This window comes from Loxodonta africana, chromosome 4 (assembly GCF_030014295.1).
Source record: "Loxodonta africana isolate mLoxAfr1 chromosome 4, mLoxAfr1.hap2, whole genome shotgun sequence".
Lineage (NCBI taxonomy): Eukaryota > Metazoa > Chordata > Mammalia > Proboscidea > Elephantidae > Loxodonta > Loxodonta africana.
The window spans coordinates 16,740,321-16,811,979 of NC_087345.1; the positions used below are offsets into that span (position 1 = coordinate 16,740,321).

The 71,659-nt window shown below is 48.6% G+C and overlaps 1 protein-coding gene across 1 annotated transcript; it reads left to right on the top strand.

Moving 5' to 3' along the window:
* The first annotated feature begins 26,620 nt into the window (after nt 1–26,620).
* On the top strand, nt 26,621–46,197 carry IFT27 (intraflagellar transport 27). The gene is made up of 7 exons (XM_003419854.4): nt 26,621–27,039; nt 34,823–34,902; nt 35,300–35,359; nt 36,648–36,707; nt 39,226–39,343; nt 40,247–40,356; nt 45,947–46,197. The coding sequence occupies exons 1-7, from the start codon at nt 27,006–27,008 to the stop codon at nt 46,043–46,045; spliced, it is 561 nt and encodes a 186-aa protein (XP_003419902.1). The 5' UTR covers nt 26,621–27,005; the 3' UTR covers nt 46,046–46,197.
* Nucleotides 46,198–71,659: the final 25,462 nt, after the last annotated feature.

The window sequence follows — 71,659 nt, forward strand, 5'->3', positions numbered from 1 at the left end:
AGGAAGGTCCCTGAGCGGTGCAAACCATTTGCACTGGACTACTGACCTAAAAGAGCCCTGGTGGTACAGTGGTTAAGAACTCAGGCTGCTAACCAAAAGGTTGGCAATTTGAATCCACCAGCTGCTCCTTGGAAACCCCATAGGGCAGTTCTACTCTGTCCTATAGGGTCACTATCAGTCAGAATTGACTCGACAGCAACAGGTTTGTTTTTGAGTTTTTCGTTTTTTGACTAACTTAAAAGTTGGCGGTTAGAACCCACCCAGCAGCCCCACAGAAGAAAGGTCTGGAGATCTGCTTCCATAAAGATTACAGCCAAGAAAACCCTACGGAGCAACCCTACTCTGTCACGCATAAGGTGGCCATGAGTCAGAATCAACTCGGCGGCAATGAGTGTGGCTTGCTGCTGAGGTCACAGGAACAGCTGGGTCAGTGCAAAGGAAAGTGGTGCGGGGGGCATCTCTGAGCACTGCTTTCTTTTGTGCTGGGTTCATTGTCAGGCAGGCTCTCCCTTCATGATAGCAAGATTTCCCCAGCAGCTCAACGTGTACATTCAGCAACACCAGGAAAAAAAAAAAAGAAAAAAGCTTCTCTTTCCCACTACCTCCATGAATTTTAGTAGCTAACATTTATTGACCACTTACTGTGTGTCGAACTCTGTGCTAAACCCTTTACATGATTCTGTGTGTACAACAGCTCTGTGGACTGGGTAGTCTTATTATCCCATCACGCAGGCGAGGGAACTATGACACTGAGAAGTGAAATAGTTTGCCCAGGGTCACACACAGCCTTGCGGTCAACCCCAGAGCCAGTGGCCCTCCCTGAATCGATCACGGTGGCCAGAAGGATAGGAGCCCTGACTGGATCGTACCCGTCTGCAGGGACAGGTGGACGGGGTCACACAGCAAGCTCACAGTCTGGGAGTCGGGGAGGCATATCCCAGTGGAAGTTAGAAAGTGCTAGAAGGATGCTGGGCAGGCCTGGGGAAAGGGTTATTTTAGAGTCCCTGGTGTAGGAACTGGCACAGTGTTCTCTTTCTCATGTTATAAGCCACCAACCCTTTCACTGGGCTCTGAGGTATCACTCTGGGCAGGCTATCAGGGAAGGTTTTCACTGAGAGCAGCACGTGGGCAGGATCCAGGCTGAGGTGCAGGATGGACAGGCCACCTACCAGGATGTCAGCCAGGCATAGCAGGCAAGGGCCCCGACCTGAGAGGGGACTTGGGACCAGAACCAGGAATTGGGCCAAAGCAGCAAGGCCCTGGAGGGCCACCCTCCTGTGGGCTCAGCCAAGCATTCCCAAAGCCTGCTCCTGAAGGCTGCAAGTGAGCCAGAGTGAGTGGGAGTGGGCCAGGTGAGTGGGAATGCGTGAGTGTGTATGAGCAAGAGATGGCATGCCTCATCATGTGTGCCTGTATGCATGCATGAGGACACGTGCACGTGTGCTCACAACAGTCAGGACAGGCCCAGGTTTTCATGTGGGGTTTGAGGGGTCCCAACTTTGGACATCAAGGACAGGTGGGAGTAGGGAAGATGAAGTGTGCCCTGGAGTGTCCTGGAGTGTGCCCTAAACTGGGCCCATGTGGAATACAGAAGGACGGGCAGAAGCCAGGGGCCAGGAACATCCCATCCAGAATTCAGGACAGGCAGGCCCGGACACCAGCTACCACTGCCTGCTGGCCTGGAGTGACCCTCAGGGGCCCACAGTACCTCTGCCCCCATACCCAAATGACAGCCCACACATTCAGACTCAGGGCAGCGAACAGTGCAGCAGCAGCCAAGCCAGGCGTTTGAGAGCAGGACCATTTGACCCCTTTAGGGGACTCAGGATAATGCCCCAGGGCCCTTGTTTTAAAAGGATTTACCTGGAACCTGGGCAGGACAAGGAAGAAATGGCTTCCCCTGGCTGACAGGGAAAGGCCTGAGGCTCCTGCGCAGCAGTTAAGTGCTTGGCTGCTAACCTAAAGGTCAGAGCTTCAAACCTGCCAGCCACTCCAGGGGAAAAAGATGTGGCAGGCTGCTTCTGTAAAGATTACAGCTTGGAAACCCCACAGGGCAATTCTACTCTGTCCTGTAGAGTCACTGTGAGTGGGAATGTACTCAACAACAATAGGTCTTAAAGTATACCATCTCATTTTCTTCTCTTAACAACTGTGTGGAGACGCCCGAGTGGCCCTAATGATTAAGCACTTGATTACTAACTGGAAGGTTGGTGGTTCAAACCCACCTCAGAAAATAGGCCTGGTGATCTGCTTCTGAGAGGCCACAGCCTTGGAAACCCTGTGAGACACAGCTCTACTGTGCACACAGGGGGTTGCCGTGAGCCAGGATTGACTCCACAGGAACTAACATGATGGTAGTAGGTAGAGTCCCTGGATGGTGCAAATAGTTAAGGAGCTCTTCTGCTGACCAAACAGTTGGAGGTTTGAGTGCACCCAGAGGCACCTCAGAGAAAAGGCCTGGCAATCTAGTTCCAAAAGATCACAGCCATTGAACTATAGAGCACAGTTCTACTTTGACACATATGGGGTCACTATGAATCAGAGTTGACTCAATGGTTGTAGTTACAATTATTACCCCTTGTCTTGGTCATCTAGTGCTGCTACAGCAGAAATACCACAAGTGGATGGCTTTAACAAAGAGAAATTTATTCTCCCACAGTCCAGTAGGCTACAAGTCCAAATTTAAGGCATCAGCTCCAGGGGAAAGCTTTCTCCCTCTGTTGGCTCTGAAGGAAGGTCCTTGTCGTCAATCTTCCTCTGGACTAGGAGCATCTCAGAGCAGGAACCTCAGGCCCAAAGGACGTGCTCTTCTCCCGGCACTGCTTTCTTTGTGGTATGAGGTCCCCATGGCTTTCTGCTCACTTCTCTCTTTTATATCTCAAAAGAGATTGGCTTAAGACACCATCTAATCTTGTAGACTCACCAATATAACTGCCACTAATCCATCTCACTAACATCATAGTGATAGGATTTACAACACATAAGGATATCGAATCAGATGACAAAATGGTAGACAATCATACAATACTGGGAATCATGACCTAGCCAACTTGACAGACTTTGGGGGGGCACACAATTCAATCCATGACACCCCCTTTTACAGAACACATTTGCGTTTGACTACTACCTTAAAGGTTGGCGGTTTGAGCTCACCCAGGGGTGCGGTGGAAGAAGGTCCTGGTGATCGGCTTCTGTAAGATCACATCTCAGCAAACCCTACAGAGCAACTCTACTCTGTCACACGTGCCATCAGCATGAGTCAGAATTGGCTCAACAGCAGCTGGTTTGATTTACAGATAAGAAAACCAAGGTCCTCTGGGGACACACAGCCTGTAAGTGGCAGAGCTGGAATGAAATGCGGGGCCTAATGACCGAGAGTCAGGATCCTCACCAGCTGCTGTGCACCCCACGGTGTGACAGGAGGGACACCTTTCCCTGAGGCACAGAAGACCGTGGTGGTCAGGGAAGGTGTAATAACCAGGTGATACCTAAGGGGACACCGGTGGTCATATGCCACGCCCTGTACTCTGACCCCTACCCAGTTCTTGGTCTGGCCATTCTCCCGCCCTCTCTGCCTCTACCTGAACCCAGAGCCCCATCATACACGCAGAGGTTGGGGCGTGACGTGGTACGGCCAGGTTGCCTGGGTCTCACAGGCAGGAAGAGCTTCAAATTCAGACTTTGGGCATCTCTTCAATTGAGGCTAAACCTCCAGTCACTGTAACTCAGTGTCTTAGTTCTGTTGTAACAGAAATACCACAAGTGGATGGCTTTAACAAAGAGGAGTTTATTCTCTCCAGTCGGGTAGGCTAGAAGTCTGAATTCAGGGAGCCAACTCCAGAGAAAGGCTTTCTCTCTCTAGGCTCTGGAGGAAGGTCCTTTTGTCAATACTCCCTTGGTCTGGGGCATCTCAGCACAGGAGCCCCAGGTCCAAAGGGTGTGTTCTACTCCCAGCACTGTTTTCTTGGTGGTATGAGGTCCCCGTGTCTCTCTGCTGGCTTCTCTCTTTTATGTCTCAAAAGAGATTGGCTTAAGACCCCATCTAATCTTGTAGATCTCATCAATACAACTGCCGCTAATCCCCCTCATTACATCATAGTGATAGGACTTACAGCACATAGGGAAATCACATCAGATGACAAAATGGTAGGCAATCATACAATCAGGTTTGGCAGTTTTATATACTGGGACCTTCACCATATGGAGGTGGCCTCAGATACTTGTACACATCCCCACAGCTGCCCCCTAGCCAGTCCCCTGGCCCCTCATCCCTCCCCAATTCACTCCCCACACACAGCCCGAGGCCTGTCCCCAAAACCTAGGTCAGATCACACGTCACTCTCTTTCCTAAAATGATTCGGTGGCTGCCTGTTGTATAGAATAAAGCCCTGGACCGAGCTCAGCCTCCCCACCGTGGGGAAGGCCTCGGCATCTCTCCCAAACCCCTCCATCATGGCTCTCCCCATCCTCCTCCATCGTGGCCCTCCCTCATCCCCCTCCGCCTTGGCCCTCCCCCACCCCCCTCCATCATGGCCCTTTCCCATCCCCCTCCATCTTGGCTCTCTCCCAACCACCTCCACTTTGGCCCTCCTCCATCCCCATCCACTTTGGCCCACCCCATCCTCCTCCATCTTGGTTCTCTCCCATCTTCCTCCACCTTGGCCCTCCCCCATTCCCCTCTACTTTGGCCCACCCATCCCCCTCCATCATGGCCCTTTCCCATCTGTCTCCATCATGGCCCTTCCCAATCCCCTTCCTTCTTGGCCCTTTCCCATTCCCCTCCATCTTGGCCCTCTTCCTCAGCCCCTCAGTGCTCCCTCCAGGCTTCCTCCACACTGTCCCTCATCGTGGACCATTCAGCTCTCCTGACCTCCCCAGACCCTTCCACCTCGTTCGATCCTACCCCTCCTCAGCAAAACCACCTGGTAGACACTCCCAGCCAAGTCAGAGCACCTGAGGACACCCTTGCCAGTGTAGACCACAGTTGAAATAATAAAATGATTTTTTTTTTTTAAGATTTTTTGCGATGACTTGATCACGTCCACCTCTCCTCAGATTTTAAGCTGCCTGAGGGCATGGCCATGTCTGCTGGCTCTGGCTGGATCCCCAGGGCCTGTCACACACAATGATGCAGAATCAATGCATGCAGACCAAGATGCATAGAGTGTAGGGAGGGGTGAGCCCACCCATCATGAAACAAATGTGACCACTGAGGCCCAACATGGCCAGTGACCACTCATGGCTACATAGAGAGCTCAGAGCAGAATGGGAACTTGAGCCCACTCTGCTGTTTCCCTACCCTCAGGGCAGTGCCTCATCCAGAGAGACCTAACTCAACAAGGAATGAGGGGCAAGGGCAGAGGTGGGTGCAGGAGGAGGCGAGCCTTTCCTGCCCAACACCCCCTTTGCCGGCTCTGTCACTACCTCCAACATCCGCTGACCCCAGCTGCTTAACCCCTAAAGCCGTGTCACCACCATGCTCTGCACTCTCCCTCCTGGTTTTCTCACCAGCTGAACAAGACTCCTTGCCTTCACCTTCCTCATTGTTATGCTCAGAGGAGCCTCTCTCATTATCTCTGTCCCCTTTCTGTCTGGGAGAGGCTGGGCACCGGAGGGGAGATGAAGGCCTGGGAGGTGGAGCAGGCAAATCGTTTCCTAAGTGGCTTTTGATAAGCATTGAGGTGGCAGCATGGTGGCCAGGTGAGGAATGATCAATTGCTGGCTCCCCAGGTGGACCCAGTGTCCTGGAGCAGAGGGGTATGTAGAGAAGGGGAGGCAGGAAGTAAAAGGGTAGTCAGGACAGGATCAGAGGTGGGCTGGCTGGACAGGAAAGTTGGGACTAGGAACTTCGTCCTCTCTCAGCCATGGGCTTGGAGAAGATGACCATTTGGGCTTCAGCTTTGGGCCTCCTGGGTTCAATTCTGCTTCTTCCTCTTTTGAGCATCTACAGTGTGCCAAATACTTTGTGTACTGTCATCGTTGCTGTTGGATGCCATTGAGTTGATTCCGACTCAAAGCTACCCCATATGACAGAGTAGAACTGCTCCATAAGGTTTTCTTGGTTTATAATCTTTGCAGAAGCAGATGGCCATGTCTTTCTCCTGGCCATCTCTCTAGAGCCACTGCGTGGGTTCGAACCAGCAGCTGGGTGCTGAACCATTGTGCCACTAGGGCTCCTTTGTACATGTTGCTGCTGTTGTGTGTCATTGACTCAATTCTGACTTATAGCAAACCTGTATCTCTTTCTCTTCATCCAGCCCTCCAAGGAAGAGAACAGTCTATTTTACAAATGGAAAGAATGAACCAAGAAAAAAAACCTTAAGATTTAGAGAGGTTAGGTTGATTTGTCCAAAGCACACAGCTAACAAGAATGAAAATAGCAAACATGTATTCATTCTGCCAACAAAGCACTTTTGAGTGCTGCTAAGCACTTTAGAGGTGTTACCTCATTAGATAGTCATAGGAGCTGCAGAAGTCTTCCAAAGCTTCAGTCTGCTACTGGCTCTGCCTCCCACAGCAAAGACCCCCCTGCCCCTGCTGCCACCCTAGAGACAGGTACTCCAGGAAGTTCAAATTGGATGAATCTGACAATCGGGTTTATTCAGAAATCTTGAGGCTATTTACAAGGAGAGCTTCAGCCCGTATAGGATGGAAGCCTGGGGCTCCCTGCCCACCCCGTGTCCCCTTCCATCCACCCGGCTGGAGAAGGGCCTGGGCAGCCAACCTGGACCCTGAGCCATGTCCCAAAGGGCCCTCACCTGACTGACCTCAATTTCTACTCTTCTGGGACCTTCTCAGGGGAGTCGTTACACGGATGTGGTGGAGGAATATGTGTCTGCATTTGGGACCTTATACAGGTCAGATTTGGGGACCCACATGGGCACAGGGCAGGCTGCCCCATGCATTATGGCGCTCAAACCAGAAGACTCGTTATTCCTATTTTGCAGATTAGGAAATGGAGCTTAAGTAGCTTGGCTGAGACCCCAGAGCCCATTTGTTTGACCCCACTCTTCTGCCTGGTAGAGAACAGAGCCAGGATTACCACTGCGAGGAGCCTGGATCCTAAGCCCACATTTATCTCCTTCTGCTTCTCCCACATCCTCTGCAGGTGCTCAGCCATGAGCTCTTCAATTCTTTGTGCCTCCTCATCCCAGGAAGGCCCAAACTCCTTAACAGCCCACAGGGACCTTTGCGTTTGGCCCCTTCCGGCTTCCACATTGTGCTTTCTCACTGTTCTGCCTGCATGCTCCTCCCTCCCCACTCCCACTTAATCCCCCAACCTTACATTCCTGGAATTCTTTGTTCCAACTAGAAAGAATGCACCCTTTCTCAAAACTGCCATGTCCTCTCTCCTCTCTGGGTCTTTGCATAGGCTGTTCCTTCTGCCTGGAACACTATTCCCTCCCCTCCTGGCTAACTCCTAGGAAAATCTCAGGCCTCGGCCTAAATGGTGCTACCTCTCCACGCCCACCGAACCCCCAAGTTTAGTTGCTCATTCATACTTTCAACAAATCTTTATTGATCACCTACTACGTGCCAGGCACAGTGGTGCTTCCGCTCTCCTGGCACTTCCATTCTGCAGGACTCCCGTTTTGTTCTCTCTTCAGCACTCACTCCACTTTATGCTGACTGCTTCCTGAATAATCTTTCTCCCCCGTTTGGTTGTGAACACCGCCAGAATCATGGCTGTCTGGCTCACCATTGTAACCCCAGCACCTAACCCAGCCCCTGGCACGAAGGAGGCTCTTGGTACATCTTTGCTGAGAAATAAATGCATTAAACAAAGAGAAGCGTATTCACAAGGAAGAAAATAAAGCAATGCATCAGCATCAGGGGGATGGTCAGCCTTTCCGTAATTAAAGGCATGGACTGCAGCCTGAAGAGGAAGTAGGTTTCTTTTGTGTCATTACATGGACACAAAATCAGGACCAACAAGGGGGATTTACAAAGCAGCCGCTCTTGACTCAACTTAGGGAAGACCTGTCTACCTTTAGAGCAGTTAGATGGCCTGTCCTGTGAGACAGTAAGCCTCCTGTCACAAGAGGCATGCAAATGGAGACCAGGGAACTCATCAAGGGAATCCACACATCAGCAGGTGAGTTCCCCTAGCCAGCAATTTCCCTCCAATTCTGAGATCTGCCATCTGAGCCAGCTTACAGGCCATTAAAATTCCATTTGCACTCCTGCTGGCTCCCTGCTACCTTGTTAAATCACTTACCAGATATGTATTGAGCACAGGTGTCACAGGGATAGATACAAAGATGGTGCCCTGTCCTAATGAGGTAGAGAAGTTTCCAGATTGTTCTTCTTTTCTCCTTTCTGACCTGACCCAGTGTCCAGAGCTCCCGCCCCAGGAAGGCTCTGATAAGCTGATGTCACCCGGGTTCAGAGGAGATTAGTTTGTATTTAATTTCCCTCCTGCCAGCGCTCTCCTCCTCGGCTGTCCCTGAGGCGCGCTTACCATCTCCTGGCTCCGCGCTGGCTCCTATTGGCAGCGTCAGCTCCAGCTGCTGTTCCTGCTGTGCCTACGTTGGCTTACTGGGCTCACCTTTAATTCCTACGTCGAGGCCCCGCTCGCTCTCAGAATGGAGGCCGCCGCAACTCCGGAAGGGATGAGGTTGAGAAGTTATGGGACATCCACAAATAAACGATAGTGTGTCCCTTAAAATAATCGTTGTGGGTGTTCTACAGCAATACAGGGAGATATCTGTGATGCGTAATTTGAATTTTCTCATGTTGTCGTTAGTTGCCTTTGAGTTGACTCCAACTCATGGAGACCCCATGTACGACAGAGTGGAACGTTGCCTGGTCCTGAGCCATCTTTATCATTGTTGCTATGTTCGAGTCCATCGTTACAGCTCTTCTAGTGACTTCCAACCTAGGGGGTTCATCTTCCAGCACTGTATTGGATAATATTCTGTTGTGACCCATAGAATTTCCACTGGCTGATTTTTGGAAGTAGATCACCAGGCTTTTCTTCCTAGTCTGAGTTAGTTTGGAAGCTCTGGTGAAATGTATCCACCGTGGATGACCCTGCTGGTCTTTGAAATACCAGTGGATAGCTTCTAGTATCCTGGCAACATGAAAGCCACCACAGTATGACAAACTGACAAGTGGTGAAACTTTTTCGTAGGTGACATTTATGATAGTTCCTTGTCTTAGTTTCTTGAGGCTGCTATAACAGAAATACCACAAGTGTGCGGCTTTAACAAACAGAAATATATTTCCTCAGAGTTTAGGAGGCTAGAATCTGAATTCACGGCTCTGGCTCTAGGGGAAGGCTTGCTTTGTACATTCTGGGGGAAAATCCTTGTCCCTTTCAGCTTGTCTTCCTCTGTTCCTCGATGATCTCCACATGGCATCAGTCTTTCCCCACGTGTGCTTCCCTGCTGCTGTGCCAAAAAGCCATGGTGGCACAGTCGTTAAGCACGTGGCTGCTAACCGAAAGATCAGTGGTTCAAACCTACCAGCTCCTCCGTGGGACCAAGGACCTGGTGATCTGCTTCCATAAAGATTACAGCCTTGGAAACCCTATGGGGCAGCTCTACTCTGTCCAGTAGGGTCGCTGTGAGTCGGAATTGACTCAATGGCAACAGGTTTGGATTTTGGGGGGTTTTGTTTGTTTTTTTTTTTTTTGCTTTTGTGCCTAATCTACTCCTTTTATATGTCAAAAGTGACTGATTTAAGATACACCCTACACAGATATGGTCTCACTGACATAACAAAGAAAGTCCTGTTCCCAGATGGGATTGAATCCATAGGATTTATAGCACACATCTTTGGTCAGTACATCACAAGCCTACTCATCACGCGTCCTCAGCTCTTTCTATCACAACCCCACTTAGGGGCAGGGCAGCAATGCACCCTGTGAAAAATACTTGCCTGACCAGGGACCCCAGTTTTGGTCTAGGAGATATAAGCATACAACCCTGGATGGGGCTTCCAGGAAAGCTTCTGAGGTAGCAACCCCCTTAGCGGTTGGCCTCTGCCTTCCCCCTCCACCCTAGGGGAAGGCTTCACTCTAGGATGCAGCCTCAGGACCTAAAGATGGAGCTGCCATCTTGCAACCATGGAAATAAAGACACCTGCTAATGAAGGCCCTACTACAAAGCTAGGAAAAGCCTGGGTCCCTGGTAACTCCTTGAAGATGTCATTCCAGCCCAGGAGCTGCCAACTTTGGGAGTGCTTTCGACAGGGGAGAAACAAACGCCTATTTGGTTAAGTCGCTGTGGTTAGCACATGAAGCAAACACAATTCTAACTAATACCACAGTGATCTAAGAAACTTTACATAAGGCAGTAGTGGGTTGAACAGGCTCCCCAAAAAGATATGTCCACCGTAGACTCAGAATGTAACCTTTTTTGGAATAAGGGTCTGCAAGTATAAAGATCTCGAGAAGAATTCATCCTGAGCTAAGGTGAGCCCTAAATCCAATGACAGGTGTCCTTATAAGGGACAGAAAAGAGGAGACACACAGAAGCACAGGGAAGGAGGCCAGTGAAGGCAGGGGCAGAGATAGGAGTGATGTGTCTACAAGCCAAGGGATGCCAGGACTCACCAGAAACACAGAGGCAAGGAAGGATCCTCCCCTAGAGCCTTCGGAGGGAGCGTGGCCCTGCCAACACCTGGATTTCAGACTTCTGGGCTCCAGAACTATGAGAGAATAGATGTCTCTTGTTTTAAGCCATCTGGTTTGTGGTCATTTGTTACAGCAGCTCTAGGAGGCTAATACACACAGAAAAGTAGGTGTCATAGAAGATTTAAGCTGGGCATTTCAAGGATAAATAGGGGTTCTTGGGTTAAAAAAGGGAAGGGCCTTCCAAGCGGAAGGGTAGGAAACTATCAAAGCAATAAAACAAAACTAGTGGCTGTGGAGTCGGTTTTGACTCCCAGAGACCCCAGGTGTTTCAGAGTAGAAAACTGTGCTCCGTGGGGTTTGCAATGGCTGTGATCTTTTGGAAGCAGATTGCCAGGTCTTTCTTTCAAGGCACCTGTGAGTGGATGCAAACCACCAACCTTTAGGTTAGTAGCTGAGATCTTAATTATTTGTACCACCCAGGAACTCTTTTATTGAACATTCCCTGTATCTTGGGCACTCTGCTGAGTGCTTTACACAGCCCTCCTCCAACCCCTATGGCAAGCCCGTGTGGTGGCTACCACTCACTATTCGAGCAGATCAGGAGAATGAGGCAGAGAGAAGTTAAACGACAGTGCTATAGGAGTGGTTGAAACAGATTGGGGTGGGGGCCAGGGGAGGCAAAGATATCCTTCCCCCAAGCTCCCAGCATTCACCTCTTCATACTTCATTCACCGTCAAGACCCCCAACTTGCTGTCCAAGGGCTTTTGTTTCCTGACTGTGGCTACCCACGCAGCCCCTGTACAGAGCTAGACAGAAGTACCCTAGTGTTGAACTTCGTTACCTGTGGGTCCTGTGTTCACAAATTTGCTGATTTGCTAAAAATGCTAGTGGCCCTTACACAGTCATTTGCAAATGTGCACACGCACAGAACTGCAAAAAATTCCCCAGCTGAGGGTGAACCAGGCTGGTTCCTGCATTCGGTAATCCAGTGTCTGTGAGCACTCCGGAGACAGTTGTAAATGCCCTGGGCAGCCCTTAACCAGTGCCGGATGGTGAGTTGGATATGAACAGGCCAGCTTCCTTGCCCCTCCCCCAGGGTGACTGAGTTGTGTTCCATGCAGTCTCCTGGCATTCCCCAGCAGGGCTGAGCTCCTGTCGCCCACGTGATAGTTGGCTTAACAGTGCACCCTCCTGACTTCTCTCATTCCCTGTCTCACTTCCCCACTCCCCTAGAGGTGCTTCCTGGAATAAATAAATAAATAAACCACTTGTACCCAAAGCCTTGCCTGGGGTCTGCTTCTGGGGAAGCCCCACACCAAAACAGTATTGGGGTCAGGATTCATCCCAAAGTTTATTTGACCCAAGGGCCCACGCTACTACCCAATTAAACTCCTCTTTTACCCTGTGGGGTTATGTGTGTAACAACCCCAAGGTGCGTCCCATATTCAGGACACAAATTAGAAAGTAGCTCATTTTCTGTAACCAAACATCCCTGAGTGGCGCAAACAGTCTGCGTTTGTTAACTAATCTTAAGGCTGGTGGTTCAAACTCACCCAGCAACACTGCGGAAGACAGTCCTGGCGAACCACTTCCATGAAGATTAGAGCCAAGAAAACCCTCGTAGCACGTGGGGTCACCATGAGTCAAAATCAACTTGATGGTAGTGGATTTGGGTGTAGTTTTGTTTTGTTATCCAAAGCCAAAGGCTGGATGCAGCAGGAAGTATCAGCCAAGAGACCAGTGTAGAAGAGACCAGCCAAGAGCCGCCTGATTACGGAGGCTTTTGAATGTCACACTATGGAGACAGAAAAAGGCCTGCCTGATGGGTCTGTATTCCTCACCACATGGTGAGGTGACTTGGCCGTGCTTCAGCGAGAAGCCTGCTCCTCTCTCACCACCACAGCTCCTCCAGGTCTCGGGCCACTTGTCACCCTCTCCTCTAACGCTCACGTCTGCTAACTCAAGAAGCGTGCAGAGGGCAATCAGTTCAGTGGAGTGCTTCTGAGACGATTCTGGAACGGCTGCGAAACTTGCTGGGCCAGCCAGCACCAGATGAGAAATTGCTACGCCGGGGCAGTTTTACAAAATTCAAAGTTTTTTCACTGGGGCGGAGGGTCAGTTAGTGGATGGTTTCTTACCTAGTCATCACAAAACACCACCTTGTCAGCATCGCCACAGAGGTCACCGTGGAAAGGCTTCTCTGGGGCCAGCCCTTTCTCTGCTTTTAGAAAGATTCTTCAAGAATGGGAATAACACAAAGGAAGTGAGCCCCAATTCTTCCGCCACAATAAACTGCTTCAGTCAGCCGTTTATTTCCATCTAAAGAAAATTGCCTTCGTTTCTTGAGTTTCTTGCAAGAAAAGCTTCCTGGCCCCAGTAGATGGGAGGAGTAGATTGAAGTTATTAATTCATTCATTTGTTCATGCATTTAACAACAACATGCCTAGAGTAATAGTGTTGCTGTTAATGCCCTCAAGCAGCCCCCGACTCATGGTGACCCCCATGCACAACGGAATGAAACACTGCCCAGTCCTGTGCCATGCCCACGATGAGTTGCGAACTGGATCGTTGTGATCCATAGGGTTTTCATTGGCTGATTTTCAGAAGTTGATCTCCAGGCTTTTCTTTCTATTCTGGAAGCTCCACTGAAACCTAGTCAGCGTCATAGCAATATCCAAGCCTCCATTGGTGGACAGGTGGTGGCTGCCCACGAGGTGAATTGGCTGGGAATCGAACCTGGGTCCCTCACATGAAAAACGGGGATTCTACCACTGAACCACCAATGCCTCACCACTATCATATGACCCAGCAATTCCACTCCTAGGTATGTACCCAGAAGAACTGAAAGAAGGGACACAAGCAGATGCTTGAACACCAATGTCCACTGCAGCACTGTTTACAATAGCCAAAAGGCGGAAACGACCCAAGTGTTCATCAACTAATGAATGGATAAACAAAATGTGGTATAGACACAAAATGGAATATTATACGCCACGAAAAGGAACAGATTCTAATACATGCTATTAACATGGATGAATGTGGAAAATATTACACTAACTGAAACAAGCTACTCAAAAAAGTGCAAGTATTGTAAATTAAGAAAACAAAACTCCTCACAACTGGATCCATAAGAAACATCATGATAAACAGAAAAAGTGTTGAAGTTATCAAGGGTTTCATTTTACTCGGATCCACAATCAACACCCATTGAAGCAGCAGTCAAGAAATCAAACGATGTATTGCATTGGGCGAGTCTGCTACAAAAGACCTCTTTAAAGTGTTAAAAAGCAAAGATGTCACTTTAGATTCACTAAGTAGATAGTAGACAAGAACTATTTTAGGTGAGGGGAAAGACAACACACAATATGGGAAAGGTCAGCACAACTGGACTAAACCAAAAGCAAAGAAGTTTCCTGAATAAACTGATGCTTTGAAGGCCAGAGTAGCAGGGATGGGGGTCTGGAGACCACGGTTTCTGGGGACATCCAGGTCAATTGGCATAACAAAATGTATTAAGAAAAAGTTCTGCATCCCTCTTTGGTGAGTGGCCTCTGGGGCCTTAAATGCTAGCAAGTGGCCACGTAAGATGCATCAATTAGTCTCAACCCACCTGGAGCAGAGGAGAATGAAGAACACCAAAGACATAAGGTAAAGATGAGCTCAAGAGACAGAAAGGGCCACATAAATGAAAGACTACATCACCCTAAGACCAGAAAAACTAGGCAGTACCTGGCTACAACCAATCACTGCCCTGACAGGGAACACAACAGAGAATTGGTGGAGCAGGAGAACAGTGGGATGCAGACCTCAAATTCTCGTAAAAAGACCTGACATAATGGTCTGACTGAGACTGGAGGGACCCCAGAGGTCGTGGTTCCTGGACCCTTTGTTAGCCCAAGGCTGCAACCATTCCCGAAGCCAACTCTTCAGATAGGGATTGGACTGGACCATAAAACAGAACATGATACTGGTGAGGAGTGAGCTTCTTGGTTCAAATAGACACATGAGACTATGTGGACAGCTCCTGTCTGGAGGTGAGATGAGAAGGCAGAGGGGACAGGAGCTGGCTGAATGGACACGGGGAATACAAGGTGGAGAGGAGGAACGTGCTGTCTCATTAGGGGGAGAGCAGGTAGGAGTACATAGCAAGGTGTATAAGTTTTTGTATGAGAGACTCACTTGATTTGTAAACCTTAATTTAAAGCACAATGAAAAAAAAAAAAAAGATGTCACTTTAAGGACTAAGGTGCCCCTGACCCAAGCCATTGTATTTTCAATCACCTCATATGCATGCGAAAGCTGGACAATGAATAAGGAAGACCAAAGAAGAACTGACGCCTTTGAATTACAGTGTTGGCAAAGAATATTGAATATACTATGGACTGCCAAAAGAACGAACAAATCTCTCTTGGAAGAAGTATAACCAGAATGCTCCTTAGAAGTATATCACATACTTCGGACATGTTATCAGGAGGGACCAGTTCCCGGAGAAGGACATCATGCTTGGTAAAGTAGAGGGTCAGCAAAAAAGAGGAAGACGCTCAACTAGATAGACTGACACAGCGGCTGTAACAATGAGCTCAAACATAGCAACAATTGTGAGGATGGGGCAGGACCAAGCAGTGTATACAGGGTCGCTAGGAGTCGGAATCAACTCGACAGCACCTAACAGCAACAGGGCCTGTGTCTTAGCTTCCTAGTGCTGCTGTAACAGAAATACCACAAGTGGGCGGCTCTGTAGAACAGACATTTATTTTCTCACCGTGGAAGCTAGAAGTCCAAATTCAGGGCACTAGCTCTAGAGGGAGTCTCCAGCACTCTCTCTCTCTCTGGGCTCTGGGGGAAGATCCTTGTCTTTTTCAGCTTACCTGAGTTCCTTGGTGATCTTCACGTGGCCTCTACCTTTCCACCTTTGTGCTTGCTCCTGTGTTTAGTCTCTTTATAACTCAGGAGTGTTTAGGTTGAGGACACAACCCATGCTGATAGGACCTGGCTACAATAACATAACAAAGAAACCCAATTCCCCAGTGGATAACATCCAGGGTATAAGGGTTAGGATCCCCACACATATTTTGGGGTACACAATTCAACCCCTAACAGGCTGGGAGAAAGGGAGCACGGAGTCCTTGCTTCATGAGTACAGAGTTTGTTTGGGGTGATGAACAATTTTTTGGAAATCGATGCTGGTGATAGCTGCACAACACTGTGAATATAATGAATGCCACTGAATTGTACACTTAAAAATAGTCGAAATGGCTAACTTTATATATATTTTACTGCTATTAAAATAATTTTTTTTAAAAAAATGTTGAAGGTTCTACTATTGCTCCCACTCCATGTAGGAGGAAGGTGAGGTAGAGAGGTATGGTAGGTATGGCCACACAGCTAGGAACTGGCAGAGTGGAGATTTGAACCCTGGGAATCTGGCTCTCGAGCCTATAACTTAAAAACTGCGTGTACTGCCAGTAACTACAAACGGTGGTCACCGCGGTTATGTGCAGGACCCTGGAGCAGTGGTAGAGGCCACTGGAGCTGGTGATGTTTGAGCTGGGGACAACACACACAGGAGGCGCTAACTAGGCTCAAAGGGTAGGGCCTTCCAGGTAAAGGAGACAGCAGGGCAAAAGCCCTGAATCAGGACAGGGCAGGTCAGACTTGGGGACCCAGGAAGCCAGCTTGCCTGAGGCCTAGAAAGTGAGATGAAGCTAGAGACCAGGGGTGGGTGGGGAGAAGGCAGACTCTACCCCAAGGACAGCAGGAAGTCTGGGGGATTTTTCTATGGAAATATGACAAGACTAGAAAGATCACCCTCTGCAAGTGAGCACAACACAGCCATTAAAAAAAAAGCGTGGGGGCATTTTGGTCACTGACATGAATGGAACCCCACCACGTATAATCATTGCTGTTGAGCCAACTCCGACTTATGGCAACCCCGTGTGTGTCAGAGTAGAGCTGTGCTCCATAAGGCTTTCAGTGGCTGATTTTTTGGGAAGTAGATCCCCAGGCCTTTCTTCCAAGTTGCCTCTGGGTAGACTCAAACCTCTAACCTTTTGCTTAGCAGCCAAGCATGTTAACACCATTTGCACCACTCAGGGTCTTTTACTCTCTCTCCCTACACATACACACACACAAACACACACACACACAATTAATTTGCTGGAACGTAGACAAAATATCTCTGCAAGGGCATACGGGATACTGTTGAGTGGTGGCCCTTGGGGAGGAGAACTGCGTGCCTGGGTCAGTGGTGGGAGGAGCTGTTTCTCTGTATATTTTTTTCTACTTTTCAAATCTGAAGCCTAGGGAGGAAATCGCTTATTCAAAATTAAAATTCTAGAAAGAGAACACTGGCTATCAAGTGGAAAATGGATTGGAGGCGGTCAAGAGTGGATCCAGGGAAATAATGAGAGGACAGAGACTCTGGACTGTTAGGTTTTTATGCAGCTGTTGGGGGAGGGGGTTACGGAGAACAAGCTAAGACAGGGCCTGAACATTGCAGGCTGCTTGGGGCAGGATGGCCTGCAGACACGCGGGACAAAGGCTCCAGGGGTTTTATGTGGGGTGGGGGGAAGAGAAGGGGGAAAGAGAAGCCGGGCGACAGAAACAGGATTCACTTTGCCTCCAGCAGAATTTGACCTAGGCTTGGACTGAGCTGTTTGGAATTGGTTGTCCCCTACTTAAAATACAGTGACACGAGCTTTATGCACAGGGCCCTGAAAGCGAACAGTGACAGGAAACTCTGGGCAGGCCCCAAGGTAAGAACTGCAACCTCTGGGATGTCAGTCAAAGCACTGAGCCTCTGGGGGTGAGAGCCAGGTAAGTGATTAGCCCACCTGCCCACTGCTCTGTTCTCAGTCAGCTGAGCAAATGGGTGGAGATATGCTGAACACGGATTGTTCTGGAAAAGCAGCTCTGGGCTCCCCTGCTGTTTAAGGAGGCCTCCATGGCTCTGGAGCGATGATTTGCTCAACTTTAAATAAAGGCAGCAGCAAAGTAAATCAAACAGGCCCCAGCCCTTGGCTCCCCGCGCTGCAGCAGGCATTTTCCTGTCGGCTACTGCCCCCTGGTGACCGAGGCTGGACATTACAGCCTCTGTGCAGTTCAGAGGCCACCGCTCAGGGCTCAGGGCTCTGCTTTGTATTCCGGACGCACAGAAGGTGAGTCAGTCATATTTCCTCTGCCCTCTATAGAGATGGCCACCACCAAGCACTGCATGAGGGGAGGCATAAACAACCAGGCCCACGTGAACAGTGAAAAATCCAACCGCAAAGATCATTACCACATGTCTGGACTCAGAGAAGGCGGTGTACCCAATGCCGCACTGCCTTGTAGGAAATTATAAAACAGAACACCACCGCCGGGCTATAAGTCATCCTCAGGGCATTCATCGTGATCCCAATGGCTGTTAATAAGAGCTGGCGTTTACCGATCCCTACCACTTACTTGCCAGGCGCTGTTCCAGACCCTTTACACACATTAACTAGTTCGATCTTTGCAGCACCCATCTGAGACAGAGAGGCTAAGTGGCAAAGCCCAAATTCAAACCCAGGAGTCTGAGTCCCAAGGCCCTGCAGATTTCAATTTTAAATTCAATATTCCTTACTCTTTAAGTTCATACATCTAAACCAGTGATCCTCACACATGGGTGATTTTGTCCTCCAGGGGACCACTGGCAATGTGTGGAGACAATGTCTGGGGAAGGGTGTCTAGTGGGTAGAGGCCAGTGGTGCTCCTAAACATCCTGCAATGCAGAGGACAGCTACCCGTAACGAGGAATTCCCTGGTCCAAAACCCCAATAGTGCCAAGGTGGAGAAACCCTGATCGAAATACGTAAAATTATTACCAATCTACTAGCCCTCCCTTTTTTGAACTACCCTCTGACATGAGGACATTTGCATGAATCTGTGTTAATGTGCAAAGGTTTCCCCCCCCGCCAGGGCTCAAGCGAAATAATTCTCAAGAGGTCTTTCCCCCCTAAATTCCCCTAAAATCTCTTATTTACCCGAACAGATGGTTTTGCATCTAGCAATCCTGCTAATATACCCTACTGGTGATGGGGCTCTGAGGAGAGGCCCCAGCAGAGGGAGACACCCCTCCTCCGCAGCTGTCACGGTGTGGTGGCAGAGGGGCTGGCACCCTGCAGTGGGCACCATCAACCCTGGTGCTATGCATACAGTACTGTGGCTGTCCCCGGCACTAAGTCACAGCTCGTGAGCATGCTTCTTGTCAGGGCTGTCAGGAGGCATTCAGCCCCAGGTGGCTGAACAGTCCCTGGGAACCACTTGTCAGCAGCTGCCCCTCTGCTCCTCACCCAAGCCCTTGCTTCTTGATAAGCCTAAAGAGCCCAGTTGCTGGCTTTGGGGAGCAGGGCTGTTAACCCCTTCTCCTCCACCAACCATTTAGGTCCAGCCAGGGGCAGGGGGGAAACCCTGGTGGTGTAGTGGTTAAGTGCTACAGCTGCTAACCAGAGGGTCAGCAGTTTGAATCTGCCAGGCGCTCCTTGGAAACTCTATGGGGCGATTCTACTCTGTCCTATAGGGTCTCTATGAGTTGGAATCGACTCGACGGCACTGGGTTTGGTTTTTTGGGTTAGGGGCAGGGGAGAGCCCTGGTGAAACAGTGGCTAAGAGCTTGGCTGCTAACCAAAAGGTCAGCAGTTTGAATCCACCAGGCGCTCCTTGGAAACCCTATGGGGCTGTTCTACTCTCTCCTATAGGGTCGCTAGGAGTCAGAATTGACTTAACGGCAATGGGTTTGGCTTTTTTCTTTTTTTTTTTTTAGGGGCAGGGGTGAGTGGGAGACACAGGCATCAGGCTGTCCCCATCTGAATGGTCATTGCGCCCCTCCCAGCAATAAACCTGTGACCAGCACATAGGAGGTGTTCAAGAATTGCCTGTTGATTGAAAGAATGAATGAATGACCAGAAGGGTAAATCCTACAAGATTCATTCATCCATTCAAAAATATTTACTGAGTATCTCACCAGGCTAGCCACTACCTAGATGATGGGAGAACAAAAGAAACCAAGTCCCTGTTCCTGTGAAGCTTACCTTCTATTGGATAGAGACAGACACTATACAAATAAACAACTAGATGCAGAATGTAATGGCACTTAGGAATGAGTGCTAGGAAGAAAGCAAAGTAAAGCAAGGAGACTGAGAGTGACAGAGAGAAGTGATTCTCTGAATGGAGTGCTTGGGAGGGCCTCTCAGACAAGATGACATTTGAGCCGAAATCTGAAGGTCAGGAAGTTGCCATGCAGCCATGTTCACTCCGTTTGGGAACAGTAAGTACAAAGGCCCTGAAGTAGGAGTGGTCTTGGGGCGTTCAAGAAACAGTAAAACAACCAGTTAAAGTAGATGAAGGAGGGTCTTTGACATTACCTCAGAGCAGTGATTCTCACACATGAGCATGAATCCGAATCACCGGGAGAGTTTATGGAAGGTTGGAGACCTACTCCCAGTGTCTCTGATTCAGTCGGTCTCAGGTAGGGTCTGAGAGTATGTATTTCTAACAAGTTCATGGGTGATGCTGATGCTGCTGGTCCAGAGACCACAGTGTAGGGTACTTGTTCTCACCGCATCAAATTCTTTCCTACTTGATAATACCTGCCATCATGGATAATCAGTGCTGTTTACCACCTACCTCCTCCGCTGGACTCGAAGCTCCACGAGAACAGCAGCTGTAGCCAGTGGACTGCCAAAAGAGTAACCAAATCAGGCTTAGAAGACATACAACCAGAATGTTCTTTAGAAGTGAGGATGGCATGACTGCGACTCACTTACTTTGGACACATCATCAGGAATGACCAGTCTCTAGAAAAGGACATCATGTTCGGTAAAGTAGAGGGCCGGTGAAAATGAGGCAAACCCTCAATGAGATGGGTTGACCCAGTAGCCACAACAATGGACTCAAACATGTCAATGATCACAAAGATGGCACGGGACAAGGCAACATTTGTTCTGCTGTACATAAGGTCACCCAGAGTTGGAGCCAACTCGATGACAGCTAGCAACAAAACAATGTAGGCACTCAATAAAATATTTGTTGAATGAATAAATGAATTCCTCAAAGAAGGATTCTGTTCTGGGCCTTGTCTCCCTTTCTTTTGCCTCTATTTCACTCCAAGCAGATGCTTGGTTCAAAACTTACTTTTCTAGACCCATCTCTTACCTTTCTCATTCACACCTAAGCAAAGAGTGGCACCTGCCACATGCCTAATACACAATGCACCCCTACAACTCCGTGCCTTTGCCTGTGCTGGTCCCCCTACCCAGAATGCTCTTTTGCCTGTGTCCTCCTCACAAATTCCTACCCATTCTTGCTGTGGTCATCTAGTGCTGCTATAACAGAAATACCACAAGTGGATTGCTTTAACAAACAGACGTTTATTCTCCCATAGTCTAGTAGGCTAGAAGTCCAAATTCAGGGCACCAGCTCCAAGGGAAGGCTTTCTCTCTCTGTTGGCTCTGGAGGAAGGTCCTTGTCATCAATCTTCCCTTGGTCTGGGAGCATCTCAGCTCAGGAACCTCAGGTCCAAAGGACACGCTCTGCTCTGGGCTCTGCTTTCTTGGTGATATGAGGTCCCCCCTCTCTGCTTTCTTCCCTTTCCTTTTTCTCTCTTGAGAGATAAAAGGTGGTGCAGGCCACACCCCAGGGAAACTCCCTTTACATTAGATCAGGGATGGGACCTGGGTAAGGGTGTTATGATCCCACCCTAATCTGCTTTAAAATGAAATTGCAATCACAAAATGGAGGAAAACCACACAATAATGGGACTCATGGCCCAGCCAAATTGATACACAGATTTTTGGGGGACATAACTCAATCTGTAACACCATTTTTTAAGGCTTTCCCCCAGCATATCTGTCTCAACTCCTCCTCTACCCATCCAGAATTAGGAGACGGCGCCTCAGGGGCCGTGAGTCCTGTTTCTATTCATGTCCCATGGTATGTTCACACATTTGTCTCTCATTTCAAGCTGAAGTTCACAAGTGGGCAGCCCCCAGATGGCACCCACTAACAGACGTGTTCTAGTGTGGCTGGTGCTTTCAATTTCAATCCATTGCCAAATGTGAAGGTCAGGGAATTTCACATAAAAATACAGATTCCTTGGGGTCTTAAAAGCTAGGAAGCAGCTGTCTAAGATGGATTAATTGGTCTCAACCCACCTGGAGCAAAGGAGAATGAAGAACATCAAAGACATATGGAAAATATGAGCCCAAGAGACAGAAAGGGCCACATAAACCAGAGACTCCACCAACCTGAGACCAGAAGAAATAGATGGTGCCCAGCAACCACCAATGACTGCCCTGACAGGGAACACAACAGAGAATCCCTTATGTAGCAGGAGAAAAGTGGGATGCAGACCTCAAATTCTAGTAAAAAGACCAGACTCAATGGTCTGACTGAGACTGGAGGGACCCCAGAGGTCATGGCCCCTGGACTTTCTGTTAGCTCAAAAATAAAACCATTCCTGAAGCCAACACTTCAGACAAAGATTAGACTAGACTATAAGACATAAAATGATACTGGTGAGGAGTGTGCTTCTTGGCTCAAGTAGACACATGAGACAACGTGGACAGCTCCTGTCTGGAGGCAGGATGAGAAGACAGAGGAGGGACAGGAGCTGGCTGAAGGGATACGGGAAATACAGGGTGGAGAGAAGGAGTGTGCTGTCACATTGTAGGGAGAGCAACTAGGGTCACATAACAATGTGTGTATAAGTTTTTGTATGAGAAACTGGCTTGAATTGTAAACTTTCACTTAGAGCACAATTTAAAAAAAAAATACAGATTCCTGGCTTCTCTAGAAAAGTCAGTGACCTGCCACACTGGGTCTGCATCCCCATGCAGCCACGTCCTCAGGCCTGGGACTCTGTTATCCTCTCTTCTGTGGCCCCTGCAGCCAACACCATGCCTGACCCATAGCAGGCACTCAGTAAAAGCTTGTGAATGAAGCCAGGAAGTCCCTGGGTGGTACAAACATTGAATGTGCTCGGATACTAGCCAAAAGATTGGTAGGTTGAGTCTACACAAGGGCACCTCGAAAGAAAGTCCTGGCAATCTACTTCTGAAAAATCAACCCTTGAAAATCCTGTGGAGCAAAGCTCTACTCTGACGTACGTGGGGTCGCCATAAGTCAGAGTCGATCTGATGGCCACCGGTTAAAAAAGAGAGAGAGAGACTACATCTGGTGGTGGAAGAAACATCAGTCCCAAGAGTCAGGAGACCTGGTGGCTGGTTCTGATGCTACCTGACTTGCATGACCTTGGACTCTCTCTGGACCTCAGTTTCCCTGTCTATTAAATTGAAGTCATGATAGTTTCAACTTCTCACAGACTCACATCAAACAAGACAGAGGAGGTGAAGGGCTTCACACGGGCCGGGCATATAATGTTCAATCAATTGAGCTATTACTGCACGGAACTCAGTCGATGTTTGCTCTCTTGGTTGGGGAGAAATATGAGAGGAGTTAGAGGCAGGAGCAATCCCTGTCGGGGCTATTGTTGCTTGCCGTTGAGTCAGCTCTGACTCACGGCCACCTTATGTATAACAGAATGAAATATTGAGTCCACCGTTGCACAGCCTAGGGGGATCACCTTCCAGCACTATATCAGGCAATAGTCTGTTGGGGTTCATAAGGTTTTCATTGACTGATTTTCTGAAATAAATCACCAGGCCTTTCTTCCTAGTCTGTCTTAGTCTGGAAGCTCCACTGAATCCTATCCACCATGGGTGACCCTGCTGGTGTTTGAAATACGAGTGGCATAGTTTCCAGTATCATAGCAACATATAAGCCACCACGGTACAACCAACCGACAGGCAGGTGATTGTGTTAGGGCTGGGGAGTCGAGGGGGTTAATAGCTGCCTTCATTCATGTCCCAGCTCTGCCATTCACTAGCTGTGTGACCTTGGGTATTCAATTTAACTTCATTTGGGCCTCGGCTTCGCCACCTGTCAAATGGGCATTACACAAGCTTCACAGGGATTATTGTGAATATCAAATATGAACACAAATATTAATTAAACCTTTAAAGCACTTAAGACAGTATACAGTATGTGTTCAACATAGGCCAGCTCTTAATGTTACCAAAAAAAAAAACAAAAACAAAGCCATTGCCATCCAGTCCATTCCTACTCATAGCAACCCTGTAGGACAGAATAGAACTGTCTCGCAGGGTTTCCGAGGCTGTAATCTTTATGGAAGCAGACTGTCACATCTTTCTCCCACAGAGTGGCTGCTAAGTTCCAATCACTGACCTTTCGGGTAACAGCCGAGTGCTTTAACCTCTGCACCACTAGGGCTCCTCTTACAGTTACAGTTGCTTAAAAAGTCTGGGGATTTTCAAGGGCCCTCATGGCTCCAAAATTCTCTGGCCACCTTAAGCCCAGTGATTCTTAGTCACGTGGCTGTCATTTAGTCATCAAGAACATATGAAGGAGCACAGGGGCAAAATGCACCATCTCCAATGGCTGTTACAACAGTACTGACGAAAATTGCTCAGCTTAGCAGCAAGGCAAGGGAGAGAGTGGATGCAGTGCCCTGATTCCCTCCCAAGAGACTAAGAGGGAGGTGCAGTCATTACCCCACTTGCAGATGAGGAAACTGAGGCTCGAGGAGGCCACCGGCAGATGCATCTCAGTGTCTCAGCTACACGGAGCTGCCTTAGGAGGGTGACTCACTCAGAGGGGTCTCTGAAGGGATTAATGGGGTCACAGTGAACAGAATGGCTGGGGTTGGGTGGGTGGGAGGGAGGGAGGCAGGGAGACGAGGCAGAGGTTTTCTGACTCACTCAGGCCTGAGGTGTCTGAGACACACTTGAATGATATCTCCTAAGAAGTCAGCTAGGTGGGGGAATGAAGAAGCAGGTCTTAACCGTAATACTAGGAATGAATCCCGAGGAAAGAAAATTCTAGACTTGAATTGAGTCTGCAACCTTCACACCCATTAGCAGAGTGTGTGTGTGCGCGCGTGCACGCGCGTGCATACGCACATGCATGCATGCACTCCCCTGCACAAGGCTGGTAGCCACCCTAGGACACAGAACATTGACAGAATGTTCCGGGTACTGAGGAGAACGTGAGGGGAGGTCCCCAGCACAGGCATCTTTGTCGAAGGGCTGCTCTTCCTCCTCAGCACCAGCCAGCAAAGATCTCAGGGGCCCCAACAGAGTGAGAAACCATCAGAACCACTTGTCCTGGAATAGATTTTGACTCTTGGCAACCCCACGTGTGTCAGAGTAGAACTGTGCTCTGCATGGCTTTCAATGGTTGACCTTTCAGAAGTAGATCACCAGGCCTTTCTTCCAAGGTGTCTCTGTGTAGACTCGAACCTCTAACCCTTAGGTTACCAGCCACGCACACTAGCTGTTTGCACCACCCAGGGACTCCAGAGTGAGAAAAGGGGTTGTGTTTGGCCAACCTAGACCGTGATGATAAACCAAAAGTCTGCCCAGATGAATTTCTTCTCATTCATCCACTCACCAATCAACTAATGAACCCCTACTCTATCCCAGCCATTTAGATTCTCTCACTTGTTTAATCCTCACAACGGCCCATGAGGTGGGTTCTTTGAGGCCCATCTTTAAAGATGAAGAAACGGGCTCAGGGACAAGGTTGTTACCAGACAAAGGTTCTTGCCTCTCACTGGTCAAGAATGAGCAGGTAAAAAAAAAAAAAAAGGCGTGCACAATTTTCCACATGAGCAAAGCTTTGTCGAAGAGGTTTGCAAGCAGAGATGAGGAGGGCCTAAGCAAACGCATACCCCCTGTCTCACAGAACAAAAGATAGGCCTGGGTTTTTAAAAGTTCTTGGGCAGGAAAAGATTCATGTTTATTCATAGGCACAGGTGGGGATATGTTAACTAAGGTGCGTGGCAGTCTCTCCCACCCCAGGTTGGATTCCCTGGCTGTTGCCAGCAGCCCCTCAAGCCCTGGTGGAAGGTCACAGGGCCGTCACAGCTGGATGTTCTGTGCATATCCCCGGGCTGGTTTTCTCCAGCTGCTTCTGAAAGACAACTTGAAAGAAGTTTGCAGGCTATTTTCTGATACCTTGCCCTGTTGTTCTGGGGAATGGCTTTGTTTCTGTGCCCTGGACCATTTCATGTTACTTTGTTTGCAGATTTGGGGGCACCTCTGGTCTCTGTCTTAAGGTGATTGCCCTAGGTCAGGATGAGGCCCCCCCGCCCCCGAAAGTTAACGAGTATTTTCTAGAACTCTCTCTGGGACAGCCGATGTCCTCAGCCACGTGCTTTCATAGGCTAGGAAGTCTACAAACCACTCTCCATCTCACCACTGAGGAAAGGGGCTCAGAGGCAGTATGACTTCAAATCCGAGTCCAATCGCTCACCCACCCTCATCAGAGTTTCTTTAGTTCTCCCCTTTGTTCACAGACACCACTCTAAAAGGCTCTCATATTTTAGATTTAAGAGCTCACATCATCCTTAAGTTTTAAAATCAGATTTCGCTGAGATGCGGCACAATGACTGAATTTCTGGAGGCACCTCACAGCCGCGATGCCCGGCACTTGGGGAAGCAACACAACCCCCCGTGAAGTCAAGAGGCTCAAAGACCCGGCTTTAGCAATTGCGGTCTCGTTTCTACTGCACAAGCGCGGTTTCTGAGTCCCGCGGGCCTGGCAGGCACGCTCGTAGGCGAAACCATTTCCAATAGGGCGGGGGGGGGGTGCGGCAAATCCTCCCGAAAGATGGTGCAGGCCAGCCTCTAGCCAATCAGAAAACTTCTTTTATCGCCGCTTCTGACGGCGAGATGTTAGAGCTTCTTTTCCCGGGACTTTCCGGCGGGGGGGGGCGGGAGAGAACAATGATTGATGTCTCTCCTTCAACCATTTGTCAAGCGGGATGAGCTTGAAGAGCAGATACCACTACGAATTGCCTCACAAGAAAAGGCTGCACGCCCCGCCCTCCTCCTCCCACTGGCTCTCCTAGAGGCCATCGGGGGTGGGAGCTTTTGGTAGCAGCCAATCAAGGGCCAGGGGGCGGGGCAGGCGGGCGACGCTAGTCGGGCTGGCGCGTCCGGCTCGGTGCTTGGGGCGGGAGCGGCGGCTTGGTGGCTTTTGCCCCTTTGCCCTGCCAGGGCTTGGGCTGAGGGGCTGGGCTGGGGGCCGGAGCCGCGTCGCCTCCCTTGCACCTTTCACCCTGCCTTCCGAGGCATTGAACTGGGTCCCATCGGGATCTCTAGCCCCCTTCTCCATATCACCCACCGGACCGTAGCGCCCGATAGCCGCCCCAGCCCAGCCAGGAGGTCCGGGCCCCATCTGTCCCCATCCCCACCGCAGTCACAGGTCCTCTGAGTCAGCTCTGTCCCCTGCCCTTTGTCTGGTCGCCCCGAAGCCCTCGAAGCCACCTCACCAACCCTTGTAGCAGCCGCTCTTCCCTTGTCTGGTCGTTGGTGGTTGGTTACCATGGTGAAGCTAGCAGCCAAATGCATCCTGGCAGGTGAGTCAGAAAACTTGCGGTGATCTCCGGAGTCTACATGCTGCGTCGTGTATCGAGAGCTTTTGTTCACGTAATTGTCTACCCATTTCTTTTTCTCGCTCCCAAACGTGACTTAATGTAATTACTGATGGAGTCAATTCCATTAGGGATGGAAGAATTAGCTTCCAGTGCACACGTGTCGCTCCAGTAGATCCACCTGGTCCCCGTCATACGCGGAGACCGCCTTCACCAGTTCGAGCTGTCCTCAGGAGAAGCAGACTTGTTAAGAAATCAGGCTAAGTGAATAAAGCATGCTTCAACTAAATCCAGTTACGGGTGGAGTGGATTCCTTCTCAGGGCGACCCCATGTGTGCAGAGTAGAACTGCATTCCAGCGTTTTCAAGGCTGTGACTTTTGGGAACAGATTGCCAGGCCTTTCTTCTGAGGTGCCTCTGGGTTGGTTTGAACCTCCAACCCTTCGGTTAGGAGTTGAGCCCTTAACCAACCGTTTGCACCACCCAGGGACTTATTGTACCCACAGTTAGGCACCAATGACTTTGATAGTCTTATGATATTTTTCCTAACCCCGCCCCCTCTGATAGACAGGATTGTGGTTGTTACTAGCTGCTGTCCAGTCGATTTTGTCTCACGGTGACCCCATCTGTTCAGAGTAGAACTGTTACGTAGGGTTTTCAAGGCTGTGACCTTTTGGCTAGTAGTTGAGCACTTAACCTTTTGTGCTACCCAAGGACTCCTAATAGCAGGGTTAGGAGACAGAAATGTAGAGCCGACCAGGGTGTTTGGTAAAGGCTCGTGTATGTTACCTTTACGACTTAAAGACACAGTGCTGCCCCACTCTCAGAGGACAGAAATGAGTCCCCCAAGGGCAGAGTTCTCTGTTTTGTTGATTGATACATTCCAAGCACCCAGAACAATGCCTGGAACATAGTAGGTGCTCAATAAATATTTGTAGGATGAATGGCTATGCCATTCACATTTGTAATGCCCCTCCCCCGCTTTGTCATTCTGCACAGCTGTCTGGATTATAGGTTTATAACCACAGAACATGGACATATACATGCCATATACACGCCAGACACATATATGTCGTTTAACCCTTTCACCATAGCACGCTGGGATAGGTGCACTGAGATGTGAAGTCTCCTGCTCAGGGTCACCCACTAGTGAAGGTCAGAGTCAGGATTTCAACCCTCAGATCTGCCTAACTCCGAAACTCTTCACCCGAGTTAATATTGAAACCTGTGACCTAGGTAGGGTTTCTTGACCAGCTCAGTAAAAGCAGCAGCCAGAGGCCATGTAGAGAAAAAGAGACTGCTTTTTGGCATTGTCCTCTCTTCCAGATTGAAAATAGATGCTAATACTGTTAATGACTTTTCTAATGTGAAAATAAAAGGGCCACACAGAAGGATGACTGACAGCAGTAGCTCAGATCATATTGGAATAGAAGAAATTCAAGGGCCCCAGGAGACCGCTAGTTCGCAGAGTGCGGGGGCGGGGAGGCAGTATTGTGTAGCGGAAATTCTTCAAGCTGTCTCTCTTCTTGGCTGTGTCATCTTGGACAAAGCACTTCTCGGAGCCTCAGTTTCCTCACAGATAACGTGGGAAAGCTTTTCATTTGTGAAGTTAGATTTTTTTTTTTAAATGGGCTTCTCCTTCGCTCTCTTTAATTCAGCTCTCCACTATAGGGCTAACTTACTGAACAGTTAAACTCTGGACACAGATCACCTCACTGAATCTTCACGACAGCCCTATGGGTTTACAGATGAGGTGTCTAAGGCCCAGAGAGGTTAGGACACTTGCAGCCAGTCACACAGCCAGAAACAGAAACAGCAGAGCTGGGATGCAGAGCCAGGTGACTGGATTTCCAGGGCTTTGTTCTTAGCCCCATGGTGTACTGGCCTGGAACCTACCCTTCTTTACATCCACTCCCTCGGGTATGTGTTTCATCTGATTTCAGCCACGGCCTGAGTAGGTGATTCTTGAACTCCAGCTTGCTCCTCAGTCTGTAGCCTCTTTCCAAGGCCTCAAGGACATCTCCTCTTGGAAGTTTCCAGGGATCAAAAGACCTCAGCCTAGCGGATCATCAGCCCCAACCATCTTCCGTCTCCCATGTCCCAATGCTTGTTCTCCACACTGTCCCCACCACACACACCCTCCACTCATTGTGTTTTTCCTTCCACCCCTCACAGGCCTGCTGCTTAAATTGAGTTTAAGCTGTCTGTCGTTCCTCTCACATAACTAGCACGTGAGGAACCTGATATTCAAATGTTTGTTCGTTTAACACACATTTATTGAGCACTTGCTTTGTGTGAGTCACACTGGGAATACAAGGGTGAACGGGCCCAGGCTAAAGCAAGGAAGCGGTGAGATGTATGTTGTAAGTTGTAATGTGGCAAACACGAATTGAGTGCTCTTTGTGTGCCAGATACCAGACAAGTACCTCAAGGCACAGCTGCTAATTGTTTGGCTAAAGAAAGAAAACAATTGACCTTTGTCTGTGTCTTATTTACTTAATAAACACCTAAATGCCAAAACCAAACCCACTGCCATCAGTCGATTCTGACTCATAGCGACCCCATAGGGTTTCCAAGGCCATAAATCTCACAGAAGCAGACTGCCATATATTTTTCCCGCACAGCCACAGGTTCAAACCGCCATCCTTTTGGTTAGCAGTCTATGCTTTCACCACTGTGCCACCAGGGCTCCTTAAACACCTAAATAGTGCTTACTATACGGAAACCCTGGTGGCGTAGTGGGTAAGTGCTGTGGCTGCTGTCCAAAAGGCTGGCAGTTTGAATCCACCAGGCACTCCTTAAAAACTATGGGACAGTTCTTCTGTGTCCTATAGGGTCTCTAGGAATTGAAATCAACTCAACAGCAATGGGTTTGGTTTTTTTTTTTTTTTATGCCAGGCGCAGTGGTTAAGCGCTTGGCTACTAACTGAATGGTCAACGGTGGGAACCCACCAGCCACTCTGCAGGAAAAAGATGTGGCAGTCTGCTTCTGTAAAGATTTATAGCCTTGGAAACCCTGTGGGGCAGCAGTGAGTCGACATTGAATCCATGGCAATGGGATACAAATTAACTCCTTAAATCTTCATAATAATTCTACGAAATCTGTGCTGTTATTATCCCCATTTTATGGATGTGGCAACTGAGGCACAGAGAGATTAAGTAACTTAGCTAAATCACACAGCTAGTAAGTGGTGGAGCTGGAGTCTGGCTCCAGAGTCTGCGCCCTTAAGTATTATGATATATGGTTTCTCAGCATACGTGGGGATAACAGTGGTTTCTCCTTGTAAGACAGCTCTGACATCAAATGTCATGCTACCTGCAGTGAGCCGCATCAGCCATACAGGTAAAGGCAAAGATGAAGAGAGGCTGTGCAGGACAGACACTGTTTGGGCTTTGCCTGGCAGAGAATGCGCAAGATTTGGACTTGGAAGGAGGTGGTCTCAAGGAATCTTCAAAGACCGAGAGAATAGGAGTGGAGCACCCAGATTTTGAGTAAGGGGTAGTTGGAGAGAGAGTTGGAAGGTGGGCTGCGGTTGACTGTGGAAAGGGGCAGGCAATGGAAGGGATTGTTGATGGGTTTGTGGGAGAGCCTGGCAGGGGGAAAGCACTGTTTTATGAAGGCCCACCTGGTATTGAGCAGAGAGAGCTAAGTCTTCTCAGTCAAGAAAGCAGAAAATGCTTTAGTCATTTCAACAGAGAAAGTCTAGTGTGTGGAATTGGTCTAACAGGTGTTGGAGAACTAAAAAAGCAAGAAGGAAACATTGAGAGGACACAGAAGGGGTAGATGGAGGTTGGCAATGTCAAAAACTTAGAGGAGAGCCCACAGAGCCAGGACCCATACCTCTGAGGATTGGTGCTGCCAGCTGCTGCTGGAACCTCAGGAGCTGCGACCTGGCACGTGATGCCACCACATGCCCCAGATCACTGGCAGGAAGCTCAGCCCTGTGTTCCAAATCCACACCTTCTTCAAGGGTCAGCATTTTAAGACCACTTCTGGGACCAAGTACTGCATAAGTCAGGGTCCGGGTGAAAAACAGAAGCTACACTAGGTATCTCAACAGCGAGAATTGAATACAAGGTATTAATTAAGCAAGTATTAGAGGACTGAAGAGACAAAAGGGGACATTAAGACAGCAAGCACAGTTAGTAACTGCAGGAAAGAGTATCACCCCACAGAGGGAACAGGTGGGGTTATCAGAACCTAGAAGCTGAGAAACAGATTTCTGAGAAGGGGACACTGCCTACCTGGTGAGTAGGCATGATAAGGCTGGTCTTGTTGGGTGCCATTGAGTTGATTCCAACTCATGGCAACCACATATGACAGAGTAGAACCGCCCCATAAGGTTTTCTTGGCTATAATCTTTTACGTGAGCAGATCGCCAGGTCTTTCTCCCTCAGAGCTGCTGGGTGGGTTTTAACCTCCAGCCTTTCAGTTAGCAGCCAAGCAATTAACCATCTGCACCACCAGGGCTCCTTAAGGCTAGCCTGGGAATGCAAAAGGAAAAAAAAAAACAACTAGAGACAAAAACCAATTGCTGCTGTGAGGTGAAGGCCTTAGCTAGGATAACGGGAAGAGAAGCATCAAACAAACAGGAAGAAGCAAGTCCCCTGCCCCTTCCAGCCTTCTGGTCGTCCTCTAGAACCTCCATGGGCAGAGCCTACCAGGAAGCCCCTGGCAAGGGAGAAACTGAGTTTCTAAACCCTGGCCCTGGCGTCGTGAAGCAGTGCAGAGAGGGAGTGGGTTTGGGGCTAAGAAAGAGCCCTGGGTCTGAGGCAGTGTCAGCAGAGAGAACGAAGGAGCTGTACGCTTGAGATACAGCAGAGGTATAAAGAATGGGAAGGAGACCCGAGGATCTGGGCAGGAAGGAGAAGGAGCAGTCAGAGGGTCGGAGGTGACTGCAGCGTGTCCCTGAAGTCCGGGATCAGGGAGAATGATGGCAGCGTTAGGAACTAGAAAGGTGAGATAGGTCGCCAGCACCTCTTAGGACTGGGCACGGCAGGAGCCCTCTGTAGACCGAGTTTGGGTGAAGGCCTTCGTACCAGTGGAAATGTCCATCAGATGTTGAAATACGGAAAAAGCTTGGGAAGGGAGCCTGGCTCAAGAAGCAACAGCCCAGGTAATGAGGGAAATTGGGACAGAGTGGAGTGGGAACAAGGAGCCCTGGTGGTGCAACAGTTAAGCGCTCAGCAGCTAACTGAACAGTCAACAGTTCAAACCCACCAGCAGCTCTGCAGGAGAAAAGACCTGGCAATCTACTCCCATAATGATACAGCCTAGGAAGTCCTATGGGGCAGTTCTGCTCTGTCACATGGGGTCGCGATGAGTCAGATTCAATATAACGGCACCTAACAGCAACAAGGAGTGTGGACAAGGGACCAAGCCAGACCCTCAGCAATGCCCACATTTGGGAGGCAGAGAAGGATGAGGTACCTACCATCCATGGCGGCAAGAGGAGCAGGCAGAGTGACTGGAGAGCCAGGCCAGCTCAAGGCTGTGTGGCCACGGGGACAGAGGGCTGAGGCAGGTGGGCCGTTCCAGGGTGGCTCACAGCCTTCAGAGAGTCAGGGAGGATGAGAATGGAGGAGACTGTTGGACTTGGCCATTATGAGGCCACTCTTGACCCTCCTGCATCATATTTGTGCAGGCGTCATCCCCTCTGCTGTCAGCCCAGGGTTCGGCCCCTGTCCCTGGGGATGCGTCTACCATGCTGGTCCTCCCGCCAGTTCATTTTTTCCCTCAACACTCCCTCCGATGCTTGGGTTCTCAGCTTGTGCTATTTGAATTTGCACTTGTCATCTTGTTGCTCCGCAAACGTGTTTATCGGTTATTTCGCCTCCCTGTGCTCGGCTCACTCCTTGTAGCCAGCACAGGAGGTTTGCCGTAAGTGTCGGTGGCACTGACTGACAGTCAGAGAAAAGATTTATGAAATTAGCCAGAACAAATTTGTGGGGGATTTCACAAGTGGGAAGAGCCAGTTGCCAACCAGATTCAGCAGCAAAATTGAAGTCAGGAGGGTGGATGTAGTCATGGCACCAAGAGGGAAAGCGTGTGCTCCTTTTGCCCTGCAAGAGCTGTGCACCCGGCCCAAGTCAGGCTGTGGTGGCCCCAGATATCAAGGAGGCTGCAGTAATGGAAGTGAACCAGAGTGGTCACTGCGCTCTGGGAGGGGATGGGAGAGAGCATGATGCTGGAACCCTCGGCAGCTCACCCAGCTTCTCTGAACCTCGGTCTCTTCATCTGTCACACAAGGTTAATGATACTGACCTTAGGCAAGTGGTGTGGGAAGGGATGAATGAGATGGTGGGAAGCTTCCCTTCTATGGAAAAGCAAGACCTAACTGGCTCACTCAGACCTGGAGGAGTTAACATCCCATGAAATACCGCGAGCAGCCAAATCATTGTTCTCGAGAGAAAATGATGGGTGGGAAAAGTCAAAACTGACAAGTGATCAGAGTGGCAGACTATCGAGAAGGCAAGGGAAGCGAAGTGTTGACACCGACTGTAAAATAGGGAGCGGAGGTGAAGAACTTGTATCAGTGATGCCAGGAGAAGGGACGCAGCTAACGGGGGGGTTGTGCTGAGGACCCGGAGGGTGGGAGAGAAAACAGGCGTGCTGTCAGGGGGCCGACTGATGAGTGCAAATCAGCGTAAGACTCTCAAAGTGGAAAAGAGATTGCATCCAAAGAAGGCCGAGCCTGCGGCAGCAAGGCAGGAAGGGCACAGGGATTTAAAGATGGCCACAGGGAACCTCCAGCGCTGTCTATGATGGGAGGCCCCGGAGGAACCCCAGATAAACTCCCTCCCGACAGGCTTCTGAAAGGTCCAGATCTCAGACTGGAAACTGTGACCTAAACCTTTAGTTTTGAGGTACTAATTTATGGGGCTGTGTAAATGAGTGGAGTCCTGGTGGCACGGTGGTTAGGAGCTCCACTGCTAACCAAAAGATCAGCAGTTCAGATCCACCAGCCACTCTTTGGAGACCCTGTAGGGCAGTTCTCCTCAGCTGCTCTGAGTCAGAATTGAAAGCAACAAGTTTTTTTACGGGAACAAAGGGAAGCTGAGAAGATAAACCCAGGAGGTGTAAGATGAGCTCGGAGGAAATAATCGCTATTAAAAGTCGCGTTGGTGGAGAGGCCCCCAGGAGGACTAGGAAGGCGCATTCTCCATGTCATAGATGGGCTCACCAAGGTACGGGTGGAGAACACTGCTGGGAACTGGATTTCAGGGTGGTGAATGTAGCCTCTGACTTACTGCTTCCCAGAAGTGCAGAACTGGAAACCTTCCCAAGCCCTTTAGCATTCCCCCCCTCCGCGCCCAAAAATATATATATTCTGGTGGAAGCTCCAAACTCATATTGCCTCAATTGATCAAGTGAGTCTCCAACTGCCTATGCCTGGTCATACCTCTTCACCTTCAAGACTTCAAAGTAAATTCAAGTTAAAAGTGGCAGGCCACAGGGCGTGCTTTAGCCTACGAGTGTCAGTTCTGTTCCCAGCTCTCTAAAGCCCTCCTTAAGCTCTGGTTACCTTCTGGATCGATTCTTTTGGATGAAAGGATTAGCCTTGAAGAAATGCAGCTCCAGCCATCGTGGTCGGCCTCATAGATGCGTTGCCCTGCCAGTGACCTCAGAGCATGTTCCTGTGAGAGCCAGGCCCGTTTCCTCTGTAAACTTGTTGAAGTGACTGGTTTCTAGATCAGTGTGCTATAGTGGGAGGGTCTCCAGTATGATCAGGACTGATGTCGTGTTCTCTTCTTCTTTGACCTCGCAGGAGACCCAACGGTGGGCAAGACCGCCCTGGCACAGATCTTCCGCAGTGACGGAGCCCATTTCCAGAAGAGCTACACCCTGGTGAGATCTGGGGCTGGTAGGCCTAGTCTCGGCTTACAGAGAAGGGCCCAGGATTCCTTGAAGAATCCTAAGAGACCTGATGGGAGGCCAGGAGGCTGCTGGAATGGCCAAGAGGAGGTCATTCTCCTGTGAGCCATGTGGGGACTATCTGCAGGGCGCATCCACTGGTACCCGACACGTGGTCACCATATGTGGCCACTCTCCTGTGGGTAGGGGCAGGACAAGCTTAGATGGTGCTCTCTGACTTCTGCAGTCAGAGCTACTTTTCATCAGAAGTGGGTGTAGAAGACAAACGCTTAGGCTGTGGTTACTCCCCTGAGGGCTGGAGTGTCTACTGTACCCTCCTATAACGCCCCTCGGAGCCCTCTGATGGCCAATCTCTGGTTTTCCTCGGCAGACAACAGGTGTGGATTTGGTGGTAAAGACGGTGCCAGTTCCTGACACAGGCGACAGCGTGGTAAGTGGTGCCCCTCACCTGCGGGAACACAGTGCTACTCCAGCTGGGCCCCAGGGTCCCCATGGTCCCATCATCCTCCTATGGTAGGTGGCACAAGGACTCACTGAGATGAATCTGAGCGTTTGGAAACAGAGTCACTGAGCGCAGGGAGCATTCTAGGGAGGAGCCAGGTGTTGGGGAGAAATAACGAAGACCAGACCAGGATGGGGCCTTGCCCTCAAGGAACTTATCATCTGGTATCAAGGTTTTTAAGTGGGTAGGAATACAGGAACTCTTGAAATTGATTTGCAGGATGCATGTTTGTGTGTACTTTCCTGGAGAAGAGTTTACAGCTTTCACCAGATTCTTAAAGAGGTCCGTGATGAAGAAAATTTAAGCCCCCTGATGTGTTGAGAAGGGTTAAGACAAGGGCACAGATGACCAGTGTGCCAAGCAGACCATGGAGCTGGTGCTCAGACAGTGTGTCCCAGGGTCTGAGTGTCAGAAACCAGCAGAGGGAATCCCAGGCAGGGAGGGCACTCAGGGGTGAGATTAGGGAAGACGAGGAGGGGCCTGCACGTGGGCTGGCAAGGCATGGACGGGCAGGGAGGAGCTTCTGCGCCCTCTGTCAGGCCACCCCTCCGCCATCCTGGAACGATGACAGACTGCCCTACTTTAACCACCTTCCCTGGGCCTGTGCGCTGACCTCCTTAAAAAGAATGGTTTTAAGATTTGAAAATCAATTTGGTTAGCAAGGTACCAAATGACCTTTTGGAAACCAGAGCACTTGTCAGCCTGTTGAGCCTTCTGTTCTGCCAGGTGGGAAGGCAGCCTGCTCCTGGTATTCTGATCTCGGGGTTAGGAGAGATGAGACACCTCGGACGGTGCTGGGTTATGGGGGAGACCATCGCTGCACCGCAGAGACTCTGGAGCTCATTCCTTCCCCATCATCTTTCCCATGCCTTGGGGAAAGAGAGTGTCGGGAAACTGTGCACACCTGCATGCCTGTGTACACACGTGTGTCTGCTATGAGAGTGTTATGACAATGCAGCCAGTGGTTTCCCTATGTGTAGATTTTCTTGGGACATGTCTTCCTTTTCTCTTTTTAAACTCTTGATCAATATTTATAGTATTGGCAACCTTACTTTGTCTTATTGTGGTAAGTATATATATAAGAAAACATTTGCCATTTCGGCCTTTTTACACGTGTAATTCAGTTACATTAATTATGTTTGTCGTGTTGTGCAGCCATCACCGCTGTCCATCTCCAAGTTTTTCCTTCCCCTGGGACATGCCTTTCTGATTCCAGGAACTCTTCATTTTTGACTCTGCTGGCAAGGAGCTGTTTTCTGAAATGCTGGATAAACTGGCAAGTAGCGTACAGTCTTTTTCCTAACCTCCTCTCCCCACCTCCCGCCATGTGCCCCATACACTCAGAGAAATGTCCCTACACTGTGGCAGTCGAGAGAAGCTACCATGGCAGGATTCCTGGAGGGGCATTGCTCCCAGCCTTGGGACTGGTGGCCGCTTGGCAAGTAGGGGTGGCTATGCACATGAGCCCTCCCCGCCACCAGGTCTGGAATGGCCAGGTTCCAAATATGCCGGAAGCTGCGGAGCTCAGGCCTTGCACCCCCTCCCGGTCTGGAGCTGCTCTTCTGAGTACCCCCTCTGATGGTGCTCCTTCGGCACCATCCTAGGACAGTACCCAGTGTCCTTTCCCCTCCGGGAGCAGCTAAACCAAAACACCCAACCAGTGCTGTCAGGTCGATCCTGACTCATGGCACCCCCATGTGTATCACTGTAGGACTGTGCTCCAAAGGGTTTGCGATTGGTCATTTTTCATAGTAGACCAGGTCTTTCTTCCAAGGCACCTCTGGGGAGATTCAAGCCTCCAACCTTGTGGTTAGCTGCTGAGCACCTAACTGTTTGGGCCACCCAGGGACTCCTAGGAGTGCTCCAGAGGTGCCGTAATGAGGCTCACTTCTTGGCCCACCCCTTGGGTTGGGGTTACCAGAGCTTCCATGGGGACGTCCCACTCGGGCTTGCTCAGGAAATGCTCCCTGTGCTGCCCAGGGCGCATCGTGCCCTTGTCCTCGCACCTCCTGCCCAGCCACCTCAGGACCCAGTGTACTGTCCCTTCCAAGGGAACAGTCTGGCTAATCTGGGCGGTGAGCTCATTAGAAGGTTGAGTTCTCCAGAGCCTGCCCCTCCTCTCCAAGAAGAACTCCATTTGCATCGAAATTGTTTTCTGCTCTTTCTTGTTGTCTCATTCAGAGAAATAGCTCTAACCATGGTCATTGCACACAGGGCTTGCCCTCCTGCGTAGATTCATGATGATAACAAAGTGCCTACTGTGTGCACAGCCTGGCACTAGGTGCTGCCATGCCCAGTGGGAGAGGGTGGATGGGCAGTAAGGGCCCCCACTGCCCATCAGCTCATACCTGCCTCCAGCTGGCCTGTCTCTGGACTTTCCTGCTCTGGTCCTGGCTTGGTCCCAGGCAAATCCTGGGTCTTCTCCACAGGGTGGGAGAAGGGGGGCTCATTGGCTTTATGCCCCACAAAGACACCTCCTGTGTGCAGTAAACGAGTTCAGCGTGGCTGTGGCGGGGAAGTGTGAGGTGTGGGGTTGAATCCCGGCTTCTCTTCCTGAACTCTCTGGAAGCCAGTGTAACTTGAGTGGGTGGGGACCAAGCCCTCCAGAGCCAGTCCTGGGTTGGCCTTCCAGGGACAACTGGAAGGAAAAGGACTCTTCCCCACGCCCTGGGAAGTTACTAAAAAACTAAAAGAAACCCACTGTCTTCGAGGTGATTCTGACGCATGGCCACAGCAGGTATTATACGGGTTTTCTTGGCTGTAAACTTTACGGAAGCAGTTCACCAGGCCTTTCTTCCACGGCGCAGCTGGGTGGGTTGAACCACCAACCTTTCAGTTAGGAGCTGATCATAAGGCTGTCTGGGAGGTTACCAACACCCCAGAAGTAAGCCACACGTTAATTGTGTGGGATGGGGCTGCCCAGAGACCAGGGCCTGGCCAGGAGGAGTCCCAGATATCAGGTGAACAACCACAGCCTGCGCGGTCTCCCCCCCCTCTGCCGCCCCACCACCTCCCCTGGGTAGCTGCAGAACAGCCCCTGAGAGCGTAGCCAGAGGTAATTGGTCTGGTTTGGGTTAGGGCAGCACAGACCCGACAGGAAGGCCATGCAGTGCTGTTTGCGTTAGGAAAATCCAACCCTGTGGGGCAGTTCTACTCTGTCCTGTAGTGTTGCTATGAGTCAGAATCGACTCGACAGCAGCGGTTGGTTTTGTTATTAAGAAGACGCAAGCAAAGGAGCTCCCAAAGACAGAGGAATGGAAGAAAGAATCATCTTTCAGGCCTGCAAACCAGAAAAGCATAGCACCCGGCACTGTAGTAGGCTCTTAACAAAAATGAAGGGAAGAGTGAATTTGTGAAACCAAACGGCAGAGGAAAGCAATCTGGGCAGAGAAGAGCCTAGGTCCTACCCCTGTCTCTGTTTTGTTTGTTTAGATACCTTCTCTGCACTCAGCTTCTTCAGCTACAAAGTAGAGATCTTTAACTGCAAAGTTGTGAGGTTTCACAGCTTCCTGAATGGAAGCCCCCAGCAGAGAGCCTGGTGCATGGTGCAGACCGGAGCTCGCACCCTCATGTAGCTGCACCCAGCCTCCCACTACTGAGCCCGGCCTCCCATTCACTCCTTGGGCTGAATTGCTTCACATCTGTGGGTGTGGTTCAGTTCGCTGACTCATGGCCCCTTTACAGTTTTTTTTTTACCACCCACGTACCCCTTCCTGTGGAAGGCCAAATTGTCTTTCTTCTTGGAAGTCACTGTCACTGTTACTGACACACGCTCATCCTGTCCTTCTGTGCAGTGGGAGAGTCCCAACGTCTTGTGTCTCGTCTATGATGTGACCAATGAGCAGTCCTTCAACAACTGCAGCAAATGGCTGGAGAAGGCTCGGTCACAGGCCCCAGGCAGCTACCTCCCAGGTAGGCATTGTGGATGTCTGGGCTTCCCAGTAGCACCTCTGCCCTTCCAGAGCAAGAGGTCATTGCAGAGGCCACTGTGGGTGCAAAACGGGGCATCCGAGGCTTTGAGTGTGATGGCCTGGGTTATACGCTGCCTTAGCATCTTAGGAGCCACGCAAACCTCAGCAAGTTGCCACAAGTCTCCAAGTCTAAAATGGGAATAATGCCACCCACCTTGGCAGGGTTGAGGGGAGTCTCAAGATAATGAGGGGGAAGGTGCTATCATCTGAGTTACTTCCAGAAAAGTGGCCCAGGGAAGAGTTCCCCATTTTCTCATGTGTGTGGGATACAAGGAAACCTTCAAGTCCTGTTGTCACTTCTGAATGCGTTAAATCAGTTTATTTTTTCATCCCCGTGTGCGATCAACAAATTTTCCTCGTTACCACCAGAGAACTCGATCTCCAGAGACAGACAGAAAATTAGCTGCAGCTGAGGCAGCTGGGAGCAGAGCAAAATTGTCTCCTGAGTCCCTGACTTTCAGTCCAGGCCTCAGATTAGTACTAATGGCCATTTTTGAAGTTTGCTCCATGTGCTAGGAATTACCGCAAATGCTCACAGAAAGGGGGCCCTCGCTGTCACTAGCTTGCAGCCTGAAGGAGACAAGGCAGACAGGCACACGTGAAGTCTGGAAAAAAGGCTGAGCAAAAAAGTTGTGTGTTAAGAGCACAGCCCCTCTGTCCTCTCTGTGGCCCTTGGGGGCCAGCATGGGGTCCACCTCGCATCAGATAGCCTATGTCACGTGATGCTTCACTCCCCTAATGCTTCGCGCCCCCAAAACTCGTGTGCCTGCTCTTCTGTCACTCCAGCTGCACCCCCAGACTGCCACAGTTAAATGTGATGCTTTCGGTGGTTTCTTTTGAGTAGGTGTTTTAGTGGGGAATAAAACCGACCTGGCCGGCAGACGAGTGGTGGAGTCGTCACAGGCCCAGGCGTGGGCACTGGGCCAAGGCCTGGAATGTTTTGAAACATCCGTGGTAAGTACCTCCACTTGCTCCGGTGCCAAGTCTGGAGTGGGCCTCTGCTGGCAGTGGCTTTTCACGCGACCTCACATGCATCTGCCATGTTTCCTTTGGAACCAGTGTTTACGTTCTTAGCCCAAGGTATTTTCCCAACATAGCAAGAGCCACTCAACACATGCAGCTCATTCAGCCAGCCCTGGGGAAGGTTTGTCTCCATTAGTAAGAAATGCGAGTGTATCGTGTTCAATTATAGTAGCCCTTGGCATTGGCGTGAGATATTATAGGCTACGGTGGGTTTGAACCTTATCTCATTGGACCCCCACATCAGTCCTGGAACCAGATGTTGGCCCCATCATCCTCACTTCAGTGTTGAGGTGGTCAAGTGACTTGCCCGCAGTCACGTGGCCAGTGAAGGGGGCAGCCAGGACGAGGATCCATGTTTTCTAATTCCCACCGGGGCTCCTGTCCCCAGCTTGCTGCTACCCCAGGGGACTCCAGGCCACTGAATGCCCTCCAGTAGAGTCAGTGGGACACTTCATGAAGTGCAGAAATCAGAGGAATTTGTCACCAAAACAAAAAACCAAACGTGTTGTCAATCGATTCTGACCCATGATGACCCATGTGTGTCAGAGTAGGACTGTGCTCCGTAGGGTTTGCAGTGGCTGATTATTTGGAAGTTGATCAAGAGAACTTTCTTCCAAGGCACCTCTGGGTGGACTCAGCGCCACCCTTTCAGTTAGCAGCCAAGAGCTTAACTGTTCGCGCCACCCAGGGACATGTATGTCACGATTTTTGTCTGCCCAGTGCTAACGATCCTATGTTTGGAGTTGTCAAGTCCCAGCCTCCCTGAAGCCAGGGTGCAGCCATGCAACCCAGGCTCTACCCAGCAGATGTGCTCATGGGAGACTGCACCATGGAAGCCAGCCAAGCGAAGGTTGGCCCCTGCAGAAGCAGCGGGGCGCCCCTCCCCGGGGTGCTGGGATGACCTGCCAGGCCTGTTCCACTGAAATGGCTGTGGTTGTAACACGGCCCTTGCTCCTGGCTTTGTGGCCTCCAGACCTGGTTCTCGGGCCTTCAGAAGAGTTAGTGGGCTAACTAATACCCTGGAGGGCCTTTTTGACTTCAACTCTCCTTCAGCTACAGCGGCTTCTGCAGTGGCCACAGCTACGAACCTGGACCGATGATGCTGTCCAATTGCTTATATGCATGTGATAGAGTCCCTGGGTGGCGCAGATGGTTAGGCACTCAACAACTAGGCAGAAGGTTGATAGTTTGAACCAGGGCTTCAGACTGATTCATTCCGATTCAGACCCCTGCTGAGAACATGCATTTCCACCCCCAGATGTACTGAATCAGAATGTTTTAACAAGAATCTCAGGTGATTCTCATGTATACATATCATAAGATTCTTATGTATATGTAAGGTAGCAAGATCACCTGAGATTCTTGTTAAAATGTAGATTCCGATTCAGTAGATCTGGAGTAGAAATGCAGACCCTCGGCAGGGGTTCAAACTGGAATGAACCAGTTCAAAGCCCTGGTTTGAACCAGTCCAGGGGTACCTCAGAAGACAGGCGGGGTAATATGCTTCTGAAAGGTCACAGTCTTGAAAACCCAGGGGGTCACCATGAGTTGGAATTGACTCGATGGCAACTAGCAACAACAACTATACCAACGTGGATGTGAACTTTTTAAATCCCCTCAAAGCTGCGTGCTTCCTTTAGAAGAGCGTGTAGTGGTTAAAAGCAAGTGCTGGACCTCCAATGGTGAGTAGCAGGACCAGCTCTGTGACCTCACCGTGTTGCTTAACCTGTTGGTGCCTCAGGCTCCTCATCTGTAAAACGGGGAGAATAAAATACAGCCCTCATTGAGTAATAAATGTGAGAATTAAATAAGATGGCCAATAGAAAAACATCTAGCTGGTGCATATAAAAAGCCTGGGGCACAGCAAACGTTTGCTTTCTTTTAAGTATAAATGCTCCCCCAAGTGATTTTGGGTGTACTCTTATTACTTATTTTTAATACTCATAGACTGTACAAAGATAAATGTCACCCTTGCCTCTGGCCCAATTATCACAAACGCTAAATTGATGAACTTCAAATTAGTGAGCTTTTACTGTAGAGAGGATTCTTCATCTTTTATACAGTACGCCTTTGAGCAAAGCAGTAAGCCCTCCTACCACCGCCAACAGGATTTCAGTATTCCCTCTACCTCCATTCATATTGGAGAAATTGTCCCCTCACCCCAACATCCCACAGTTCCCAGCCCTCTTGATGGAACTCGAGAATTAAAACCCAGCCCAACCCATCAGTCAGCACAGGCCTCCGGGCCGCGTGTTTGAACCCTGCTCAGGTGTTGCTATGCTGTTGAAACGAGCAGGTATAAATTATGCTCAAGAAGGCTGAGGCTGCAGTTAAGTACTTGGTATTAACTGTGCAAGTTAACTAGTCCCCCCTGAGCTGGTGCTAACAGAAGCACCACTGGCAGCTCGGTTAAGAAAGCTGTAATTAAAAAGGAAATATAACCAAATGCTGCTTGAGGCGCAGCCAAGTCTCCATGCCAGGCCCATCTCCTCCCTTCTGACTCAGTGCAGAAAGGCAGTCTTCATGCTCACCTAGAGAAGGTATCCGTGTGGCTCTCTAACTTCCGAACCCTTTGCTGTTTGGACATTTCGGGCAAAAAAAAAAAAAAAAAAAGTATTTCTTGAAACAGTTAAAGTTAATAAAGTAAAACAGTGTTCCTCACTGTAAGAAGTTGGGTAATACAAATACAAACCAGTTTAGGGAAAATCCACATGGCTCACTCTCCTCACGGGGAGGTGAGGGGGAAGGGAGCTAACATGTGCTGAGTGCCAGCTGTGCACCAGGTGTTTTGCATGCATTGTCTGTTTCTCTTACAGCCCTACCAAGCAGCTGCTCCTGTCCCAGAGGTTATGTTGCCTTCCCTGGTTGTACAACCGATGAGGGTTAGAACCGGGGCTGGAGCTCAGGCCTGCCCAGCTTCAGATCCTGGGCCTTCTGGAAGGGGTGCTCTGGGTGGCATCGCTGGGGTGGGGGCACAGCACTGGCCTCCCACAGAGCTACTTTGAGACACTCAGGGACAGAATTCTAGTTTGGTCCAAGTGCTCATCTGTGCCTGCTCTCAGTTTACCTCACTCTGAGCAAACCCCCTCTAGAGGTTTCCAAAGTATGCAGGTGAGATTACGTTTAGTTCTTGAAGAAAAGGGTTCCTGTGATTGGCAAGCCCTCTGAATGCATCTAGAAAATGGCTCAGTTGGCATGTGCTATTTCAGGAGCACTCCTAGGGGTATACTGAGGCTCACCTGCGTTGAATCCCTTACTTTTTATGTTGTATTCTACCAAGATCTCGCTTTCAAGAGCTTTAGAATTCAATTAGAAATCTTCGTGTGCGTGCTGTTTAAGCCTCATTCTCTTTTCATTCAGCGTTTAACTGTACTTCCGACTGATGTAGCCTTTTACCATTGGACATTGGTGTTGCTGAGGGCATTATGCCCTTGCAAACCCAAGTGCCTGGCAGAAAGGACAGTGACTCGCCTTATGTCTGGCTGGAGGGTAACAGTCTCAAGCCCTCTGCAGTCGTGAGCTTGTACAGATACTGCTCTCAGCTATAAGCTGACCCTCACTCCTGAGCACAGGGTCAGCATTACCACACCTGTTTCTGCTCTTGGCCAGCTGGTTTCCTTTGCCTTGGGGTTTCTCTTGTTGGAAAGTTCAGGTAATTTTCTCCCCAGGAACAGGTTTCCTTTCACATTATCTACCCTCCTGGCTGGCAGAGTGAGAAGGTTGGCTTTTCTTGAATGGGGGATCTGGATTCTAGGCTGGGCGCGCTGCCACTTTGCCCTCTGGTCCCCAGGTTGTTTTTGTTGTTGTTAGTTGCCATCAAGTCGATTCCATCTCCCAGCGACCCCGTGTGTGCAGAGTAATACTGCTCCCCAGGGCTTTCAAGGCTGTGAACTTTCTGAAGCCAATCGCCAAGACCGCCTGTCCATATACCGCTAGGTGGGTCCGAACCTCCAACCTTTCAGCTAGTAGTCGGGTGCTTAACCATTTGTGCCACTCAGGGGCTTGGGCCCCAGGTTACTCATCTGCGAAATGAAGGCGCTGAACTTGATGGCTTCGTGGCCTTCTTCAGTTGGGAAAGTGCTCTGTGTTCATGGGGACATTTCTCTGTCTCCTGTCGGGGCTGCCCTTTCACAGCTGCCACAGATCATTTCAAAACAGTTTCTTTTCCATTCAGAGCTTGAGCTCTGTCTTGAAAGTAGCACATCCTTCTGCCAACTTATTTCTTAAAACACAATTTAAATACACACACGCACACGCATACACAGAGAACGGGAGAACAATAGCGGTTAGATTGAGAGCCGCTGGATTTTCTTTACCCTAAGCGTGTCCCTGCTCACCCTGTCCTTACTCAGCCACCCCCTAGATGAAACCCAGGGCAAGTTCCCTAACTTTCCTGATTGCTCTCAGATAACGAGAAGTCCTTTGGGCACCTTTAGTCATAAAATTCATTATTTCAGTTATTAAAGTGCCTGGTCCTGGGTAATTGTCAAAATTCCAAGTTTGATTTAAAGTCAGAGGTGCTTCTCTCTCTAACCTGCAGCTGTGGAAAAGCCAGGCCAGGCTGGCTTCTGCATTTCTCCACCACCCTCTTTCCCCCAGCTTGTGGTCTAGGGGCAGGGGAGGGATGCGGAGCAAGGGGTGCAGTGTTTTTGTGGGGATCAGCTTTGGCCTCTCTGGACTCATGGCATATCCTCAGAGGTGCAGTGTCCCTGTTGCACGTGATCCCTCCTTGGGCCTCAGCTCACCCCTCCTGCAGCCTGGGTTCCAGTCCTACCTGTGGGGATCCATCACCCTCTTGGAGGCTGGCCGCCAAGCCCCTTTAAGGGAGGTCCAGGCTGGCGCTCCCACTTGGCCAGTGACTGGGCTGGGCAAGGGCTGCAGCCTTTGAGTGGGATACACAGAGGGGCAGTGCAGGCCGCTGGTAGCAGCCCTCTTCTGGCTGGCTTCCACATTCTTTCCAGCCAGGGCTGCGTCTGGGCCCCTCAGGCCTCAGGCTTTCTGTTGAACCCTTCTACTGAGCTCAAGATGAGGGAGAGGTGCCTCTCCCTGGGAAAGACACCCTCACACTAAACAGCACTAACCACTTTCTCAAAGACATTCTCTCTGGTCTCTTCACCCCCCACCCTTTATGCCCTTGATGGGGGTGGGGGGGGTGAGCTAACTCTTGTCTGGAGCTGCTCCTTCAATGTAGGGGACCCTTGCCATCTGTTACGTTGTTGTTTTGGCCTTCGGGGCCTCAATTAAAACTAAGCGAGGAAGAGTCTCATTTTAACATTGCGCCACCCATCTAGTGAGAGTGATTAAAGTACAGGCCCTGTAGAAACAGACCAAGTTAACTTAATCTCTCCCTACCTCAGTTTCCTTCTTGTGAAATTAGCTTAATGACAGTCGTGAGCCCCAGATGTCATGAAGGTGAAATGAGGCAAATTGCATGTAGCACCTGCGAAGCGTTGGGCGAGAGCTGGCCTTCTTTGATGATGATAAAAATAACACAACCCACTTCTTAAACTTCTCTCCACAGAAGGAGATGGAAAACTATGAGGCCCCTTTCCACTGTCTGGCCAAGCAGTTCCTCCACCTGTACCGGGAGAAGGTGGAAGTTTTCCACGCCTTGGTGTGAAGGGGCTGAGCGCCTTGTTCCTTGTGACGGTGCAGCAGGGACCACTGTGAAGCTGGCAGGGGCTCTGTCTCCTTGGAAGCTGAGAGGAGATGGAATTGCTTCTGTACTTCCAATACATCATGACAGCTTTAAATAAAATTGGATGAAATGTAGCAGCAGCAGCTCCTTCCATTCTTGGCTGGGGCAGCCCTGGTTCCAGTTTGCACTTTGGCAGCTACAGCACAACTGGGTCCAGAACAGCCCGTGAGCCAGGCTTAGAACATTCTGTGTGGACAGGCCCTCGGGGGGAGCATCCCTGGGCTGGTGCTACAGTCCGTCTCCTTGTTAGAGTGGGTGGTCCTACCCGCTCTCCACCGCAGGGTGGGCCGGGCTCCCTGAAGGGCTGGGACTGCCCAGGGCCTTCCACGGACAAGGCACATCCTGCAGCGGGCCTACAAGGGCCTGGAGCAGCCTTTGCTTACAGTTTGCCACAGATGAAATACTCGGCTTGGAACTTGCCCCATGGCTGAGATGGGGCCCATGTCCCTCTCCTTTCCCCATCGCTAACAGACAGGTTCCTTTCTGCTAACTGTCCAGATGCCAGAGCTCCCCTGTGGTGGCCACTGTCGCTGACAACACAGCACCCTCTGCCGGCCCCCCTGGCACCGCTTTCTTAATGAGGGGCCCAGCCTCTCCCAGCTGCCGGGGACCCTGGGTACACAGGGGGCCAAGAACCACTCTCTTTAATGACCGTCCTCTGGCGAGCCTGGCAGGAGTCGTCACTCTGCACTGAGCTTCACTGTCCCATCCTGTCCACTGCTGCCAGAGTAATCTTCCTAAAACACCACTCCTCCTTGCTTTCCCTGATTAAAGACCCACGGAGGCTCCTTGCCACCTTTCCGTCAGGGCTGCAGGCCACCTGGCAGCTGAGGCCTTCTCTACTGTCACCCTTACCCATGGGCTGGCTCCCCCAACCCCGGGGCCCCAGAGGCCTCCTGCTCAGAGGGTGGGGATGTCCTGAAAGGACCACCAGCTTTGGGACAGACCCCTGGGTTTGTCCCCATGATAACGATAGCAACAGAATCACTTGGGATCCCGTGTCTGACCTGCCGGGTCTGCATGTGCTAGCCACGTGATGCGTATGAGCTCATTTAATCCTCAAAACGTAGAGTCTGTGATCCCACTTCTACATATGAGGAAACAGAGGTTGAGGGTTAAGTAACCTGGCCAAGTTCCTGCACAGGGTGGCAGAGCCAGGATAATGGACACAGAGCTCAGCTCATGGCCACCACCCTCTTCTGCCTCCTGGAGAGCCTGGCCAAGAGCAGGGGGAGACCTTATCATCTGCAAAGGGCCATGATGAGGCTGCCTTCCACAGTGCTATAAGAAGTGAAATAGCACATGGAAGCATCCTGGCACACTGTGCCCTCGCTGTCGGCCCGCACTCCCTCGTCCTCTTCCTGTTACTTCTCAACACAAACTCACCGTGGCCCTAACAGTCTTACTGAGCCATGCTTTCAGGAGACATTGACCAAGGCCTCACCGTGGGCATTGTTCTAGGCACTGGGGACGTGGCGGTCAGCAACGCTAAGCTGCCAGCCTGTCACATGTTCCAATACGCAGCCAAGCGGACGTGGAGGGGATGTTTCCGGTTGCCCTAGAACTGGTAACTAGGGCCCCACAGCTGTGGACAAAAAGAGATGCTAAGTAACCCACTTCTAAAAGAGATCACAAAAAGTTGGGGCCAGATATCTTCCCCGGGGCTAAATAGGAGATGGCAGGACTGGCCTGCTGCCACCGCCCATCCCAACCCCTTTGCTCCTCAGGGTTCTGTTTGTAGGATAAAATAGGTGGGAAAGTGAGGAGGGGAGGGCAGGGGGGATGCAGTGTTGGGAGGTGTGTGTCCCTGCCTCCCCAGCTCCACCCCCAGGACTAAGCGAAGGAGACCCCCAAGAGAGCCCCCCTGAGTCTGAGGATGCTGCCAAGGAAGGAGGCTGGCACTGCACTCCCCGGCGGGCCACTCACTTAACTGCTGGAGCCTGGTGCCAACTGCAGGCACAGGGTGGCCAGGGAGTTCGTGGGGGAGCAGTGCCTGCCCCCTTCTATGAAAACCAGAGGGTTCAGTGTGGAGAGGCTTGGGGAGAAGCCTGCACTGCCAGCAGGGAGAGCAAGGGCAGCCACATAGTGTGCCCAGAAAGGTGTCATGCAGGTGTCCCACTTTAGTTCCTCGTGACCCTCGGTTTGCCTCAGGATGGATGCCTGTGACTCCACGTGGGAGGAGTCAGCAGGCTGCCCCCTCCACCTGGAAAAGCACTGGGACTGTCCCACCTGCAGGCCTGACGGGAGATTGGCTCACGGGCATCAGAGGAGGCTCAGTCCCCAACAAGCAGCAAAAATCACCACTCCATCGGGTGGAGCTAGACCAAGCCCCGGGCCTTTTAGGGCACCACAGAGGCCCATCCCTGGCCCTCCATTCCAAGGCACCCAGAATGAGGAAGAGAAAGGGCTTGCTCCCCTCCCCACTCTCTAGGAAGGAGATTTGAACAAGCTTTGGGGTTCTGGGCTGGACCGGTGTGAGTTCTAGTAACCCGAGGACCTGTCACACGGGCCCAGCAGGAGGGGGAGTTGGCAGAGTGTGAGAGAATGCAGCAATTAGAGTAAAATGTTCAGGTTTGTAGCCCACTGTGTCGAGATTCCCCAGTAAACTGCCCCCACCCGTAAATTAATGATCAAAGTTGTTTCAGACGGTGCTAATTCAGACAGTAAAACAGAGCTGGGGTAGGTGGTGATTTGTGGGTAAGGTGGGCAAGGAAGGACTCTGAGGAGAAGGGGCATTTGAGCTGAGATCTGAAGGTTATGAAAGAGCTGGTCACGTGACTGGGGGAAGAGCCAGCCAGGCAGTAAGTGCAAGGGCCCTGAGGTACAAACAAGCTTAGAACGCTGAGAAACTTAGGGCTGGTAAAGATGTAGCCGGGTGTGTGCCAGGAAAAGCAGCAGGAGGTGAGGTAGGCAGGGGCCACGCTGGGAGGAATTTGGGTTTTTTCCAAAGGCAGCAGGAAGCCAGTGGAAGACAGGCATCCTAGCTTGTATATCCTCATAGCTCCCAGGACTAGTTTGGGAGCCTAGTAAGCAGGGCTTCCAATGGGTTCGTTCCAGTCCGAACCCCTGTTGAGAATTTGCATTTCTAACAAGTTCCCTGTTGAGAATTTGCATTTCTACCCCAGATATACCAAATCGGGATTTACATTGTAGCAAGATCTCCAGGTGATTTTACATATAACTTCCTGGAAACTTGTTAGAAATGCAAATTCTCAGTAGGGGTTCAAACCAGAACAAACCGGTTCAAAGCCCAGCTAGTCAGTGTTTAGGAGCCATGGTGGCACCACGGTTAAGCACTTGGCTGCTAACCAAAATGTTAGTGGTTTAAACCCACCCAGTGGTTCTGTGGTAGAGAGACCTGGCAATCTGCTTCTGTAAGGATTACAGCCTAGAAAGCCCTAGGGGACAGTTCGACTCTGTCGTCTGAAGTCTCTGTGAGTTGAAAATCAGCTCGATGGACACCACAGTAAGCGGTTATTAACTACTCCACTTGCCTAAGACATGCTGTGTCTGCAGATTTCTTTCATTCCACGGCATTTATTGAGCGTCACTATGTGCCAGTCCCTGTTCTAGGTCCTGCAGATTTACCAGTGAGTAAAACAGATGACCACCACCTGTCATCAGTTTGTGGTACTACAGTGACTTGTGTGTTGCTGTGATGCTGGAAGCTATGCCACCGGTATTTCAAATACCAGCGGAGTCACCCATAGTGGCCAGGTTTTAGCGGAGGTTCCAGACTAAGACAGACTATGAAAATAGGGTTGGCAAGCTACTTCTGAAAATTAGCCAGTGAAGATCTTATGGGTTACAACAGAACAATGCCCGACTCACTTGCTTTGGACATGTCATCATGAAGAATCAAAGCTGGAGGAGGACATTGTATTTGATGAAGAAAAGGGCCAACAAGGGCAAGGGAAGCACTCAGTGAAATGGATTGGCCCAATAGCTGCAACGATGGATTCATCATGCTGGTGATGAGGAGGATGGTGCAGGACCGGGCAACATTTTGTTCAGTTGTGCATAAGGTCACCATGAATTGGAGTCGACTTAATGGCAACTATCTATCTGTCTATCTATCTAAAACAGACAGAAATCCCTATCCTCAGGGATCTTACGTTCTAGTTGGGTGGAAGAGATATTCAATTAAACAGGTAAAATCTACAGTTTGCCAGATGGTAATAGAGCAAGGAAGGGCAGAGGGCGTGCAGGAAGGGGGGGTTGCAATATACAGTAGAGAGATCAGGGAAGACCTCACTGAGAAGATGACATTCAAGCAAGTTTTGAAAGAGGTCGAGGTGACTGGTGCCTCCAGGCATGGCTGGCTCATTGGTCCCCTCAGAGATGGTGTTTGATGTCTTTGGCCCATTGTCCACTCTCCTTCCCCAGAGCCCAACACCAGCCTTAGTCAAAGGAGCACAGGATGTGGTATGGGCACTTGGGGGATCCCGAGTTGAACAGGACTTGGACCCTCGAATTGCCTGTAATCCACGGAAGAGAAAGATGAGCCAACCCTTGACTTCTCTACCCACGTGAACCCAAACAGTACCCCAGCCCCAAATGATGCAGGGAGGCAGGGCACCAAGCCCTTCCCCCTCTGCTTCCTTTGGGATGATGAGGAAGGTTCTGTTCATTTCCTCCACAGCTTCCTTCTTCCTGTGAAGCATGGTCTGGGGCTGGGCTGGCCTCTCTGTGTGTCCTCATCCCCAGCTCAGGGAAGCTGACACTTCTGCAGCATCCTTTGCTCCTGATGACATTGCTTGGGTTCACCCACCTGGAGGGCTGGGAAACTGGGTAAGGTGGAGAGGGGAGCACACAGCTGCATTTTAGGGTGGACATTCAGAAACCCAGGAGTCTCTGGGTGCTGCAAGCAGTTAACGTGCTCAGCTGCTAACCAGAAGGTGCCTCAGATAAAAGACCTGGCTATCTACTTACGAAAAATCAGCCATCGAAAACCCTATGAAGCACAGTTCTACTCTGACAGACTTGGGGTCACCATGAGTCTCAGTCAACTCAACAGTAACTGGTTGGCTCAAAAACATTAAACGGTTCCCTCAGTTCAAAAAAATGCCTTAGTGGCATCCAGGCCCTTTCCCGGCTGAGTTCCTTGTTGGGGTTAGGCTACAGGAAGGGTTCCCCCATTCAGATGTGGGTGGTGTGGGAGACAGTCCCCCACTGAGGGGCTTCTCTGGAACCAGGGCAGGGAAGCGTTCACAGTAACATTGCTTGTAGTGGGGTTTGTTAAATTGTCTTCCACGAGGAGACCCGGGGCCAGGAGGCAACCTGCTGCAGCATCTGTGAATCAAATGCATTCATTTGGGGGCTAAAAGGTTTGTTTTTTTAAAAAATGGAGCAAAACTAAAAATTTGTTGGCCCTAACTGGGGAGGCAGTAAGCATAGAATCCACTGAGCCCTGGGTGGGAACTGAGGACTGTACTACCCCCACATCTGTCAGGGGGTGTTTGCTCATCCTGGAGATGTAGAGAGAAGCCTTGCTTTTCCACCTGCACCTCCCATTCCTCTGGTCCTCTCTGCTGCATACTGGGGATTGGAGGTGACTGAGGCTATGCCCCAAGGAGCTCCCAGTCCAGTGGGCAGGGACAACTTCCAGGGACCTTGCATGGCAAAGGGTATTTCAGACCAAGGGAACAGCACATTCAAAGGCCCTGTCATGGACTGGATTGTCTCTCCCAAAAATATGTGTCAATTTGTTAAGGCCATGATTCCTAGTATTGTGTGATTGTCCACCATTTCGTCATCTGATGTGATTTCCTTATGTGTTGTAAATCCTATCACTATGATGTAGTGAGATGGATTCGTGGCAGTTATATTAATGAGATCTACAAGATTAGATGGGGTCTTAAGCCAATCTCTTGAGATATAAAAGAGAGAAGCCAGCAGAGAGACATGGGGGCTTCATACCACCAAGAAAGCAGTGCTGGGAGCAGACCGTGTCCTTTGGACCTGAGGTTCCTGCGCTGAGATGCTCCCAGCCCAAGGGAAGACTGACAAATCACAAGGACCTTCCTCCAGAGCCGACAGAGAGAGAAGGCCTTCCCCTGGAGCTGGCTCCCTGAACCCTTCAGACTTCTAGCCTACTGCACTGTGAGAGAATAAACTTCTCTTCATTAAAGCCATCCGCCTGTGGCATTTCTGTTATAGTACCACTAGGTGACTAAGACAGGCCCTGAGGCACGAAGCTGGGGTTCTTTTGGGGAGTTGCACTTGTAATGCAGGGTTTGGGGAGAGATGTTGGAGCAGGTAAGAAGTTGGAGAGGATGAAGTCAGAACTTGGGGCTTTTGGTACACAGAGAAGGGGTGTTGGACTTTGTCTAAGTGGAAGCCATTGGTGGGTTTTAACAGAAGTGACTTGTCTGGATTTCTGCTTTAGAAAGATTGACCTGGGGGAATTGGAAGATGGAGTGGAGAGGAAGTTTCTGGAAATGGGAGACCAGGCAAAAGACGATTGCAGTACTCCAGCTGAGAGCTGATGGGGGTGAGGTGGAGGCGAGGCCATAGCTTTATCCATCTCCAACATGAGCCAAATACGTGGGAAATGTATTTTCAGCCCAACTTAGAGTTGTCATCCTCCCCCCTTTTCCTCAGAACACCAAATGATTTTTTTTTTAATGTGTTATCCTTTATTTACTTTAGAGACAGAGAAAACAGAGCAAGAGAGACTTCTTTGAGCTGCAAATTGTTAGTGATAGAGCCAGGATTAAGAACTCAGGCTTGCCAGCTCTCTGTGGATTTTATGATATTTATGTATACGATACCCGTTCGCTCTTCCGCTCTGCCAGTAAACAGAGCTGATAAATATGAACAGGACAGCAGTGGAGAGCTTGCTTCCATCCTAAAAAGGCAAGAAGGCTGAGAAAGCTCATTAGGAGAAAATATTGAATGGACTATTTTAGAGATTCACCTGTGATGTGCGGGGAAAAGTGCCTTTTCACCAAAGCCATTATGTAACTGGTCCTGGGGGGAAGGAAGTGACCCCGGGATGCACAACAACAACAACATACACAAGGTGGCATCCTAGGTGGCAGGAGACCCCAAAGGCAAGGACAGCATTGATTTCTTGAGGGTAGGGGCTACTTCTTATACTCCTCGTAGGTCTTCTAGAAGCAGCTGGGTTTTAATGGAAAGAGCACTGGCTTCATGTCAGAAGAGCAGGATTAGAATTGCTGCTGTGTGTCCTTAGGTGGGGTACTCACCCTCTCTGATCCTGCCTCCCCATTTATCAAACAGAAATAACACCACTAACCTTACCAATATTTTGGGGGGGGATGAGACTAAATAAGATATGTGAAACCTCATGGTATATAATAAATGTTCAATGCATAGTAGGTGCCTTACAATTTTTCCACAGTAACTTTATTGCTTTTTTATTGGCATAAAAGTAATATATGCTTATTGAAAAAAATAAATCAGAAACTACTGAAAAGTATAGGAAAGAAAAAGGAAATTGCTCAAATCCATCCACCCAGAGATAACCATTAACGTTCTGGTGTGTGTACTTCCAACCTTATTCCCCTGCATATAAAAATATTTTAAAAGCAAAAATGCAATCATGCCGTTTGTACCTTTCGCAACTTTTTACTTAACATCTTGTGACCATTACTCAGAAAAAAGTACAGATCTGCGTAATCGCTTTATTTCTTTTTAAATTGTGAAAATTTTAAAACGTACACAAAAATAGAACAGCAAAATGAACGCTGATTTACCCGTCAGCCAGATTCAGAACTTTCAAGATTTTGCCACACTGGCTGCCTCTGAGTCCCTCGTTCTGTTATTGCTAATGCTGCAATATTTTAAATCAAATACCAACCCTCACATCAGATGTCTCAAGTAATCACAAGACTTGAACACCCAGTAAAACTGACAGTAACTCCCTAGACGCATCTAATACCCAATCTTAGCAGCGACCGTGAAGGTGGCACAGGACCAGAAAACATTTTCTTCTATTATCCCTAAGGGAGCACCCTGGGTGCCACACACTGTTAAACGCTCAGCAGCTAGCCAAAAGGTTGTTAGTTCGAACCCACCCAGAGGCGCCTGGGAATACAGACCTTGTGATCTGCTTCTTAAAGGTCACAGCCTTGAAACCCCTATGAAGCAGTTCTACTCTGCACACGTGGGGTCACCATGAGTCAGAATCGACTCAACGACAACTAACAAGAGCAACACCAGTCTACGTTCCAATTTCCCCGACTAATTCCAAAAGGTTCTTTTTTGGTTGGCTCGGTAATCCCCCTTCCAAAAAAAAAAAAACCCATACCCACTGCCATCTAGTTGATTCCGACTCATAGCCACCCCATAGAACAGAGTAGAGCTGCCCCATGGCGTTTCCAAGGCTATAAGTCTTTATGCAAGAAGACTGCCACATCTTTCTTTCACAGACCAGCTGGTAGGTTCCAACAGCCAACCTTTCAGTTAGCAGCCGAGCGCTTTGATCACTGTGCCACCAGGGCTCCCTTTTGATTGGCTTGGTACATGATCATTTTTAAGGATCCCCTGTTGCTAGATACCAGGTTATTCCCAAATTGTCACTCTTATAAAGCACTGAGGGCAGAGTCTTTGGCACAGAAATGTGGACCCCTGTCCCATTATTTCTAGAGGACAAATTCCTAGAAGGGGACTTTCCAGGTCACAGCCTATGTACTTTTTAAAAGCTTTTAATAGCATGTGACAAATTGCCCTCCCGAGAAATAATACCAATTTACATTCTCACCAGTAGGGGCTGAGAGGACTGGCACCCTGGACAGCCTTGGGCTGTTAATGAAAGGAAATTAAAGAGAGAGATAGCAGGTGGGGAGACTAAGAGACCAGGAAGAGGAGTCTGGAGTGAGAGGGTGCAGGATGGCGCGCGGAGCCAGTAATGTCGTCCCAGGGTGCCAGCTGCCTGAGCTGAGCCCCTGAGAACCCCAGCCCCCCATGACTGCAACCCACTTAAGTCCTAAAGCAGTGATTCAGTCGAGACCGAGAACAAAGCTGGAGCAGGCTCTTCGATCCATTCTAATTAGGAGCTGCCTTTCCAGAGAAATCAGGAGCGAGCTGCCATGGCTGAAGGCAAAAGAGGAAAGAAATACTGCAGCCCAGCTGTGCTCCAAGGTTTGTTTTTCTAAAATCCTGGGGAAGAGCTTCGTCCACTGCACCCACAGTCCAGGGCACCAGGTTCTGAGGGTTATTGGATCGGACTCGGGGTCTGGATCTCCACCACCAAGACCAGGTGCTCTCTGTTCTTGAGTTCTGTTAAGAGCAGTGAGAGGAGAGCTGAGAGGGAGGACAACTCATGGTAGGAACCCACCTTGTTTATTATTGTTGTTGTTGTTGTGTGCCCTCAAGTCGATTCTGACTCATAGTGACCCGAGGTGACAGAGTAGGAGTGCCCCATAGGGTTTTCCAGGCTGCAATCTTTACTGAAGCAGATCACCAGGCCTTTTCTCCCGTAGGAGCCCCTTTAGGTTAGCAGCCAAGGCCTTAACTGTTGCAATGCCAGGGTAAATACTAGTAACATATTAATAATAATTATACATAATAATATATATGATTATTATATGCACATGTACCATGTATAATAATATATTACATTTATTATGGCACAGGACCGGGCAGTGTTTCGTTCTGTTATACGTAGGATCACTATGAGTTGGAGCTGGTTCAACAGTACCTAACAACAACAGCATATATTATTTATATATTTATTTTTTGCTACAGCTTAAAAACTGAAATTTATTTCAGGTTTCAGAACAGTAAATGAAATTAAGATACATTTTAGGCCCAGCTACGCACATACACCTCACAGCAATGGCGAGCAGGCTGTTCTGGTTTCTGCAGCCTGGGGAGGTAGGAGGCTCGTTCTGTGGTGGACACCACATGCCTTGCTTGGCTTTGACTTGCCCTCTCCAGTGTTGCTCTATCACAGTCACAGTTGCGCTTGAGTACAAGTCGCCAAAGAAGAACAAGTCCAAGGGTAACAGTTATCCACTCTTCAATGGACAATGCCATTCCAACAGTGAGCATCGGATATCCTAGCAGGAGGACCGCGCTGAGTCCATGGTGCAGATCCCGAAGTCCTTCAGGTGCCATGACATTCATAAGATGGTATTTAAGTAAAGAGCATACAGGACCCAGGTCATGGTGGATTCTTGCTGGTATAAAAGGAAGTTTACAAGCAAAGATAGAGAAGCAGTTTCATAAACAGTTTCTTGTATCCTATTATAAAGTAAATAAGTGTACACACACACACACACACACACATACATACATATATGGAGCTCTGATGGCACAGTGGTTAGGAGCTCTGCTGCTAACCAAGAGGTCAGCAGTTCAAATCCACTAGCCACTCCTTGGAAACCTTACAGGGCAGTTCTCCTCTGTCCTTTAGGGTCGCTATATAGATACAGATGGATATAGGAGCCCTGGTGGTGGAATTGTTACGTGCTCGGCTGCTAACTTAAAGTTTGGCGGTTCAAACCTACCAGCAGCTCTTTGGGAGAAAAGACCTGGCAATATGCTCCCTATGGGGCAGTTCCACTCTGTCACACTGGGTTGCTATATGTTGGAATCAACTCAACAGAACCTAACAACAACGTATATACACACACACAGGGACTCACATGCACGCACATATCAGCAGCTCACACATCTTATCTCAATTCTATCTTCAATTACATCTCCTTGAAATGGGTGTTTTGCATCCAATCACAGAAGAGCAGACTGAGCCCTACACAGGTAAAGTGACTCACCCACCTAGTAGGAATCCAGATTTGAACTTGGCTTCCCTCTGACTCAGGCCCCTTTCCATGACCTCAGGCTGCCCTCTCGGCATCTGGGAACCCTTTTTGTTCCCCATCCTTTGCCTCCAACAGTAGCTTCCTTCCTCAGAATGTTGAGGGCCCAGGAGTTGAGTGGAAGGCATGGTAGGGGTACTGAACCCCAGCGAGCCCCTCGTTGTGCCCAGGTCTCTGCAAGGTCCTCTCAAGCGAGTTTCCTCTCACTGGACCTTCACAGAAACCCTCAGGGTTAGTGCCTGCCCAAAGAGAAGGTCCCCAAACATCTCTAGTGGAAAGGAGGGCAGGGATGAGCAGAGGAAGGAAACTGCTTTGAGCCCAGCTCCACCACTGCCACTTAAACCAGCCTGCCTGGGCACCAGTTCGCTTCCTCTGGAATGAAGGAAGGAGCCAGACACACTTGGGGCTTTCCTTGGCCAAGCCTGTCTGAACCTCAGTTTCCTTCCTCACCTCTAAAATAAGATGATCGTTCCTCCTTGCTGGGCTGGAATGAGGGTGAGAGCTGCCGTGGAGTGTGCGGGCACACAGTGGGGACCCGGCCAGTGCGGCTGCTCTGGCTGCGATTCTGGGAGATGGTGCTCTGTAGCAGCCCCAATGCCTCTGCAGGAGACCTCCACAGAGCCCCTTCCCCTGCCCTGACTCTCCTGGGGTTTGCACACGCCCCTTCTTCTTGAGGCTTTGAGACACCCCCACTCAGAGTAGCAGACACCAGGATGTGAGGAGCTCCCCATGGCTAAGCCTCAAGCTAAGGTGGGAGTCCCAGCTTTCGCCCATCCAACCTCGGCAGCCCCAGGGCCCCATGCAGGACTGACCCAGCCCCAGACCTGCCCATGGGCTGCAAAACCAGAGCTAAGGCCTGAAGGAGGCCTCCCCCACCCTCAGAGGGCAGAGACGGAGTGAGAGCTACTCAGGCAGGGGTCAGGAGTGGCTCAGAGACCCTGGGCTGTCAGAGCCAGCTGGTGGGGCGGCGCCTTCAGCTCCCAAACCTCTCCTGAAAAAAAGTGGGTGAGAAAATCCAGGCTGAGATGTCCCATGCACAGCCCTTCAGCTCACACACCGCTTCGCCTTTCCTTCTCCCCTGCCTATCCCCTCCCTGTGACAGACAACTGTTCTTATCATCCCCATTGCAGGGCTGAGGGACCTAAGGCTCAGAGAGGTGGAGGGACTTCCCGGCCACACAGCAAACTGAGGGAAGGCAGCTGAGCCCCCAGACATCTTACATCCTTTGTCTCTCTTAACCCTCACAATACCCTTCCAGGTGGGCATGATTTTGCCCGTTTTACAGACAAGGAAACTGAGGCTCAGAGAGTGAAGCCAATTACTCAAGTTCATGAAAGGAGTAGGACCTGCTTAGTACCTATGCTCATTGAGTTACAAAGAAGCAGCCCAGGGAGGCAAGCAGGTACCCAGGAAGGACGGTAGAAACATTTGGGATGGACCTGCTGGGAGGCAGCTGTCCTGGAAGACATTTCACAGAGGTGAAATAAAAACAGCATAGTGAACACAGTGACTTTGGGGAGCTGGAGCCCCAGGCTGGGGGACTGAGGAAGAGCCCCCCAGGAGGGTGGAGTTAGTTGGGGAGGGGCAGGTAAGAACACACAGAGGGCTGGGCACAGGGTAGACCCTCAGCATGTGCAAGTCCCTTACCCCTCCTCTGTGGGGACCCACTGAAGGCCCCACCCCTGCCATGAGTCACCCAAGGAGAGGCTTACTGCACATAGTCAGGGGCTTACCGAGGCAATGCAGGGTGACCATCCCACTCCCCCTCCCTTGCTCCCCTCCACACCTCCAGTCCCTCCTCAGCAGTGCCAGCCCCCCATCCATGTCCCAGGTGTGCCCTACACTGCCAGAGCCCTGTGCCACGCCACGCCATGCCATACTACACCACACAGAGCTTGCTGGCCCCTCCAGGCAAGCAGGCAAGGGCAATGGAGCCCAGCAAGGCAGAGGAGAAGGTGGGGCAGACCCTCCTGACCCCATTCAGTGGCACTCACTCACAAGGCCATCTGCTCTGGTGGGAAGGCGGGTGCTGGGCACTGGGGCAGAAACAGCCAGCACCCAGCTGGCCACGTGCTTGCCTCCCAGGCCTGCTTGGCTCAGGAGGCCTGGCTGGCCTTCCTACTGCAGCTGCCGGCCCGCAGCCCCTGCCAGACAGAGGTCCTGGGGTGGACTCTGTGTTCAAGGAGGGCAGGAGAGGGGTTGTAGGGAGGGAGGGGCAAAGGCAGGCCGTGTGTATGTGTTTGTATTCACGTGGTGTTTGTGTGGTGTGTGTGTATGTTTGTGTGGCATGTGTGTGTGTAGCTTGTGTGGTGTGTGTGTAGTTTGTGTGGTGCGTGTGTGGTAAATGGTGTGTATTGTGGGGTATGTGGTGTGGTGTGTGTATGCGGTATTTGTGTGTGTGTGTGTATATGTGTGGTGTGTGGTGTATGTGTACACACACATGTTTGTGTGTGTGGTGTGTTTATGTGTGGGGGGGTGTGTGTGTATGTCTGGTATGTGCGTTTGTCGTCTTGTGAAAGAAAGGTCTGGCGATCAGCTTCTGTAAAGATTACAGCCAAGAAAACCCTATGGGGGAGTTCTATTCTGTAACACATGGGGTAGCTATGAGTCGGAATTGACTGGACAGTAATGGGTTTGGTTTTGAGTTTTTTTATGCTTCCTCACACCCCAGGGCCTTTACCCAGGCTGTTCCCACTGCCTGGCATACTCTCTCTGCCCATTCTCCCTCCACAGGGTTAAGGTCTGTTTATGCTTCAGCTCCCAGCCCGAAAAACACCTCCTCAGGGAAGCTTTCCCTGAACCACTGGATCAGATCAGGCATCTCCCTATAGGGCCACCCTGAGTCGAGATCGACTCTACGGCAATGGGTTTTATCTCCCTTATACATGCTTAGAGCACCTACTCTGCCCCTTACTTCCAGAGCATTTAATCACCATTGCCACTTTAAATGTATTTGCATGATTGCAATTCTTTGCTTATTGCCTGTGTCTCTCACTGGACTGCAAGCTTCCTGAGGACGCAAACTAGGCTGTTTTGGTCTGCAGACCTAACACGGTGTTAGAGCATGGAAGGTAAGGTGCCTGAAAAGAATACAGTGGAGCGAAGAGAGGAATCTGAGGACTAGTGGGTGAAGCAGGCACGAAGTGAGTATAACGCAATGAGGAAAATTCCAGATAAAAAGTATTTACGAAGTACTCCAGGAGCATAGATGAAAGACCAATTAATTCCTTTCTTCAGTAATTATTTTTGCAATATCTATTCTGTGTTGCGCATGGGCAGGCAGGGATAAACGAAATGGGAGCAGTCTCTGCCTTTACGGAACTGTCCATCCCATAGGGGCATTAGTGAAGGAGTGTGGTGGAGAAGAGGACCTGGGAAAAGAGAAACAAACTCAAGGACAAAAGGTGTGGAGCAGCAAGGCTCTGTATGGACCAAACTGCTTCATTTCCTCCTGAGCACCAGGGAGACTACATTTCCCAGCCTTCCTGCAGGTCAGTGGGATCACATGACTAGCTTCACCAAAGGGATGTGAGAGGAAGTGATGGACACCACTTCCAGGCCTGGCCCAAAGAAACCTCCCATCAATCCTCCACTCTCTCTTCTTAGGTCTACAGAGCCCTACAACAGGGGTCAGCACACTTTTTCTGTAAAGGCCACAGAGTAAATATTTTACACTTCACAGGCCGTACGGTCTTTTTCACAACTCCTCAACTCTGCCCTTGGAGTGCTAAAGCAGTTATAGACCGTATGTAACTGAATGGGCATGACTGTGTTCTAATAAAACTTTATTGACAAAAGCAGGTCATAGTTTGCCAGTGCCTGTTCTAAAAGATGATGGAGCCATTGGAAAGGAGCCTGAGCCCCTGTACAACTGTGTGGAACAAAGACTACCTAACTCACCTCAGCCAACTTTCATTTAATTGTGTTCTGAGTGAGAAATATTCTTGTTGTGTTAATCCACTGAGGTTTGGGGGTTGTTTTTTACAATAAGCATTCCTGGACTAATACAGAGGGCTTCCTTGAGGAGGTGACATTCATCTTAGCCTTGACAAATAAGGAAGGCACTCTCCAAGTGGGCAAGATGAGGAAGGGCATTTTTAGGGAAGATGGGACCTATGTGAGCCAACAAATTAAAGAGTGGCATCAAGTATGTAAGAGATAATAGGGCTTGTGAGGCAAAAGAGACATAAAAATAGGTCACAAGGGATTGGAAAGTAAGAACTGGATGTATGAAGAATAAGGCAGGGAAGAGAGAAATAGAAATGTGCTGTGCTCTTGGTTGCTTTGCTGGCCCCTAAACACACCTTGTATTTCCCTCTATTTCTGTACCTTTATCCATGTGGTACCCCCTGCCTGGCAAGCCTCCCTTGCTTAAGTCTTCCCACCTGCTTAAAACCCACCCTTTCTTCAAGACTTAATGAAGTCTCTGTTTGCTCCACTATGCAGAGAAGTAATAGTGTCTATCAGAAAGTGTTCGGACTTTGAGGATAGATGGTCCTGGATTCAAATCCTACCTCTATTAATAAAGGACAAAGTATTGAATATAAAGGAGCCAGGACTTGCTGGGTTAGAAAACTTTCTCATATTCCCAGTCTATCCACATGACAGACAATTCTGAAATTAAGAAATGATTACCAGGTAAAGATCAAAGTCAGGGGTGCTATCAGGAAAGTGGTTTATAGATTAATGCAATGGTGTGACTGTTAAGCTTTTTGTTAAGGCTTCAGAAAGATTTAAGGTGGTGCCTTATCAACCCTCTCAAACAGACAAAGGCCCTCTAAGGATATTAACGGACTATCTTGAAGACCCCTTCTGTTAAACAGTAGAGCTTCTAAGAATTGTAAGGCCATTGTTCCACAGCAGCCTTACCAACAGCCCAAGGTAAAAAAAAGAGATTCGTGGGTGTCTTAGGCTGGGTTCTCTACAGAAGCAAAACCAGTAATGCATATAAATATCTATATAGATTTCTATAAAGGAAATGCCTCATGCAGCTGTAGAGGCTGGAACATCCTAAATTTGTAAGTCAGGCTGGAGACTTCTCCTGATTCACACAGCCACAGGGGCTGGCGAATCCAAGATCAGCAGGTCAGACAGCAGAGCTCTTGCTCACAGGCTGCAAAGGCAGAGGAATCCCAAGATGAGCAGGCAAGGCCACAGGTAAGCTGCTAGCTCAAGTCCCAAGAACTGGAGGTCAGATGAACAAGCACCAGCTGCAGGATCCAATGCAAGCAAAAGCCCGAGAGCCTTGCCAGAGACAAGAGAGAGTCCACTTCTATTCAATGCAGGCCACACCCCCAAGGAAACTCCCTTTCACCTGATTGGCTACTCACAGCAGATCCCATCATGGAGGTGATCACATTATATCAAATCTCATCATGGAAGTGATCACATCATCATACAACTGCCAAACTACAATATACCTACCAAACCACTGAGAATTATGGCCCAACCAGGCTGACATACAACCTTAAAGTTCACAGTGGGTGTGGTTTTTGCCTAATGAGACGGATTATAAATTTATTCATAATAAACCCACTAAACTTTCAAAGGAATTGTTTTGGCTTTGAATGAAAGAAACAGAGAAAGCAGCAAATGAAAAGAGAGGCTTTTGGACCCTCAAATCACTATGGGCAAGAAGCTAAGAAAAACCACTCAACTTCAAACTGGTTATTTCTTACGGAAATACAAGGATGACCCAGAGGGGAGAGCCAACAGCCATGGACAATCACACTCGAGCAATAGGAATGGGTACCAATCAAGGAACTGGCAGCATGTACCCAGGTGTATTTCAGAGCTTTATGGACCACTGGCTGCCATTTTCTCCCTTTTAGTATGGGAGTGTCTATGGTGGTTATCCTATGCCTATCCTGCTATAGTATGTTGGGATGAGAGGGGGCAGATGACTTATTTCTTTTGTTCACAGATCTTCTTACTGAGAGAAACGGTACTCAAGGAGCTGTACTCAAGGAACTCCATCTTAGGAATATAACCCTTACCTGCATCTGATTTTGATGGCAAGATTCTGGACTTTGAGCTGATGCCATAAAGAGAGGCCTTGGGAGAAGAGAATGAACATATTTTGCATGTGGGGGGATATGAATTGTGAATCACTGTGGTCAGAGGGCAAACAGTGGCAGATTTACTTAAAAAAGATGCTCCCACGTTCTCTTCTTACAATGTGACCTTGCCACTCCCTTATAAAGAGGTCCGGACTATGTCTCCTCCCTTTAATCTGGTTGGACCTTCGTGACTGCCTTGACCAACAGACTACAGCAGAAGTGACACATGTGACTTCTGAAACTCATGCATAAAAGGTGAAACAGTTTTTTAGGCCCATCGCCATGTTGTAAGGAAGCCCTAACCATATGGAGAGGCCAAGTGTAAGTGTTTCAGTTTTCAGCTGCAGCGAAGGTCCCAGCCAGCTGGCTAGTAAGTGAGAAAGCTTCAAAAATGACTGTAGCCCCAGCTACTGTCTAACTGCAATCACATGACAGACCCTGGGTGAGAACTATGAAACCGAGCCATCAACCCCCAGAACCATTGGAGATAACCATAATAATAAATGATTGTTGTTTTATCCCGATTAGGTTTGGGGTGGTTTGTAACACAGCGTAGATAACCAGTACACCTGGGTGAATAAGAGAATAAGGTCAAGAGGGAAGGAAGGAAGAGATGGCCCAAGATGGCAGCTTAGTCACACATGCCTTGCCATCCCCTTTGTCATGGATTGAATTGTGTCCCCCAAAAAATATGTGTATCAATTTAGCGAGGCCATGATTCCAGTATGGTGTGATTGTCCACAATTTTGTTATCTGATGTGACTTTCCTATGTGTTATAAATACTACCTCCATGATGTTAATGAGGTGAGATAGGTGGCAGTTATGTTAATGACACAATCCAATCTATAAGATTGGATTGTGTCTTGAGCCAATCTCTTTTGAGATATAAAAGATAGAAGGGAGCAGAGAGACAGGAGGACCTCATACCACCAGGAAACAGCACAGGGAGCAGAGTGTGTCCTTTGGACCCAGGGTTCCTGTGCAGAGAAGCTCCTAGTCCAGGGGAAGATTGATGACAAAGACCTTCCTCCAGAGCTGACAGAAAGCCTTCTCCTGGAGCTGATGCCCTGAATTTGGACTTCTAGCCTACTAGACTGTAAAGGAATAGATTTCTGTTTGTTAAAGCCATCCACTTGTGGTATTTCTGTTACAGCAGCACTAGATGACTAAGACACCCCTGCAACAAAGAACTGAGAAACCAAATGAAACAGATACAGATGACAATCTGGGCACTCAGAACAGCAAACAGAAATATGAAGAATTAGATCAAACACCAAACGGAAGCAGAAACTGAGTGAAAACAGCAAACGGGGAAACTTATCAATGCTAGGCGCCCTATCAGCTGACCCAGCACAGCATGACCATCTTGAGATAAGCAAGCAGTGTTCCCAGGTGAGGAGTACAGGAAAGCAACTTCATGGAGGACCCGATAGGAGGCAGAGGTACTTTGTAGACAAACCCAGAGTGAAGCAAGGTGAGCAGAATATGGACTGGATCTAGGGAGGGAAAATGTAGGAAGGCAGGCAAGAGCCCTAGGGATCCAGATGACCATAGACCAGGAAGGGAGCCAGAAAATAGGGGCAGAACTACTCAACTAAAGGCAGTCCCTGATCATTTGGGTGGGTAGCACTGGTGAAGCAGAGGATTCTTGGAGTGGTGGCTAGAGACCCCCCACCTCACTGGACTCTGGACAGCCCTCTCTCCTCACATTTGATTGGGGCTGGGTCCTGACAGCTGGCTGCACTCTGTGGGGAGTGCCCCAGCACTCATGCCCTGGCACTTACTCCAGAGACTGGGGGAACATGCTTCCCTCCTCCTGGTGACAAGCAGTGAGCCCCTCTCTCCCCTACCCAGTGATCCACAGTGTGTGCACTACTGCACCAGTGGACCTGCAACCAGAGGTCCACAGCTACCCCACCCACCCCTGCATAGCCATGCCCACTGGCAATCTGCAGCACATGCTCACATGCTGTCGGACATGGAATCAGAGCCTCGTGCTCGCTTGCTCCTACCATCCCTGTTCCGCCCTGCCCACCCAACAACCAGTGGTACAAGTTCCCATGTCACCCACCCAACAGTGTACCCTCTCCCTAATCACCCAGTAACCGACAATGCAGTACACACGCACAGCGCCCAACCCAGTGACCAGCAAGAACGCTCCCTGCTCCCACACTCAGGTGGCCAGACAGACAGACACATCATCTTACCAGCAAAGTCAATCACATCCTGACAGGTGGCAGCTATACCTCTGCCAAATGACTAACTGGAAACCCTAATGTCTTCATCTAAACATCCACCTGGCTACAACAGCACACATCCCACACCCAAAAAGTTCCTACAGGCCATCTGCACTTGCACTGAAACCCCTTGAAACCTCACCACCAATTCGTGTATGCCCAGCCTCACCACTAAATCACGCATGCACAGTGAGCATACCCTGTCCATCTGGGCAGCACTCCCTCACGGCAGATACAGGGACATCCTGCCCTGACTTCCAGAGAATGCACTAACTGCTAGCACCAAACTTAATGCCTTGGAGACAGCAGACAATTTAAGAAATCATATGAAGAAACACAGCCTTCGGTATGGATTATACCTCAACATAAAGAAAACAAAAATCCTCACAACTGGACCAATAAGCAACATCAAGATAAGTGGAGAAAAGATTGAAGTTGTTAAGGATTTCATTTTACTTCGATCCACAATCAATACCCATGGAAGCAGTAGTCTAGAAATTGAACGACACATTGCACTGGGCAAATCTATTGTAAAAGACCTCTTTAAAGTGTTAAAAAGCAAAGATATCACCTTGAAGACTAAGGTGCACCTGACCCAAGCCATGGTGTTTTTAATCACCTCATATGCACATGAAAGCTGGACAATGAATAAGGAAGACTGAAGAAGAATTGACACCTTTGAATTACGGTATTGGCAAAGAATTTTGAATGTACCATGGGCTGCCAAAAGAATGAACAAATCTCTCTTGGAAGAAGTACAGCCAGAATACTCCTTAGAAGCAAGGATAGCAAGACTACATATCATCAGGAGGCATCAGTCCCTGGAGGAGGACATCATGCTTGGTAAAGTAGAGGGCCAGCAAAAAAGAGCAAGACCATCAATGAGATGGATTGACACAGTGGCTGTAACAATGGGCTCAAGCATGACAACTATTGTCGGGATGGTGCAGGACCAGGCAGTGCTTCATTCTATTGTACACAGGGTCACTATGAGTAGGAACCGACTCTCCGACACCTAAAAACAACAACATGAAGAAACAGGATACAATAGCTCAAACGAGTGAGCAAAGTAAAGGGGCAGAAAGCCTTCCTAAGGAAGAAATGGTACTAGAAGTACCTGAAAAGGAATTCAAAAGAGTTATGCATAGAATCCTCAAAGAGATCAAGGAAAACACAGACAAAACCCTAGAAGAATTCTGGAAACAATACAAGAACAAAATGACAAAATAAACAGACAATTAAAAACCACACAAAAACAACAACTAGAAATCCAGAAGATTAACAATAAAATATTAGAAATAGATAACTCAATAGAAGGATATAGAAGTAGAATTGAGTCAGTGGAAGAAAGACTTGATAAAATAGAGGACAAATTCCTTGATACTAATTTGTTTAAGGAACAATCAGAGAAAAGAATGAAGAAAACCTAGGAGTTATGTGGGACAGTATCAAGAGGAATAATTTACACGTAATTGAAATTCCACAACAGGAGAAGGGAAGAAAAAAAGTACAGAGAGAATCGTTGAAGATTTATTGGCAGAAAATTTCCCTAGTATCATGAAAGACAAAAAGGTTTCCATCCAAGAAGCTCAACAAACCCCATATAGGATAGACCCCAAAAGAAAGTCACCAAGACATATCATAATCAAACTTTCCAAAGACAAAGAAAGTATCCTAAGAGCAGCTCATGAAAATCGTAATATCACCTACAAAGGGACACTGATAAGACTAAGCTCTGATTTCCTGGCAGAAACCACGCGGGCAAGAAGGTAATGAGATGACATGAAAGAAAAGAACTGCCAACCAAGAATCATATATCCAGGAAAATTGTCTTTCAAATATGGTTGTGAAACTAAGACATTCTCAGAGAAACAGAAATTAAGGGAATTTGTGAAAACCAGACCAACCTTACAAGAAACATTAAAGGGAGTCCTTCAGACAGAGAACCAACAACATCAGACAACAACCCAAAATGAAGACACGTAATGGAATCACGCAGATATCAACCCAGATAAAGAATTCTCAAAAGCAAAATAATGCTGTAAAACTGAAAACAGGGAACAGGAGATGTCAATCTGTAAATGATGACAACTTCAACAAAAAGGGGAAATAAGTGGCGTAGTTATAGAACTTCCATATGGAGGGGAGGTCAAGGCTATATCAACAAATAACAGACTGTTTTAAATTTAGAGTAAATTTTAGAGTAACCACAAAGAAAATGAATAAATTTACTCACCAAAATAAACAAGAAAATCAGAAAGACTCAGCAAACATAAAATCAACAACAAAATAGGAAATGGAAAGAAAATTCAAAAACAAAAAGAACTCAGCACAGAAAATTAAGTGGAACAAAGAAACTGTTAACATCACCATAAAAAGCATAACAAAATAAAAAATAATAGCAGCAGTAAATTCGTACCTATTGATAATCACACTGAATGTAAATGGTTTAAATGCACCAGTCAAGAGACAGAGCGGTGGAATGAATTAAAAAAAAAAAAAAAAATTACCCACAAATATGTTGCCTACGAGACATAAATAGATTAAAAATCAAAGGATGGAAAAAAATATATCATGCAAACAGTAACCAAAAGAGAGCAGGAGTGGCAATAATAATCTCTGACAAAATAGGCTTTCATTCAAAATCCATTATTAGAGACAAGGAAGGACATTATATAATGATTAAAGGATCCATCCACCAAGAGGACATAACCATAATAAATATTTATGCACACAATGACAGAGCTCCAAAATACATAAAATAAACTCTAGCAGAATTGAAAAGAGAAATAGACAGTTGCACAATAATAGTAGGAGACTTTAACACACCACTTTCAATGATGGACAGAACAACTAGAAAGAAACTCAACAAAGATACCAAACCAACCCACTGCTGTGGTGTTGATCCCAACTCATAGCAACCCTATATATAGGACAGAGTAGAACTGTCCCATTGGATTTCCAAGGCTGTAAATCTTTATGGAAGCAGACTGCCACAGCTTCCTCCCATGGAGTGGTTGGTGGGTTCGAACTGCTGACCTTTTGGTTAGCAGCTGAGTGCTTAACCACTGCACCACCAGAGCTCCTAACAAAGATAGAGATGATCTAAATAACACAATCAACCACATACCTATTACTGTCCAGTTGAGTCCAACTCATAGTGATTCTATAGGACAGAGTAGCACTGCACAATAGGGTTTCCAAGGAGTGGCTGGTGAATTCAAACTGCTGACCTTTTTTAGTTAGCAGCCAAGCTCTTAACCACTGCACCACCAAAGTTCCGCTCGAGCTCCTAGACATATACAAAACATACCACCCAACAGTAGCACGGTACACGTTTTTTCCCAACACACATTGAGCATTCTCCAAAATAGACCATATATTAGGCCACAAAGCAAGCCTCAATAAATTAGAAAACATCGAAATAATACAGAGCATCTTCTCTGATCATAATACCATAAAACAAGAAATCAATAGCAGAAAGAGCAAGGGAAAAAATACATGGAAACTGAGTAACACCTTATTTAAAAACTATTGGGTAATAGAAGAAATTAAAAGCGAAATTAAAAAACACTTAGAATCAAATGAGAATGAAAATATAACCTACCAAAACCTTTGGGACACAGCAAAAGCAGTGCTCAAAGGAGAATTTGTAGCAATAACTGTACACGTCAAAAAAAAAAAAAAAAAAAAAGGCCAAAATCAATAGCTTAACCCTACAACTTGAACAAATAGAAAAGGAGCACCAAAAGAAGTCCATAGTCACCAGAAAAAAGGCGATGATAAAGATCAGAGCAGAAAGAAATGCGATAGAAAACAGAAAAACAATAGAAAGAATCAACAAGACTAGAAGTTGGTTCTTTGAATCAATAAAATTGACAAACTACTGGCCAATTTGACAAAGGAAAAAAATGAGAAGATGCAAGTAACCAAACCAAGAAAAGAGATGGGCAACATTACAAGAGAATCAACTGAGATAAAAAGGATTATAACAGAATATTATGAAAAATTGTACTCCAAAAAATTTGAAAACCTGGAAGAAATGAACAAATTTCTAGAAACACATTACCTACCTAAACTAAAACAAATAGAGGTAGAAATTTTGCACAGGCCCATCGCAAAAGAATAAATTGAAGATGTCATAAAAAAAAAAGAAAAAGAAAAAACTCCCAACAACAACAAAAAAAACCCAGCTCAGTCAGCTTCACTGGAGAATTCTACCAAACATTCAAAGAAAGTTGCCACCAATTCTACCCAAACTATTCCAGAACTAGAAAGGAAGGAATATTTCCTAATTCATTCTATGAGGCCACCAGCGTTACCCTGATACCAAAGCCAGGCAATGAAAATTACAGATTAATATCCCTCATGAATATGGATGCAAAAATTCTCAACAAAATTCTAGCCATAGAATTCAACTGTAACAGCATATCAAAAAAATAATACATCATGATCACATGGGATTTATACCAGGGGTGCAAGGATGGTTCAACATTAGAAAATCAACCTAATTCATACAAATAAAAGAATCACACGATCATCTCAATCGATGGAGAAAAGGCATTTCATAAAATTCAACACCCTTTCCTGATTAAAAAAAAAAAAAAAACTCATCAAAATAGAAACAGAAGGGGAATTTCTCGACCCAGTTAAGTGCCTATGTGCAAAACCAATAGCACGTTATTCTCAATGGAGAAAGATTGAGAGAATTCCTCTTGAGAAAGGGAACAAGACAAGGATGGCCTTTATGGCCACTCTTATTCAATATTGTCCTGAAAGTTCTAGCTAGAGCAATAAGGCAAGAAAGGGAAATAAAGCGTATTCAAATTGGAGAGGAAGAATTGAAACTATCCTTATTTGCAGACGACATGATCCTATAAAAAGAAGATCCCAGAGACTCCACAAGAACGTTACTGGAACTAATAGAAGGATTCAGCAAAGTGGTAGGTACAAGATCAACACACAAAAAACAGTTGGGTTCCTCTACACTAACAAGGAGGAGCCTGAAAAGGAAATCAATACCGTTTACAATAGCACTCAAAAGGATGAAATACCTAGGAATAAACCTAACAAGGGACATAAATGACTTACACGAGGAAAACTATAAAACATTACTGCAAGAAACTAAAACAGATCTACATAAATGGAAGAACATTCCATGCTCATGGACTGGGAGAATTAACATTGTGAAATGTCAATCCAAATCCCAACAACTTTCTTCAATGAAATGGAAAAACTAATCTCTAACTTTACATGGAAAGGACCAAACCAAAACCAAACCCATTGCCGTCAAGTTGATTCTGACTCATAGTGACCCTATAGTACAGGGTAGAACTGCCCATAGAGTTTCCAAGGAGCTCCTGGTGGATTCAAACTGCTGACTTTTGGTTAGCAGCTGTAGCTCTTAACCACTACTCCACCAGGGTTCCCCATGGAAAGGAAGGAGGCTCCAAATAACTAAAGCAATATGGAAGAAGAACGAAATAGGAGGCTTCTCACTTCCCAATCTCAAAGCTTACTATACAGCCACGGCAATCAGAACAGCCTGGTACTGGTACAATGGCAGAAACATAGGCCAATGGAATAAAATTGAGAACCCAGAAGTAAATCCATCCATCTACAAGCAGATGGTCTTCGACCAAGGGTCAGGGTCCATTCAATGGGGAAGAAAACAGTCTCTTTAACAAATGGTGCTGGCAAAACTGAATATCCATATGCAGAAAAATGAATCAGGATCCATATCTCACACCATGCAAAAACAAAACAAACAAAAAAAGCCTCAAAATGGATCAAAGACCTAAATATTAAAGCTAAACCAAAAAAGTTCCTGGAAGATAACATAGGGTCAGAACTAGGGGACCTAATTTTCTGCATAACCAGTCTGTCAAATAAAACTAAAAATGCACAAATGGCCGAGGATAAATTGGATACCTGGGACCTCCTAAAAATTAAATACTTAAGCTCATCAAAAGACTTTACCAAGAGAGTAAAAAGAGAATCTACAGATTGGGAAAAAATCTTTGGCAAGGACACATCTGATAAGGGTCTAATCTCTAAAATACATAGAAAACTTCAACAACAAAAAGAGAAACAATCCAATCAAAAAAATGGACAAAGGACACGAACAGACACTTCAACAAAGAGGACATTCAGGCTGCCAACAAATACGTGAAAAGATGCTCACGACCATTAGCCGGTAAAGAGATGCAAATCAAAACTACAATGAGATACCACCTCACTCCTGCAAAAATGGCAATGATTGAAAAAGCAGAAAACAACAAATGTGGGCGAGGTTGTGGGGGAATCTGAACTCATACGTTGCTAGTGGGATTGTAAAATGGTACAACCACTAGGGAAAACAATATGGCGCTTCCACAAAAAGCTAGAAATAGATATACCATATGATCCAGCAATCCCACTCCTAGGTGTATATATATATATATATATAT

What these genes read in the sequence shown, in the direction of transcription:
- IFT27 (XM_003419854.4), top strand. Translation starts at nt 27,006, where the DNA reads ATGGTGAAGCTAGCAGCCAAATGCATCCTGGCAG. An exon ending in AGCCAAATGCATCCTGGCAG is followed by an intron (nt 27,040 to 34,822) that starts GTGAGTCAGAAA and finishes TTGACCTCGCAG; the next exon opens with GAGACCCAACGGTGGGCAAG. An exon ending in CTGAAATGCTGGATAAACTG is followed by an intron (nt 36,708 to 39,225) that starts GCAAGTAGCGTA and finishes CCTTCTGTGCAG; the next exon opens with TGGGAGAGTCCCAACGTCTT.